The sequence below is a fragment of the Cornus florida genome, unplaced genomic scaffold (assembly GCF_030987335.1).
Source record: "Cornus florida cultivar Cherokee Brave unplaced genomic scaffold, ASM3098733v1 CherokeeBrave_3.0.0_Hap2_Chr03, whole genome shotgun sequence".
Taxonomy (NCBI): Eukaryota; Viridiplantae; Streptophyta; class Magnoliopsida; order Cornales; family Cornaceae; genus Cornus; species Cornus florida.
Window position 1 is genome coordinate 71,203,080 of NW_026775573.1, and position 72,089 is coordinate 71,275,168.

At 36.2% G+C, this 72,089-nt stretch overlaps 1 pseudogene; it reads right to left on the bottom strand.

Annotated features, from left to right (window-relative positions):
* Window positions 1-12,720: 12,720 nt before the first annotated feature.
* On the bottom strand, window positions 12,721-12,818 carry LOC132301832 (small nucleolar RNA R71; annotated as a pseudogene).
* Window positions 12,819-72,089: the final 59,271 nt, after the last annotated feature.

Sequence of the window (72,089 nt, forward strand, 5' to 3'; positions counted from 1 at the left end):
ATGAGAATAGAGATGGAGGCGGCGAGATTGGGGAGGCTGAAATGATTTACCCTAAATTTTATTTTTTCTTTTCTTGGTCAATCATCCATGGCCTGTTAGATAGTATAGGAGACAATATATATATATATATATATATACACATTTATCTTTTAAAATAAAAAAGGGTATAATAGTAAATTTCCTAAAATAATTCTCTTTTCTTTCTTTTCCCAAACATAATTATTATACTTTCCTTTCTTTTCTTTCATTAATTAACCAAACACAATTGAGGGTTAAATTATCCTTCCCTTCCCTTTCCCTCATAACTAATGTTATCTTTTCCCTTCAAACCTACCGTACCAAACATAGCCTAAAGGTTCATGGCCCTTGACCTCATTACATATATGTCAAATAAGTCTCAAAAGGTGTACATAAGTACACATTACATATCCAAGGTAAATATTACAAGATTTAGCATATTAAACCAAATGAAAGCTAACATGCTAACATGTGCATGTTTTCAAAATACGCAAAATACTCCAAGTAACTAAGTAAACCTGGGGATTTTGTGCATCCCAAAACAAGGTTTCTTTACCTGCAAAATAACCCAAACAACTAGGGTGAGTAAATAAGTTACTCGTAGAAAGAAGTGCATGCGTATACCCTAAAGTTTCAAATATCTTGTAAACTCAATATAAACTAATACAAGGGTTCATTCCATCTAGCGTCTATGTTATAAGGAGAACTAAGGGATCATCTCAAACTATACAAGTATTTGAAATGATAATTATAAGACGCACAAGTATACAAGCACAAGTATACTAAACGAAATTGAAACATACACGGAACAAGTATACAAGACGCAAGTATACTAAATAAAATAGCTAGACATACGAAGCAAGTATACATGGCATGAGTTTACTAAGTGTAATTGAAAAACACAAGAAGCAAGTATACAAGACTTAAGTATACTAAATGGAATTGAAAATGCAAGAGGCAAGTATATAAGGTTCAAGCAAACTAAATGAAATTGAAAGTGCAAGAAATAAGTATACAAGGCTCAAGTATTCTAAATGAAATTGAAAGTGCTAGAAACAAGTATACAAGGCTCAAGTATACTAAATGAAATTAAAAACGTAAGAGGCAAGTACACAAGGTTCAAGTATACTAAATGAAATTGAAAACGTAACCACCAAATCACAAGCTATAAGTAATCAATGATTAACAACTTGGAATTGAACGCGAAATCAAGTAGTTGGAAAGACTAGGACATGTGGTTTCTAGGCCAAGCCAGTTATTCCGGGAAATTACGACCCACAAGGTACTACCTAGTGCATACTAATGTTGTAGGGAGAACTCCTATCTCCCGTACGAGAGCTGAACCTTAGCCATGACATTTTTTAGTCCTTATAAGCTTTCTAAAATCAACAAGATCATGACATATGCATAATAACAATGCATGAAACTACCTACCAAGCACAAGTATGGTGAAACCACACAAACCATGCCCTAATGTTTCATGTCTACAATGGCATACACCATGTCGAATCTTTAATGTACGATTCGTTACATATACAATGGTATACAATATGTCGAATCTTCAATATGCGATTCGTTACACGCTAAGATTATAGTATAAAACAACTAAATCAAGTTACCATTTGCAAGCCACAATTACTAAGCATATAACAACCTAGAAATAAGCTCTCAAGGTAAACACAATTAATATCCTACAAGAGTTTACTATCTCAACAAGACAATTCTCTAGGAATTAATAAGTTATTGAATCAAATAACTTTTCTACACAATATTTATAAGCTACACATGCTTTAAATTTCTAAATATTATTTAAATCAAGTTACTATTATGCAAGCTATAATTACTAAATATATTATAATCTAATAAAAAGCCTTCCAAGTAGACATTATTAATATTATTTAAGATTTCATCATCATAACGACAAAATATCTAAAATTTAGGAACCTAGTAAATGAAACAATTTACTTACACATGAAATACATACTGTACATGCTTTGAATTGTAAAACCCTAAGTCAAGCATATAATTTCTACCTGTATATGCAATATAACAATTCTATAAGCATGTAATCAATGTATATTAAGCCCCATATATATTTAAATCACAAAGAAAATAAACATACAACAACCCCTACCTCAATAGAGAATTGAATCTCCATAATTCAAGGCAAGCCAAAGAATTTCAAGAAACCGTTCTAAGGTTTTGTAGAGAAAGATGAGGAGAAGCTTTTACCTCCCAAAAGTTAAGCCAAAAGGTGAAGGGAAATAGATCAAAACTTTGGTGGTAGGCCTAGGTTTCAAGGTTCCTTCGATGGTGGAGAGAGAGAAAGTAGGGAAGAAAGAGAGATAGTGGAGGAATATGTATTCCAACACTCACTATGTGCACTAGCACTACCTTGTGAACACACACTTTCCAAAATTGCATAAAAAGTCCCTCTCACCTTAGGGATTTGCAAAAAGGTCCCTCTCCCAAAATATCTCCAAAAATATTTTGCGAAAAGGTCCCTCCTCTAAATATCTTACAAATTTTATTACACAAAAAATCCCTAAGACGAAAAATAATTACAAAATAATAATTGCACAATTACCCCAAAAGCCAAAATGTTTCCAAAGAAACGATGTATCCATACCCTTACATGAAAAGTAAACAAGTAACATAATTTTCTACAAAAGTAAAACTACGTATTTCATGGAAATCAAATGTAATGGATGCATGCAAAGCCGTGATCAAATCATAGCACAAAAAGTGAGGTTACGTGAAAGAAAATAATAAACAGGAAAATGACAAAAAAAGAAAAATGCCGGAAAAGCGAGAAGATGACACGGTCCTCATAAGGATGCCACAACATCAAGGAGTAGTGTCAGAAACTATTTTCGAGCACTCAACGCGACCCGAAAGGAAACAAAACCCGAACTCGAAAAGAAAAAAAATCAGCGAAAAAAGAAAATCCGTAAAAATAGGAAAAAACGAAAGGAAGGTTAATGATCGGGTCATTACAAGCTACCCTTAAGGAGATTTCGTCCCCGAATCAGGAACAACCTAAGAAGAACCGAACAAGGACTGAACACAAGGTTACACCAAGGAACATATTATAAAGCCTTAAAGGACAACTCTAAAAGCCTCAAGATCAACGAAGAAACATGAAATCACGGACCGTGTAACCTCTCCAAGCGAATTGACATACAACTCAATGTCAATCACCCAAAGGAGACCAAGGCAACCACAGGTCGAAACAAGGCACCCAGCTAAAAGCAACATGGCAGTATGAATAGCGACTAGAACCCACTCATAGCGTACTTAATGTACGGCAGCAACGACAGTGTTTAGTGCCCACCCACACTCACATTACTAGCTAGGTAATGTAAGGTAGCTTTGACGGCAACTAGCACTCGCCCACAACACACAACTTTGTACGGTAGCATAACAGTATAAGGCACTAATTTACTACATACCCCTTATAAAGTTTACCCGTGAAACCTCTCGATACAAATGACATCAATGTCAAAAATGATCATTACTAAAAACACTATGCAAATCGGGCATTTTGTGAGAGTTGAGATATAGTCCAAAGATGTTCGGCCGGACCATCTTGGCCAATCCCTAAAACTCTAACAACAATGCCATAAGCACCGTTACACTTAAGGCCTCAAATCCTCAATACACGAAAAATTGACAACTCCTACGTCTCAAAAACACCATTGTCAACAACACCAGTCATGAATCCAAAACCTGACAAGTCTGTGTCCTCAAGCCAATGGATCGGACTTTACGAGATCAAACAATATCATCATCTTCCCAATCACGATGACTTACTACAGGACACTGCACCAAAAATCTCACACACTATCTTAAAGTAGGCCTATAATAAGGCTACTCATAAGAATCAAGGCACTGGATCAAACTCAATATCAGAGACGACCAAATCCTTAAAGACATAAATCAACCATGAAGCTCACATATCACAATCCCGACAACCACGGTCACAAAACCCCAAACATTAGTGCAGGAATGACAAAATAGCATGAACTAGGTAAAACAAACAATCACAAAACAACCAGATAACACCTTATAACTTAGCACATATTATACACAAGGTAATCAAATATGTTACCTATCACATAGGGATCAAACAAACAACGACACGCTATATGTCACTAATGACACTAGCATGTTAGATGGATAGAGTATATGAAAAACGCGTCATCTACCTCATCACATGAACCATCATACAATCACTTCACCTAAACATGATTATAAGGCATGCTCAAAACTAAAAGGAACATTAACATAAGAGAATGACTATATAAAAAGAAATGCCAAGAAATCATAAACAAAATGGAATACCACTCAAAATGACAACCTCACTGAAAGCGTATCCTCAAACCCCGAATGAGTCCAATCTCTCACTGTGAGGAAAGGAATTATTTCCTAAAACAATCACCAAGGTCTCCGAATATAGGGTCAACAAGTCCTTCCCAAGACCAGCTCATACCCAAGATAGAATCACAACGCCATGCAAAACAAAGCAATAATGTAATGTTAGCTCTAATACTAACCATCACGAGACATCAACAAGGAAACATATCTCAAAACACCGATGAGTTTGATGGGAACTTTACAAGATTCTACCAGAACCCTAAAACACCACCCCAAGTCTTAAATGATGAAGGAGAGTAATTAATTGCGCTAATGTAATTAATTACATGAAACCACGCACATCCCAACCGTAGCTCATAAAAGCTATCCACAGCAACCATAAGAAGAGGACCAAAAATCAGAAGGGGCGTATTAGTCCAGGCTAAAAGCGGTGCATAAGCTGAGAAAACTGGCTACTGTGAACACTATCGTGTCTGGAAGTATCAGGTTCAACTTCGGAGATAAGGACTTATCTAGGGTACAGCTCCCTCATGAAGATCCTCTGGTCATCAGCCTCTTAGTGCCTAATTACCTGATTAAGAAAGTTTTGGTGGACCCCGACAGTAGCACCAACATTATAACAAAGACAATCTTCGAACAACTGGAGATCAATCCCGCATCAGTCAAACCCACTTCTAGCCCACTGCTGGGATTCAATGGGATGAAGGTGGATCCCATTGGAGTAATAGATTTATTAGTCACTACTGCAAAGAGAATGTTGAAAGAAAATTTTATCTTAACCAAAATTCACCCCTCCTACAATCTCATCATGGGAAGAGAGTGGATACATCGGATGAAGGGGGTGCCATCTACTTTGCATCAGGTCATGAGGTGTCTATTTCTGGACGAAAAGGAAGTCATTGACCTATGGGTTGACTAGGCCGCAGCTAAGGAGTGCTACGTGGCAACCTTGAAAGAAGCTCAGAAGGACCAAAAGCCAAACATAGCTGTTGAAAACACCACCAAATAACAATCACAGAGTTCTCTGCCCAAATACTTGGTGGTAGAAAAAGAAGAACAAAATTCTACCGAAGAACTTCTTGAGACCATAGAAGTTGTTCTAAGGAACCCAAAGAAAGTCACCCAGGTCGGATCCTCCCACTCACCAAAAGAAAGTGAAAGGACCATTTTGCCCTTGGGGCCATACTTGGGTCTATTTTTAACTTTTTGTTTCCGCTTTCATTCTCGTTGAGTTCCGTGACTTCATGGAAGGTCGCTTTGGTTCAGAATCAAGAGCTAAAGACTCAGAGGGACGTGTAAGTCCTAGCTGGGAGGATAGTGGCGCTGAGTCGTTGATTAGTGTTGAAAAGTGCGCATTTAAACCCCTTAAGCTTGAACATTCTAGGACCTTATTCTATCTTATTTTTCCATTTTAGTCTAATTTCATGTTATTTCCCTTTTCAGACACTTATCTCCAAAATAAGTCAATTCAACTGAATTAGAGCATAAAAGAAGCAATCTCAATCTTAGTGGAAAAAAGGAGCAAAGTGGTGAAAAGAAGCCTTCTTCAATCGATCAAAACAATCCCTAATCGTTCACACTATGATCATTCCAACCATGCCATGATGGATTGAGCCTTTGGTCCTTATCTTAAGGAAATTTCCCTGTTCGATCGATCCAGCATTCCTTTCGATCAATCGAACATTTTTGATCTTATCCTCACCTACCACTTTTGTCCTTTTCCCAAAATATCCCGAAAATATCTCAGCTTTGTCATTATTCCAAAAAGGTGCCGCCATAGTTCGATCGATTGAAGCACCCTTGTGATCGATTGAACTTCCTCAAGTGCGAGAAAAACAGAGTTCCAGCCAATTAAAAGGTGTGCTTGTGGTGCAATCAATTGGAGGTCCTAGTGCACGAGGTCTAACCATTGGTGTGATATTTGAGCTATCAATATAAGGATTTTAGCTATTTGGAGATATACAATCATATACAATTAGAGGGGAACCATATACAATATAGAGGTGAGAAGAGTCTAGAGATTAGAGAGAGATGCACACCATTTGGGGAAAAGTTCTTTCACTCATCTAAGGTTTCTACTAAGAAGAAGAAGATCATCTCTACCATAGAGATAGCCCTTGAGGGTTGGATGACAACATCAATGAGTGGCTAAACCATTATCTTGGGGCTAGAGATAGCCCTAAGCATGCCTCATAGACTTTGATGTTTTGTAATTAAGGGGATTTGTGTTGTATTTGTTTCCTTGACATCTTTTATATATAAATCTTGTTTCTACAATGATTTGTGTAGTTTAATGTTTCCAATTGATCATTTAATTCTATCCATATGTCTATGTATGCTAGGATGAATGTTTATGTGTTTATTTCTAGATTTTGTGACATTAATGCATGTCTATGTGTGTTAATACTATGAATCTAGTGATGGTCAAGGCATGGTGCTTAAATAGATTACTCTTGTGGTTTGTTTGATGGTTCATACTTATTTCTTGATTGTGCCACCTCCTTAGTTTAATTAGTTTAATTTTCATGTCACTAGCTTAGTTGTAGTGTAATTGCCTTACTTTCTTAGATAGGTAGACAATCCATGCATGTTATTTGATTTTCCATACTTATGAATGCAAGTAGTATATTTCTCTAATTTGATGATGTGCATTAATTGTGGACTTAAGGGAATGAATATTGGCTTGATTTGATATGTTGTGCTATTCACTAGTTTGGTTAGACAATGTATGCTCACTTGGCCATCTATGTTTATTAATTATATTAATGACACACACTTTCATTATTACATTTAATCCCCCTAATCCATCAAGCATTGAATGTCTAGGAAGATAATGTTTAGTGGTGAACTCTAAGTCCCAAGACTTATCTCTTATATTCTCTACACCTCATTTTACTTTAATTGTTTTACATTGCATTACTTAGTTTACATTGTAGTTTAATTCAACCACCAAATCATCTTTGATCATTCGACCTACTAATTCAACATTGATTTCCAAGCTAAAATATACTTCATTTCCCTTGGGATGATCCCTACTTACTCTAGCTATATTAATAGTTAGTAGTGGTAGTGGCAATCTATAAATTTAAACTTGACCACACTATACCTCTTTTTACAACTAGTGCTTGACAACCACCAAGTTTTGGCGCTGTTGCCGGGGATTTTGGGCAACGTCGTATTTTGAAAATTAATTAGGAATTAGTACTCTTTTGATCTTGCCTTTATTTTTATTTTATTTTGGTTATTTATTGTGTTTGCTCTTGATTGACTAGGTGCATTGAGCCAAGAGGGTGAAGCAAAGGGCAAATCTAAAGCAAATGAGCAAGCTCAGCTAAGCATACAAAAGCTAAAAAAATTTTTAAAAAAATTGCAAAGCAAAGCAAGGCGAAAATTGAAAAAAAAATTCAATTGAAGTTGCTTAAGGACCCTCTGTAAGCTTTTCTAACTCTCTCACTAGTTTAATCGTTGGCCCGCGTGGAGGCAAGTCTTTAAATTCTTAGATAAATCGTGAGCCCGCATGGAAACAATTTACGTTTCTTGTATATTGTTCAAAGCATGGGAGTATTGGATAAATATTTGTGGAGGTTTGTTGATTGATTTGTTATGAAGGAGAATTGCTTGTTATATTCTTGTTATGATTTGTTGATTGTTTTGATAGTGCATGCATGGTCATAGATTATTGAATCCAACTCTTGTTTCACTTAATTTGAATCTTGAATCCATTGTTCACAATCCTAAGGGAAGGGGTGACTCTCATCACTCTATTTCATCAATGGAGGACATTAATGAGGACCATGTGGAGGACCTTGGTCACATTAACCAACAAGGTATCCTCCACCCTAATGTGCATTATGACAACATTCATGTACCATTAGGTATGCCAAGACCCTTCATTCCGCAACAACAACAAGTCCATGTTCCATTGGGAATACCTCGGCCAAGTTTTGTTCCACCACAACCTCCCATTATTCAAGGAAACCATGGTGCTTGTGTAGCGCCACTGGTTGTGAATCCTCCTCTTGTTTTGAGATATCATTATGTGACAAATAAGTACAATACACCAACGTGCATTCAATTATCCCCATTTAAAGCACACCATTATGAAATCAAACCACAAACTATTCAAATGTTTCCCAATTATGATGGACTTCCAAGTGAAGAACTTTACAAGAATTTAGATGAGTTTCTCGAAGTGTGTTCCATCGTGAAATACACGGACATGCCGGAAGAGGTTTTACAATTAAAACTCTTTCCTTTCACCTTTAAAGATAAGGCAAAATATTGGTTCAACAATCTAAGACCTTTTTCGATAACCTCTTGGGCAGAAATGCAACAAGAGTTCTTGAAAAAGTACTATGCGGTTTCAAAGACCAATGCAATGAGAACCTCAATTCGAGATTTTTCTCAAGGGGAAAGGGAGATGTTTCACAAGGCATGGGAGTGCCTAAATGACTTGCTTAGGAAGTGTCCACATCACGACATTCCTAAATGGAAATGAGTCCAATTTTTCTTCAAAATTTTGTCAGATAATCATAAAGGAATGGTGGATGCTTCTATCGGTGGTTTATATCTTGATAGGCGTGAGGACGATGTATGGCGTCTATATGAGAGCATGAGTGAGAATTCAATGTATCGATCTTTCTCTTCCAAAAATGGTAGAACTCTGGGTGGACAGAAGAATGTCGGCTTGTATCAAGTTAACAATTTCTATGACATAGCCGCCGAAGTGAAATCTTTATCCTAACGGTTTGATCAACCAAAATTCAACGAATCAAGTATCTTCCTCCCCTAGCCATACTTATTATAATTCTAATGAAGCTTGCATGACTTGTTCTAGTGTCTTACATTCTACTTCCAATTGTCCCCATGGACATGCGCAAAGTGAGCACCATGAACAAGTGAATGCCACTTTTGTCAACCAAGGGTATAATTCTTATGGCACTCATTACAATGCCAGGTGGAGGAACCATCCAAACTTCTCTTGGAAAAGCCAAGGGGAAGGGCCAAACCCTCCCCAAAGTGGTTTACAAGGAAAGTATGTTCCGCCCCTAATACAAAGCTAAGGTTCCCAAGGTTATAGGTCATCATACCAAGCACCACATAGAAACCAATTTTCAAACACTCACTTTCCAAATCAATCTTTATATTCTCAAGGGAATTCATGGAGTCCTGCATTCGAAGAAAAAGTTTTGATAGCTTTGGGTACTTTGAAGGCAAACACCCCATTACTTTATTCTCATTCCCAATCCATTGCGAAGCTAGAAACCCAAGTCAGGCATATATCTAGTACATTGAATGCTAAGAAAAAAGGGAAAATGCCATTGAATCCACCACCGAAGCAACAATTTGTTGTGGAGTGATAAGTGCTTAAATGTTACACATTTTAGCACCTAAACTAGGTTATTTTAGTTCTTCCATCTATCTTATTTTCATGTTTTAGTTCTAATTTACGTTTTTGTTAATTTCAGGTCAATAAGGTTCAAATGGACTAATTTTGGTTCACTAAAGCCTTTTTAGAGTCAAGCAAAAACATTCAGAAAAAGTTTAAAAAATGGCAAAAAGAGGTCGCAGCCTATTGCTCGTATAATGTGCTTATTCTTCAAAAAGCGGTCAATTTTACCTTTCTTGTGCCTTTGATGATGTTCCCAAAGATGAAGAAGCAAACCAATTAGCCCGAGGTCAAAATGGAGCTAAATAAGGTGTAAAAGGAAATTCCAACTCTGGGGTATTGATCCCCCACTATTCACAGAACTAAAAATGCCCTCGGGGGATCGATCCCCAAGGTTGGGGGATCGATCCCCCAGCACTTGGCAACATTGCGGGATTTATGTTTATTGGGTTACAGGATTTTCTTATTTTGGGCTTATTTTGTAACTTAATGGTTTTTAATAAGGCTTATTTAAGAAACCAATACCCATTAGTTTAGGGGGATATTATTATTTTTATTAATTAAGTTTTATTTTTTTCTGTATCGTGATATTACGTTTTCTCTGGAAAACACGAGGAGGAAAAAAGTTAGGGTTCTTGAGAAAAAGTTCAGAGAAGAAGAAGAGAAGCCAGATGAATCAAAAGATGGGGCTTATTGACATCTTGCATCCATCAACCATTAGCGGCTAATTCTTCAACTTAGGGTTGGATAAACCCTAAGCATGTAACCTAATTTCTCTCTCTTTTTACTTTTTAGGGATTTAATTGTATTTGAGGTATAGTCTTAAATAATATAATTTAATTCTTTCATTTGATTATTTATGTCAATATCATGTTGTCTTATGTGTGTTTGATTGGTAATCAAGTTCTACACTTGAAGTCTTTGTTAATTGATTCTTGTGATGGCTATACATGGTGTTAATTAGTTATTTTTGTGCTTTGATTTGATGGAATTTGCTTCTACTAAATGGATTGCACTACACAGTTAGTTAAATTAGGTAAAGTTCTTGTTGAATTTAGTTAATTTCAGGCTTAATTAGTTTAATTGCACTTTCGTTCTTAGGTAAGTAGATAATCCATGCTTGTGTTTGATTTCCATGCTTGTTGCCACAATTTACATTATCCTCTAGATTAATGTGAGTTGAAATTGCTAATTGAATTGATGGACTATGCTTTGAATTGGTGAATTGATTTATACTTCGTTAATTGTCATTAGGTAAACGATTCAAGCTTTAAATTTATGCTTCATACTTTTCATTGCAATTGTTAGCCACATTCAGATTATACATTTAATTTTCCCAATTCGTTGAAAGTTAGTGAGTTAGGGAATGTGTTGAGTGGTGAATCCTACACCCTAAGTCTCTTTTCAATCTTTTAAACTCCATTATTTTATTGCAATCATTTAGCTTAAAATTAGTCTAATCACAAAACCAAACCTTTTTAGCAATCACATAAGCACTAAAGTAGAATTCAATTCTAAAAAACCTATAATTGTTTAGATCTCTTGGGACGATCCCTGCTCACTTCATACTCCATAGTATAAGTGTTTAGTGGTTTTTTAAATTTTAAAATATGGTGCCCACTTGACATTATTTCTAAACCTAAAGTGTTGTACATTATTTTGTGCACATGCTCGGTTGCACCATAGTTTTGGCACCGTTGCCGGGGATCTAACGGTTTTTAAAAGAATTGAATTAGACATTAGTTCTTTGTTGATTGTTTACTTTTAAGTCATTTTAATTTTTATTTTCTCATTTGATTTGTCAATTAGGTACTTGAAGCAAAGTGGAGCAAACGCTGGATTTAAAAGCAATTAATTTTTTTTTTTTTGAAGTTGCTTAAGGACCATTTGTAAGTTTCTCTTTAATTTTTGTGCTTAATTGTTTACTATCTTGCATGCTTTGGACAGCCCAAGTGGAGGCTTAAATTGAATTGTTTTATTTTTAAGTCCAAGCATACCTTCTTGTATAAGGCATCGGCCCATGTGGAGGCATTTATTTATTTTAAGTACATTGATATTATTGTGGAGTTTGGGAACATCGTATGTGGAGGTTGAAAATTGAAGTGTTGGTGTGTTGACTTATTCTAGTGCATGCATGGTTGTAGATCACTGAATCGTCCTCTTGTTCCTGTAAATCAAAATCTCGAAGTTTTCCTTCGGCGTTTAAGAGGTTGGGATAGTTATCTAATCTTCCAAATTTTGATCTTCCATCACCTTTAATGGAAAACCCAATAGATCCAATTGAAGATCCCATTGTAGATCTTGGTCATGTGGATCATAATGGTGTGTACCACCCGCCACAAGTTTATATTGTGGATCCTCAAGGTGTGCATCCACCCTTGGAAATGCCACGACCAATCAATCATACTGTGCAACAACCTAATCTAGGGATGCCAAGGCCAAATGTTGTTCCCCTAATTGGTGAGCAACAACAACAATATGTTCAAATGGCATACCCTCAACAAGGTTAAATGACATATCATCAGCAAGGTTAAATGCAATATCCTCTTCTCAATCCTCTTAATCCTCCATTGGTCCTTAGGGATCGTTACACTCCAAATCAATATAATGCACCCACTTGCATCCAGTTGCCAAATTTCCGTGCTCATCATTATGAGATTAAGGCTTCCACCATTAACATGTGCCCCCTTTTCTATGGGTTGAGCAATGAAGAGCCTTATAAACATTTAGATGAGTTCTTGGAAGTTTGTTCCACCGTGAAAATCACGGATGTTCTGGAAGAAGTCCTAAAAATGAAGCTTTTCCCTTTCACTCTTCGGGATAAAGCTAAATATTGGTTTAACAACTTGTGGCCAAATACAATCACCTCTTGGGCACAATTGCAACAAGAGTTCTTAAAGAAGTATTACCCCGCAAGTCGAACCATTGCCATGAGAACTTCCATTCATGAATTTAAACAAAAAGAAGGAGAACCCCTTCATGAAGCATGGGAACGTTTGAATGACTTGCTACGAAAGTGTCCACATCATGACATTCCTAAGTGGCAATTAGTTCAATGTTTCTTTTCAAGTTTATTCGATGCCAATAAGGGCATTATTGATGCTTCTTGTGGCGGAAGCTACATAGAAAGAAATTAAGATGAAAGTTGGCTTCCTTTTCGAAAAAATGAGTGAAAACTCAATGCATAGATCTTCATCTTCTAGGGGTGGTCACCTAGCAAATGTGGGAGGAAGGAAAGCTTTAAATCAAATAGACTCTTCCATAGAAATCGCCGCAGAGGTCAAAAATCTTACTCAAAGGTTTGATAAATTCCTTTTGAATTAGGGTCCGGCAATTCAATCTTATTCCCATCCTTCCAATGAAATGTGCATGACTTGTTCTAGTTACACTCACCATACTTCAAATTGCCCTCTTGGACAAATCATACCAAGTGAGTCTCAAGAATAAGCAAATGCCGCTTTCATTCATCAAGGGAACAACCCTTATTCCAATACTTACAATCCGAAGAGGAAAAATCATCCAAACTTTGCATGGAGAAATCAAGGAGACGGTGCAAACCCTCCTCAAACTCAAGGTTACCAAGCAAAGTATGTTCCCCCACTTAAAAATCAAAATCAGAATTCTCAAGGTTACCGTCCTTCATTCAATCCTCAGAATGTGAATCAATACTCTCATCCTCAAGCATCAAATTCTCAATCGTACTCTAATCCAAATCAAACGCCTCCTAAGAGTTTCGCTTTTGAGGACAAGGTCTTGCAAGCCTTATGTGATCTTCGAAACGATAACCAATTGTTTCATTCTCACTCTTAATTAATTACAAAGCTTGAAGCTCAAATCGGGCAATTAGCTAATTCTTTAAATGTAAGAGAGAAAGGTAAGTTGCCTAGTCAAACTGAGACCAATCTTAAGGGGCAATTTATGGCGCAAGTAAGTCCTTCATTGGAATTTTTTGGAAATGAGCAAGTTCAAGCAATTACTACCTTGAGGAGTGGTAGAAAAGTGGAAAATAAGGTAGAGGTACCTAAAGAGAATAGTGAACTGAAGCAACCAAGTGGTAGCATCCGTCCCATTCCAAATCCTATTCCTATTTCTTTGGATGCTAGTGGTTCTAAAAAGGACATTCCATCATCTACATCATCATCTCCCCAATTAGAGAAGCCTTATGAGCCAAAAGCTCCATTTCCTCAAGCTTTGAGAGAGACTTCATCATTTGGGAGATAAGAAGGAAAAATTCACGATATGATGGAAGTTTTTAAACAAATGAAAATCAATCTTCTTCTTCTAAATGCAATTAGGCAAATTCCACCATATGCAAAGTTTTTGAAGGACTTGTGCACACAAAAGAGGAAGAGCAAGGGAAGGGACCTTAAGAAAGTGCTTTTAACAGAACAAGTGAGTTCCATCATTCTGTCTAACACTTCTCCTAAGTTCAAGGATCCAGGTGCTCTGACCATTTCTTGTGTTATTGGAAACCAAGAGATTCGTAGATATCTCCTTGATTAAGGTGCAAATATCAATTGCATTCCATACTCTGTTTACTTGCAATTAGGATTAGGGGACTGGAAGCCAACATCGGTTGTGATCCAACTAGCCGATAGATCAATTAAGAAACCGAGGGGAATTGTTAAGGATATTCTAATTAAGGTTGATAAATTTTATTTTCCAGTTGATTTTGTGGTACTTGATACTGAACCAGTCCCTAATCTTACTAGTCATAATCCAGTCCTCCTAGGAAGACCATTCCTTGCCACCGCCAATGCCACCATTAATTGCAGATCCGGCATTATGGACATCTCTTTTGGCAACATGATGGTTAAGCTTAATGTATTTAATGCAAGTCAACATCCCACAGATGAAGACGAGTGTTTCCTAGTGGATGTCTTAGATGAAACCATAGAGGAGACTCTTCCCTCTATTCTCTCTAAGGACCCTCTTGAGGCGTGCCTTTATGATATGTTTGAAAGTTGTGGTTTTGACATAGAAGGATCCATAAGTGAGGTGAATGCTTTGATGGACTCTGTAGCCACTTTGGATTTCCCACCTTGGAAAAGCAAGAAAGAACCTCTTCCTTCACTCTCTAGTACTCCACCAGTTCCTTCTCTCATCACTCCTCCTACTCTTGAGCTTAAGCCTCTTCCATCTAATCTCAAATATGCCTTCTTAGGCCTAAAAGAAACTCTTCCAGTCATCATTGCTTCAAATCTTGAAAATGACCAAGAGAATGATCTTTTGGAAGTGCTTAAAGCTAATAAAGAAGCCATTGGATGGAATGTGGCTGACCTAAAAGGCATTGACCCTTCCATTTGTATGCATCGCATACATATGAAATAGGATAAAAGGCCATTTAGGGATGCTTAAAGGAGACTAAAACCAAATATGAAGGAAGTTGTCATGAAGGAGGTTGTGAAACTTCTAGATGCAGGAATCATTTATCCTATCTTTGATTCCAAGTGGGTTAGTCTAACTCAAATGGTTCCCAAAAAGTCAGGAATCACAGTTGTTGAAAATGCTAAGGGTGATCTTATTTCAAAACGCACCACCACTTCGTGGCGTGTTTGCATAGATTACCGAAGCTGAATTTTGCCACTAGGAAGGACCATTTTTCATTTCCTTTCATTGATCAAATCTTAGAAAGATTGGCTAGGCAACAATATTATTACTTCTTAGATGGTTACTTGGGGTATAATCAAGTGGCCCTAGATCCATTGGATCAAGAAAAGACCACCTTCATATGTCCTTTCAGTATATTTGCTTATCGATGGATGCCTTTTGGATTGTGCAATGCTCCTGCCACTTTCCAAAGGTGTATGATATCAATTTTTTCGGACATAGTGGAGAAGCATTTAGAAGTCTTCATGGATGACTTCTCGATTTTTGGGTCCTCATTTGATTCGTGTCTCCAAAATCTCAAAAAAGTGCTTCAAAGATGTCGTGAGACTAATCTTGTGTTAAGTTGGGAAAAGAGCCATTTCATGGTTCAAGAAGGAATCATTCTTGGACATGTCATCTCTAAAAGAGGAATAGAAGTAAATAGAGCGAAAGTTGAGTTGATTTCCGAATTGTCTCCACCTACTACGGTAAGAGAAATCCGCTCCTTTCTAAGGCATACCGATTTTTATCGCCGGTTCATCAAAGACTTTAGCAAAATTGCTAGACCCTTGTGCAACCTTCTTGCCACGGAGACTCCATTTGTCTTTGATGAAGCATGTCTAAATGATTTTCATCAACTTCGCACTCTTCAATCTGCCGCTCCCATCATGCAACCTCCAAATTGGTCCTTACCATTTGAGATTATGTGTAATGCTTCTGACTTCGCAATGGGTGTTATTTTGGGGCAAAGGGTAGGTAAGCTACCATGTGCTATATACTATGCGAGTAAGACTTTCTCAAGTGCCCAATTGAACTATTCTACCACCGAGAAAGAATTACTTCCCGTAGTATATGCCCTTGATAAATTTCGGTCATATCTTTGTGTTTTCTGATCATGCCGCTCTTAGGCATTTTTTAATGAAAAAGGAAACCAAACCTCACTTGATAAGATGGATCCTACTTCTTCAAGAATTTGACTTTGAAATCAAGGATAAAAAGGGCTCCGACAATGTTGTTGCTGATCATCTGTCAAGATTAATGGTTGAATCTTCTCCAAATCTTGAAATTCATGAATCATTTCCGGATGAACAACTCTTTCAAATATCAAATGGGACGTTGCCTTAGTTCACCGACATTGTTAACTATCTTGTAACCGGCAAACTTCCTATTACGTGGTCAAAACAAGAAAATGACCGATTCTTTGCTAACATCCAGAAATACTATTAGGAAGATCCCATTCTGTTTCATTATTGCCCGGATCAAATCATAAGGAGATGTGTGCCGGAAAGTGAAGTTCCGAGCGTCCTTGTGTTTTGTCACACACTTGCTTGTGGTAGGCATTTTAGTGGAAAAAAGACCGTTTTGAAGGTTCTTCAAAGTGGGCTCTTCTGGCCACTATCCACCGAGATGCCTATAACTTTTGCAAGGTGTGTGTTTAGTGCTAAAAGTTGGGATCAATGTTAAAGAGAGACATGATGCCTTTAACTTCAGTCTTTGTGATTGAAATCTTCAATGTATGGGGCATAGATTTTGTGGAACCATTCCCAATGTCTTATGGCTTTCAATACATTCTTGTTGCCGTTGATTATGTGTCAAAGTGGGTTGAGGCTTATGCTACCAAAACGATTGACCACTCGGTGGTAATTGCATTCGTCAAATCAAATATTGTGACGGCCCAAGTTTTGTAAACCCGGTGCGTCAGTGATGACTAAAAGATGACCCGATAATGGATCCGAAATGAGGAAGTGAAAGGTGAAACAACGGTCTCTAAAGATACAAAGCATCTCTAAGACACCAATGTGACCCTCAATGAGGTCACGGAACCTAAAGGAAACAAATGCAGAAGTGTCGTTTCAAAAACGGACAAAAAGAACCTAAGGGCAAAATGGTCATTTTGCAAAAAGTGGATTCAGGTGCTATAGAGTACAACGCTGGAAAGACAATGACAAATTAGTCAAGTTCAAAAAAAAAGTGTACTCAATTTGGAGTCCGGACGGGGGAGAAAGGTCAAAAACAAAAATGATGTCATGGCGGCCCGACGAGGACAACCCACCAGTGCTACAACTGAGAGTAAAAACGGTCATCTAAATGGACTTTTTTGGAAAAACTCAAAGAAGAAACCCTCCCTAAAATCAAGTTTTCTATGTGACACGTTAAGAAAAATAAAATAAAATAAAAATGCATTGTGAAATACCCAAAATGCCCCTGGAACAGAATAGGGTAAAACTCCCTAAAAATGCTACTTAGAGTTTTTCTTTCAACAAGAAAGGTATTGTTTGCCAAAGTGAGCATGCAAGTGTATGTAATATGATAAAATAGATGTGCTACAATGGCCTATAGCCTCATTACAATACATTTACAACATTTGACATGTCAAACCTCCAAGTTAGAAAAATTACATTTCATAGACAAATCATGAACATGCTAACACTTGCATATGAACAAGAATGCTTCTAAAGAAGCTCAACTCAGCAAATCACCCAAGCAATTACAATCTCCAATCTTGTATCCTGTACCTGAAATATGCCCCAGTATCGTAGGGGTGAGTAACATAAAGCTACTCGTAGGAAATGAGCATGCATCGACCTACATTTTACAAGTCTACATGATTTAATCATTGTGGTTCATTCCACCTAACGTCTATGTCAAATGTGAGACTCAGGGAGCATCCTAGCTACCTAAGATCATTTCTAGCATAAAACACATCCTTTATGCAATTTCAACAACACAAGAGCATGCTACACATAACAATAAGATATAACATGCTTACACAAAGCAACTAGTTAGAAACATGCTTACACAAAGCAACTAGATAAAGATTCTCAAAGTTATCAACTTGAAATCTAAATGCTAAATCAACTAAATATAGCAATTTAGTATGGATGTACTTAACAACATCAAATCGCCAATAACCAAAACCACAGTCACAATATAAACATGATTGATAACTTGGAATTGAATGCGAAAACAAATAGTGGAAGACTTGGACATCACGTCTCGGACTAAACCAAGAACAAATTGGTTATTTCGGGCATTAACCCGCTGGAAAGATCACCCTAGTGCGCACTATCTCAATTGGGGAGAACTCATACCCCCCACACTAAAGATGAACTTTAGCCATATCACAGTAACAATGTCCCAAGACTCCAAAATAATCAAATAAGTTCACAACTTATACGTAATTTATATAATGCACTAAGTCACCTTCCATGCACAAGTAGATTGTATCCACACAACACATGCTCTAAATCCACAACTACTATAAGATGACAATGTCGAATCTTCAGAGCGCGATTCGTTACGCGCTATAATAACATCACATGTCGAATCTTCAGAGCGCGATTCGTTACGCGCTATAACAATATAATCCAATATTGAAACATAACTCATAAATCCATTATAAGTCAAAAGTCATGCTTCAAACATACTATCAATGTCAAATACATGAGTTAATCAATAATACAATAGAAATGGAATTTAATCAATAAACTAATTAAATTCCCTAGCTTCCAAATCCCAATCAAATGGCCTCCAATTAATACATGATAAACAATATAGTATGGTCATTACATACACCACATCAAAACTCGATTAGGCCATAAGAACAATAAAGTGGAATTTAATTAAATCATGATAATCAAACCCCTAACTTCTAAAACAACATCAAATGGTTCCAAATTAACATATGCTAGAATATAAGTCATAGTTATCATAAATATCAAGTTAAACACTTAATTAGGCCAATGGAACCCTTAATTAGATTTTAATTAATCATTTTAACTAAAATCTCTAGATTTTCATACTTGTCCAAATGCTCTCAAATTAAAGTATATTAAACAACATGCTAAGACATAATTTAAAAGCATATCATAAGTCAATTTTATGCTAGGTACGGCCATGGGATTTAATCTTTCACAAAAGATAAATCTTAAATAAAATATGCAATTCTTATTCAATTAATCCCAATTTAATCTATGTTAACAAACATATTAAAACATGATTTTCTAGTATGCCACAATTCCATTTTAAGTTATATACATCCTTGTGAATTAAATTTCATACAAAGAAATAATTAATACTAATTTTCTAGAATCGATACAAGGCATGAAATTAAGTTGTATAACCATGCTAAACACTCAATACAACACACACAAAAGCCTAGGACATCCCCTACCTCAATTTGAGATGAAAATCTCAAAAGCCATCAAAATGGAACGGCTCCGAATCCGTTGAAACTAATAGGTTTTGTCGGGGACAACGCCGTGAACATAACCCCCATGAAAGCCCCATCAAAATCATAACTTGACCTCAAAAACAAACTCAAGAAATGGTCAAAACTAAATTCTAATAAGGGAGAAAGGTAAAGCACGGCGAGGGGAACAACAAACGTTAAGGCCGAAGACTTTCCATCAAGGAAAAGTGAACCAAAAGAGGAGAAAGAAGACGGCAGCACCCTTTAGGCTGCCATGGGAGCTCCAGGTCATGCATGAAGAGGGAAGAAGATGAAAAATGAAATATCTCACCCCCTTTTTATAAAAATCTCAAAAAGTGCCCCGAACGGGTCCCGTTGGGTCTGAAAAAGTAAAATTTGAGCAGACGCACTCAAATGGCAAAACTTTGTGAACAAAAAATATTCAAAATGATAAAATATGAATAATGGAAGAAACGGCATCAAAAACTGAGTCCCGAGCAGAAAGTTATGCCTAAAACAAGTTTGGCGCAAACTGGGGCCAAAAACCCTGAAACTGGAAAACATCGACCAAGAGGAAATTCCAAGAGTACACAACTCGACAAAATGTGAAAATGAATCCCATACGAGGATCCAGGCTCAAAACAAGACATTTTGCCATAACTTTCATAAATTGCATAATGGCCCCTCAAAAAAGTGAAAACTGCACTTATGGCCCAGAATGAAAATATCTTCCAAAAATATTTTCTTTAAAACCCTTGAAATAAAATATCTTCAAAAGATATTTACAAAAAATACCCCAAGAAAAGAAATTAATCTCAAAGAACTTTGCATCCATGCCCCTATGGACACTAAGAGCAACCAGAGTACTTTCTTGCAAAAGTAAAGATACGTATTTCGTGGAAACCACTCAAGATGGAGATACATGAAGTAAAAAACCAACTCCGAACACAAGAAGTGTGGTTACGCCAACAAATTGTCAAATAGGGAAAAGACAAAATAGGGAAAAGGACGAAATAGGAAAAATGACGAAAAGTGAATAGTGTCGAAAAAATGAAAAATGCGGAAACGACTCGGTCCTGAAAGGAAGTTGTCAATCCACAGAAAAGAGTCTCGGAAATCACTCCAGAGCACTCGAGACAACACTAAGTGAAGAGGAACTGAACTCAGAAAGGAAAGATAATGGAAAAAAAAAAATATCCGTGAAAATCCGGGTCATTACAACCTTTCCACCTTAAAGGGATTTTGTCCTTGAAATCCAGCCCCAACCAAAACAAAAAGGTGAAACCAGGATAACTACGGAGTACATCTTCGAGTATCCCACACAACGCGATACAAAAGCTATCCCAAAGCTGAAAGACAACGCATAGACCAATGTCATTCGCACCCACGTGCTAATGACAGGACAACCTCTCAAAAGGAAAGTGACTAAATGGCCACCCAACAAGTTGGAACTCACACACAGAACCCAAGGTGAGACAAAGGAATGGAAGACAACAATCGTAAACATCCTCTAGATGAACCATCATACCGATCCAAAAACGACCACCAAAAGATCTCCAAGATGACCACGTATCATATCAGGGTACCGGACAAGACGATGCGGTAGTACGAATAGCGATCAGAACCTGCCCACGATGTACTTAAATGTGTGGTAGCAATGACAGTGCCTAGTGCCCGCCTATACTTACTCGTCAGTAAGGTAGCATCGACGGCAACTAGTACTCGCCCACAACATACAATTTTGTACGGTTGTACGGTAGCATGGCAGTATAAGGCACTAAATCATAACCTGCCCCCCCACTAGGTCTACCCAAGAAACCTCTCGATACAAATGACATCAATGTCAAAAATGATCATTACCAAAAGCACTATGGAGACCAACATTTTGTGAAAGTTGAGATATGGTCCAAAGATGTCTGGCCAGACCATCCTAGCCAATCCCAAAACTCTGACAACAATGCCATAGGTACTGCCATGCTTAAGGCCTTAAATCCTCAATACAACAAAACCAACATCTCCTATGTCTCAAAATACCCCTATTAACAACATTAATCAGGAATCCAAAACCTAACAAGCAAATCAAGACCTCCAAAAATTAAAACGAAACTCACCACAAGACATTTCATCGAAAGTCCTACATTTCTCCCTGAAACAGATCAACTACATGACCAATCACCATGATCAAACATCAGATCCACAACCTTATCATAGATAACTAAATCCTCAAAATACAAGTCCACTAAGTGGCACTCACATCAAAATGCCAACAACCAAGGTCATAAAATGAATCTCTCAAAACCGTGCTTGGCATCACCAAGCTAAATCAAAATTCCTCAATTTCTATCGATCCATAAACAACCACTGGAATTACGATTCCTCAAAACCATGCCTAGTTATAACTAGAACGAGAAACTCCACAATAAGCCATATCCAACAGCGATCCTCCAAAACTCCTCCTAAAAGTTAACCACATCCAGACCTCCAAAACGGAAACAAGTCTCTAAAAGACATTCTCAAAAGAGCATCGAGCTCACCTCATAATCAAACAAATCCTCAATGATATGGACAAAAGTCCCCATAAAATGATCCCACACCAATCAACTCACTCCGAGCACCACAATTCCGTCAACAACCACAACAAAAACTCCCCAAGGAAGACACGAAAGAAAGGGTACCACCAGTCCTAAAAAGGAAAACATCACAACCCCATCTTTGAAATAAAAGACAACAAGGTCAAAGACTTCACCCCCTACATGGAAGTAAGTCGACCAAAATCCATCAAATCCTCACCAAGGACTCAAAACAACAATAGTGATCCTCACGGACCAACCAACCAAGAATTGTGCACAACGCAACGAAAAGAAGAGACTCACTCCTTGTAAAGTTCTTTACTCGAACCAAGAAGAGAGAAGAAACCCTATCCTCCCACAAGTGTCAATATGACAACCACGAAAATGGAGCATCCTTCCCACCTTAGGGAAATGGATAGCTCAAGACAAAACAGATGTGACAACTCCTCTACAAGGAATCTCACAGCGAAACTCTTACGGAAACCCACATACACACTACGTGTGACTGAGGAGAAACAAAAGGGAACCCAAACCTGGCAGTCATGCATGTGACAAGGAATGCAACTACCAGAAAAAAATCTACTCACATAGATAAAAATCAAAGGTACATGCAACACGTCTCCACGTAAGCACAAAAGCATGTCATTAAAGCGTAATAACAGTATGGCATCTCTAAGCATATAAGGAAGGCATACTAATGCCACACAACAAGAAGGCAAATGTGGATACACCTCCATCTACTCATGCATCATAACATCATAAATCATACTACTAATATGGTAGTAAACGAAACTGTAAAAGACAGAATGATGCAACGATGAACCCTATGGACATCGTGTCCTAGAGTGTCTAAGCAAAAGGAAGGACCAGTCTTAGCCATAAACTGTCTCTAAAAACCAATACGACATCAACCTGTCTCAAAACAAATGTGAGCCCTTACCACAATGGTAAGACTTTAACAATCTAACTCTAAATCTAAAGGTGACACTACAAGTGACGCTAACAATGCAATGCTCTCTCTACCCGAAACATCAATCAATTGACTTGATCCCAAAAGCGTCATCACTCAAGGAGAACTCCAAAGAAAATAGCAACTATAGCCATGCCAACAACAACCAAATCAATCACCACGACTGATCCCCAAAACAAACACCATCATCATCGATCAAAAAGACAATGCCTATCAAAACAAAATCGACACTGATTCCATCCGAACTGCACATATAGCATGCCAGTACGGTAGCATGACAGTGTCATGCACCCACCCACAACGTACCCGCCCACGAAAAACCCAAGTTCCAGAGGAATCATCCTGAACAATCAAGGATCCTAAGAGGTCCATAACCTCATAATGGCCCCAAACCGACAAATCCAGCACTATGGTAACGCCAAACAACTCATCTCACGAGAGCCTAAACAAAAGGTGACCATCCACCTACTTTAAAACCAATACTAGGTCGACAACAACTTATACTACCACGAAACTGTGACTACAATCACCATCAACCTCAACTCGTGCCTCAATGACTAATCCCGTGTCATGCCAAATATGCAACACAATTATGCATATATAATTCTAATCTAGCATACATCACATGTCATGCTCTTTACATTAGAATAACACAATGCTAAACGAACGGCATACAACATGTAGCACGTAAGCACATAAATAGGTTATCAACCAAAATATATTATCATAAAGTATATAAACACATAGATCATGGCAACAAAAGCATGATATGCACCCAAAACCCATCGTCCTAAGGTTTTCGAACCTAGGAGCTCTGATACCACTTGTGACGGCCCAAGTTTTGTAAACCCGATGCGTCAGTGATGACCAAAAGATGACCCGATAATGGATCCGAAATGCGAAAGTGAAAGGTAAAACAACAATCTCTAGAGATACAATGCATCTCTAAGACACCAATTTGACCCTCAATGAGGTCATGGAACCCAAAGGAAACAAATGCAGAAAAGTCGTTTAAAAAACGGACAAAAAAAACCTAGGGGCAAAATGGTTATTTTGCAAAAAGTGGATTCAGGTGCTATCGAGCACACTGCTGGAAAGACAATGATAAATTAATTAAGTTCAAAATTTTTTTTACTCAATTTGGAGTCTGGACGGGGGAGAAAGGTCAAAAACAAAAATGATGTCGTGGCAGCCAGATGAGGACAATCCACCACTGCTGCAACTGAGAGTAAAAACGGTCATCTAAACGGACTTTTTTAAAAAAACTCAAAGAAGAAACCCCACCTAAAATCAAGTTTTCTACGTGACTCATAAGGAAAAATTAAAAAAAACGCATTGTGAAATACCCGAAATGCCCTTGGAACAAAATAGGGTAAAACTCCCTAAAAATGCTACTGAGAGTTTTTGTTTCATCAAGGAAAGTATTGTTTGCCAAAGTGAGCATGCAAGTGTATGTAATATGATAAAATAGATGTGTTACAATGGCTTATGGCCTCATTACAATACATTTACAACATTTGACATGTCAAACCTCCGAGTTAGAAAAATTACATTTCATAGACAAATCATGAACATGCTAACACTTGCATGTGAACAAGAATGCTTCTAAAGAAGCTTAACTCAGCAAATCACCCAAGCAATTGCAATCTCCAATCTTGTATCCTGTACCTGAAATATGCCCCAGTATCGTAGGGGTGAGTAACATAAAGCTACTCGTAGGAAATGATCATGCATCGACCTATATTTTACAAGTGTACATGATTTAATCATTGTGGTTCATTCCACCTAACGTTTATGTCAAAGGTGAGACTCAGGGAGCATCCTAGCTACTTAAGATCATTTCTAGCATAAAACACATCCTTTATGCAATTTCAACAACACAAGAGCATGCTACACATAGCAACAAGATATAACATGCTTACACAAAGCAACTAGTTAGAAACATGCTTACACAAAGCAACTAGATATAGATTCTCAAAGTTATCAACTTGAAATCTAAATGCTAAATCAACTAAATATAGCAATTTAGTATGGATGTACTTAACAACATCAAATCGCCAATAGCCAAAACCACAGTCACAATATAAATATGATTGATAACTTGGAATTGAATGCGAAAATAAATAGTGGAAGACTTGGACATCACGTCTCGGACTAAACCAAGAACAAATTGGTTATTCCGGGCATTAACCCGCTGGAAAGACCACCCTAGTGCGCACTATCTCAATTGGGGAGAACTCATACTCCCCACACTAAAGATGAACTTTAGCCATATCACAGTAACAATGTCCCAAGACTCCAAAATAATCAAATAAGTTCACAACTTATACGTAATTTATATAATACATTAAGTCACCTTCCATGCACAAGTAGATTGTATCCACACAACACATGCTCTAAATCCACAACTACTATAGGATGACAATGTCGAATCTTCAGAGCGCGATTCGTTACGCGCTATAATAACATCACATGTTGAATCTTCAGAGCACGATTCGTTATGCGCTATAACAATATAATCCAATATTGAAACATAACTCATAAATCCATTATAAGTCAAAAGTCATGCTTCAAACATACTATTAATGTCAAATACATGAGTTAATCAATAATACAATAGAAATGGAATTTAATCAATAAACTAATTAAATTCCCTAGGTTCCAAATCCCAATCAAATGGCCTCCAATTAATACATGATAAACAATATAGTATGGTCATTACATACACCACATCAAAACTCGATTAGGCCATAAGAACAATAAAGTGGAATTTAATTAAATCATGATAATCAAATCCCTAACTTCTAAAACAACATCAAATGGTTCCAAATTAACATATGCTAGAACATAAGTCATAATTATCACAAATATCAAGTTAAACACTTAATTAGGCCAGTGGAACCCTTAATTAGATTTTAATTAATCATTTTAACTAAAATCTCTAGATTTTCATACTTGTCCAAATGCTCTCAAATTAAAGTATGTTAAACAACATGCTAAGACATAATTTAAAAGCATATCACAAGTCAATTTTATGCTAGGTACGGCCATATGATTTAATCTTTCACAAAAGATAAATCTTAAATAAAATATGCAATTCTTATTCAATTAATCCCAATTTAATATATGTTAACAAACATATTAAAATATAATTTTCTAGCATGCCACAATTCCATTCTAAGTTATACACATCCTTGTGAATTAAATTTCATACAAAGAAATAATTAATACTAATTTTCTATAATCGATACAAGGCATGAAATTAAGTTGTATAATCATACTAAACACTCAATACAACATACACAAAATCCTAGGACATCCCCTACCACAATTTGAGATGAAAATCTCAAAAACCATCAAAATGGAACGGCTCCTAATCCGACGAAACTAATAAGTTTTATCGGGGACAACGCCGTGAACATAACCCCTATGAAAGCCCCATCAAAATCATAACTTGACCTCAAAACCAAACTCAAGAAATGGTCCAAACTGAATTCTAATAAGGGGGAAAGTAGAGCACGGCGAAGGGAACAACAAACGTTAAGGCTGAAAACTTTCCATCAAGGAAAAGTGAACCAAAAGAGGAGAGAGAAGATGGCAGCACCCCTTGGGCTACCATGGGAGCTCCAGGTCGTGCATGAAGAGGGGAGAAGATAAAAAATGAAATATCTGACCCCCTTTTTATAGAAATCTCAAAAAGTGCCCCGAACGGGTCCCACCGGGTCTAAAAAAGTAAAATTTGAGCAGACGGGCTCAAATGACAAAACTTTGTGAACGAAAAAGATTCAAAATGATAAAATATGAACAACAGAAGAAACGGCGTCGAAAATCGAGTCCCGAATAGAAAGTTATGCCCAAAACAAGTTTGGCGCAAACCGAGACCAAAAACCCTGAAACTGGAAAATATCGACCAGGAGGAAATTCCAAGAGTACACAACTCGACGAAATGTGAAAATGAATTCTGTACGAGGATCCAGGCTCAAAACAAGACATTTTGCCATAACTTTCATTAATTGCACAATGGCCCCTCCAAAAAGTGAAAACTACACTTATGGCCCATAATGAAAATATCTTCTAAAAATATTTTCTTAAAAACCCCTGAAATAAAATATCTTCAAAAGATATTTACGAAAAACACCCCAAGAAAAGAAAATAATTTCAAAGAACTTTGTATCCATGCCCCTATGGACACCGGGAGCAACCAGAGTACTTTCTTGCAAAAGTAAAGATACGTATTTCGTGGAAACCACTCAAGATGGAGATACATGAAGTCAAAAACCAACTCCGAACACAAAAAGTGTGGTTACGCCAACAAAGTGCCAAACGGGGAAAAGACAAAATAGGGAAAAGGACGAAATAGGGAAAATGACGAAAAGTGAATAGTGTCGAAAAACGAAAAATGCAGAAACGACTCGGTCCTCAAAGGAAGTTGTCAATCCACAGAAAAGAGTCTCGGAAATCACTCCAGCGCACTCGAGACGACACTAAGCGAAGAGGAACTGAACTCAGAAAGGAAAGACAACGGAAAAAAAAATATCCGTGAAAATCCGGGTCATTACAAATATTTTTGCTTGTTTTGGTATGCCAAAGGCCTTGATAAGTGATGGAGGAAAACATTTCTGCAATCAATTCTTGAAGCAACTTTTCTTGAAATACTCTGTCACACATAAAGTGGCCACTCCCCACCATCCCCAAACAAGTGGGCAAATCGAGGTATCAAATAGGGAAATCAAACATATTCTTGAGAAAACTGTCAATCCGACCCGAAAAGATTGGTCAAGGAAATTGAATGATGCTTTGTGGGCTTACTAGACAGCTTACAAGACTCCAATAGGCATGTCTCCATATAGACTTGTTTATGGGAAACCTTGTCATCTTCCAGTTGAGCTAGAACACAAAGCACTTTAGGCAATGAAAAGGCTCAACTTTGATCTTGATAAGGCTAGAAAAGACCATTTGCTACAACTCAATAAGCTAGAGGAATTGAGAAATGATGCCTATGATAATTCAAAAATCTACAAGGAAAGGACAAAAGCATTTCATGATAAACATATTGTGAAAAAGTCCTTTGAGGCCAGTCAAAAGGCTTGGTTATTCAACTCTAGGCTCAAATTCTTCCCTGGAAAGTTTCGAACCAAATGGGAAGGCCCTTATCAAATCATCTCCGTCTCACCTCATGGGGTGGTTGAACTTAAAAATTAAAAAGATAAAGGGACCTTCAAAGTTAATGGTCAAAAGCTTAAACCATACAATGATAGATAAGCTCTTCAAAGAATTGTGGAATCCGCTCTCTTGGTGGATCCCATTTACTTTGAAGATTGAGAGCATCTCACGACTTTCTAGCGACATTAAACACTAACTGTATTGAGTTTTCCTTCGTTGCATGTTAATTTACATTTTATTATTATTTTATTTTATTTTATTATTTATTATTATTATTTTTTTTCCTTTTGTACATTTATGCATTTTGAAATTCAAAAAGAAAAAAAATATAACAAAATAAAAAAAAATAAAAAAAATTTATGGGTAATGTAGGTTGGTGTTAGATTTTTATTTCCATTATTATTATTATTATTATTATTATTATTGTTATATATATATATATATTTCATTTTAGCGTATTTATATTTCTTTTTAGTTTTGCTTCTTTAAAAATATATATATGTAAAAAATAAATAACAAAATTAAAAAAATATTTAAAAAAACAATTTAATGAGTAGTGTAGGTTAGTATTTAATTTTATTTTAATTTATTATTATTTATTTATTATTATTTTTACATATTTTATTTTAATATATATATTTTTTCTAATTTTGTGTCAAAATAAAAAATAAAAAATAAAAAATAAAAAAATAATAATAAAAAAATAATTAGGAGATCAATCTCATTCTTAGTAGAGAGCAACAAAAAAAGTACCCAAGTGGATTGATCCCCCAACTATGTGGATGAATCCCCTTTTACTTGTGCTTTCACTTTCATCGTTACACAGTGAAGGGGAAATTTTTTTTGCCTAAAATTATCATCCCCCATTCTAAAGATCGAGCGCCTTTTTTCCAGCCCTCACTTCTCTCCATCGCCTAGCTGCACTTACCCAAAAAGCTGCCTCATTCTATCCTCATCACCCTCACCTCTCATATCTCTACACCGAGCACCACACTACCATCACCAGCTCCGGCCGAATCAAACCCACCCCAACCTCAGTCTCGGGTCTCTCTCATTTGTCTCGTTTTCCGGCGGTCGCGGCTGGGTCGTTCAACGGCGTCGCATCTGGGTTCTCTCCAGCGATAGCAGCTGGGTTCTTTTCCGGATCGCGGCTGTTCATCTTTTCGGCGTCACGGCTGTTCGCTGTTCCTTCCGGCGATTAAGATCGAGGCTGTTTCTTTTCCAGCGCCTTTTCCTGGGTCTTTCCGGCGTCGCATCTGGGTCCTTTTCTGGCGTCGCGGTTGGTTATTCTCTGGCGATCGCGGCTGCTTTTTCTCCAGTGATCACGGCTAGTTCTTCTCCGATCGCAGCTGGGTTCCTCTCCAGCGATCGCAACTGTGTCTCTCCGGCGATTTCGGCTGGATCTCTTCGGCGCTTTCGGCTGGGCTCTTTGCAGGCAAGTTTGCAGGTTCTTCCGGCCGTGCTTGTATGAGTCCGATTCCGGCTGGATTTTTCTCCGGCCACGGTTTAAGACTCGGATCGTGATTCGCCTTTCATTTTTCTGGCTCGTTCTTCTTTAATTCCGGCTGGGTTCTTCTCCGATCGCAACTGGGTTCCTTCCGGCGATTTCGGCTTCGCCGTTCTCCTTTGCATGTATATAAAAAAAATAAAAAATTAAATAATAATAAAAAAAAACATAACAAAAAAAAAATAAATAATAAAAAAACAAAATTAAATAACAAAAAAAAATAAAAAATAAAAAAAATACATAACAAAAAAAATAATAATAAATTAAACAAAAAAAATTAAATAATAATAATAACAAATACATAATAAAATTTTTTAAATAATAATAAAAATTTTTCAATAGCATTCTGTCTCTAGTGACGTTAAACTTAGCCTATTTTTTTTTTTTTTAGTTTGTGGGTTGTATATACATGTTCTTTTTATCTTTGTTTTGTTTTTAAAAAGTAATAATAATAATAATAATAAAAAAAACAAACAAAACAAAAAAAGAAAATAAAAATAAATTCAAAAATGTATGTTACCGGTGTGTCATTATGACTGGTTATGAATGTTTTCAGATTTTATCAAGGGTTTCATCTCATATCTCTTTGCATTGTGTTATATATTATTTTGAACTGTATGCATTGCTTATCTCATGTAATATTTGATATGAGTTTGCTATTATGGTTATATAGCTAGGTTTTTGCATCCAAGTTTGGGGGAGGCATCTTTCCTACTGGATCATTGCTGGACTTCATAGTCTTTGCCATCACGGTATACTCTTTCTATTATTTTTCATTGTTCTCATTGCACATTGAGGACAATGTACAGTTTAAGTTTGGGGGTAAGGTCATCATGATTCATTCTATTTTAAGTTGAGCTTTAAATGCATGATGAGATTTGAGATATGTTTGGCAATGATTTCAAACTTTTGAAGCATAGTGCCTCTGAAAAGCAAGTTGTTAGAGTCTAATACTTCTTGTATGCTCTAGGATGCTATTTAGGGGTAAATTTTTAATTTTTGATATCATGTTTTCTCTTCTGGTACACATCATCTTGTTGGTTGAAAATGCTTTGAGAGTTAATTCTAGAATTCTACATTTGCACTTGCATACACTAGCATTCAATTTGTGGGGTACATGCTTAGTTGATTATCGTCTTGGTTTGTCCCAATTGAGCTAGTATGCTTTGAAAACTTTCATTCTTGATAAAATGACCTTGCAAAGAAAAGAAATAAAAGCACTCACCAAAGGTGAGGAAAAAAAAAAAACTGCGTTCTTTCAATATGTCAACTGATTAAAAAGGAAGACAATGAAAGAATGTAAGATGTATGATTAGTTTGAGTTCGTAGCCTAGCCATTCCGAGTCATTACGCCCTTAGGAGTGTCTTTACACTTACCGCCCTAAGACCATCTGGTTTGGGAGTCGTTGGCTCAATACTTGTTACATGGGGTGATTAGAGAGCTTAAGGAATTTGAACATTGTACATGGTCATACATAATAAAAAAATAAAAAATAAAAAAAAATAAAATAATGAAATCAATATAAAAAAAGAGAATGTTTGATTGAATAATAAGGTTCATTCAATGTCTTGATGTCTGGTACTATATCTGTATGCTAGTTTGAGGGTAAGGCTATGCCATTACTTTGATTTGTTAGGATAACAACACATTTTGATGCCAGTTCACTCAAAAAGGATGATAGAATTGATTCAATTTACATGATGAACTTGCTTGATGTGTGGAGGACCATTTTTACTTACATGATGTGGCAGCCCTAGTTTTTAGGCCAGCGCGTCTTGTGATGAACCGAACGTAGATTCGATAACGAATCCAGAATGCGGAAATAAGAAACAAGACAACGGTCTCCCAAGGCACAACACACCTCTAAGACACTTTGATGATCTTCCATGAGGTCGTGGAACTCAATGAGAACTGACGCGAAAGTAAAAGATCGAAAATATGACAAATAAGCCCCTAGGGGCAAAATAGTCATTTTACATGAAAATGACGTCCCTAGAATGTATATTATTCCTGAGACACATCCATGACTTTCCGTGAAGTCATAGAACTCAAAAGAAAGTAGCGGAAGCGAATTATAAGAAAACCGGACAAAAATAGTCCCAAGGGCAAAATGGTCATTTTTGAAAATATAGATTCGGGTGCTACCGAGCACACCAATGGAAAGACAATGAAAGATTAATCAAGATGGACTCAAGAATCGCATGATTTGGAGTCCGGACAAAGGAGAAACGGCAAAACAACGAAAAAATGGACATACAAAGTAAAAAGGGTAAATTGGTAATTATCCAGGAAGATCCGGGTATAACTGAGCACACCGTTGGAAAGACAGCAAAAAAATAGTCAAGTTCAAATTTTTTTTTACTCAATTTGAAGTCCGGACGAGGGAGAAAGGTCGAAAACAAAAAGAGTGTCATGACAACTACAGTGCTGCCGACCAACTATTGCTGCAACTGAGAGTAAAAATGGGCATCTAAACAGACTTTTTTGGAAAAACTCAAAAAAGAAACCTCCCCTTAAATCAAGTTTTATTTCCGGAAACATGGACAAAAGCATAAAAAATGTATTACAAAATGCCCAGAATGCCCCCAAGAAAATCAGGTCAAGAGGGTAAAAATCATTCTTAGCTACTGCCCAAGGAAAGGAAATGAGGCTTCGGGAGGTTTTTAAATTGCCTAAATTGAAAATGCAATCTTAAAATACACCCACAAGACCCCCAGAAGTTTCGGATCGGTCGTCACACTTTTCAAAAAAAAAGTCGATGAATAGTACCAAGTACACTTGTGTTAAAATCAGTAAAAAATCTGGCAGCAAGGATTTTTCGGAAAAAAATGAGTTTTTGAGGGCCAAGATAATGTTTTCTGGAAAAACACAAAGGAGAAACCCCCTCCAAAATTAAGTTTTCTACCCAAAAATGTGGGCGAAAATGAAAAAAAAAAACATATTGTGAAATGCCCGAAATGCCTCTGTAACAGAATAGGGTAAAAACTCAAAAAAATACAACCTTAAGTTTTTGTTTCATCAAGAAGGGTATTGTTTGCCAAAGTGAACATGTAAGTATATATGATATTATAAGGTAGACGTACTACAATGTCCTACGGCCTCATGACATGTTGTATGTAAAATATGACCCTTCAGTGTATGAAATTTCCTAACTTCCATAAGCAACAATGAAGTTAAAAATTTGCATACATATCACATAAGTGTCTTTGGCCCTTGGTCTCATTACATACAAGTCAAATACATTGCATAGAGTGTACTTATGTACACATTACATAAATAGAATCAAATATACACATTTTGACCTACAAGACTACAAGTGGCATTTCAAGCCAATCTTTACAAGAATTAAAACCTTCAAGTCTACAATCGTCCAAGCAATGATGAACATCACGAACCAAGTCTTTGTACCTGAACAAATCGTTCAGTAACTTCGGGGTGAGTAAACAAGTTTACTTGTAGATAATGAGCACGCATAGACTCAATTTCTTTAAAGATTTTTACATTAACTTGAAACAATTCAAAAGGGTAATGCCACCTAACGTCTATGTCAAAAGTGAGACTAAGGGAGTATCCTAAGCTACCTTAGATCATTTATAGCATAAATCACATCCTTCATGCAATTCCAAACAACATAAGAGCATGTTACACAAAGCAATAAGATATAAATTCTCAAAGTTATTAACTCGAAATCTAAAATACGATAACAACTAAATATAACACTTTAGTATAATTAGAAGTTCTAATATAACGCATAAAGATCTAGATCCTTAAGGTTATCAACTTGAAATCTAAAATGCAAAAACATCTAGATATGACAATTTAGCATAGATGTACTTAACAACATCAAAAACATGCGATGATTTCTTAAAAAAAAATCATAATGCACAAATGTACTTAACAACATTAAATCGCCAATAACCTAAACCACAAGTCACAATTAAACATGATTGTCAACTTGGAATTGAATGCGAAATCAAATAGTGGAAGACTTGAATATCAAATCTTGGATAAAGCCAAGACCTAAACGGTTATTTCGGGCACTAACCCGCTGGGAATACCACCCTAGTGCGCACTATAAAATAGGGAGAACTCATACCTCCAGTACTAGAGCTAAACTCTAGCCATATCTCAGCAACAATGTCCTAAGTGACTCCAAAATAATCAAATAAGTTCACAACTTATACGTAATTTAAATAATACACGAAATCACCTTCCATACACAAGTAGGTTGAAACCACACAATCCATGCCTTAGAATTTCCATTCTAAAATGGCATATATAATGTCAATTACAAAGTGTGCAATTCATTACACAAGGCAACAATATATTCCATAAAGAAAACATGTTCTCATGAATATAAATATAACAACAATGCTATCAAATGCTCAAAACACAACCAAGTGAATACAGAACAAGTCCAAGTCCATGATTTGAATATAGAAACAATATCTAAAATACAAATAGATCCATGGAGTCATTAGATAGAATCTAATTAAACAAAATAATTAAATTTTCTAGATTTCAAATCAATTCTAAATAACCTCAAATTAATATATGTTAAACAATATAGCATGGTCATTACATATATCCAATCAAAAGTGCAAGATAAGCAAGATATCATCATATAGAATTTAATTAATTTAAATCAATTAAATCTCTAGATTTCAAAAGTTGTTCAAATGATCTCAAATTAATATATATCCAGCACTAAGTCATGGTCATACCATATATCAAGTGTAAAATGGAATACAAGCAAAACACAATTAACTAGAATTTAAATCAAATTAAATTCATTTAATGTCTAGATTTGAAAACTCATTTAATATATAACAAAGATCAAGTCATGGCCATGCTATATATCAAGTCTAAAATGAGTTAAATGCAAGCTAAGATAAATCATTAATTTCTCAAATTAACTAAAGATATGCATACAACTTATATTTCATACAAAAGCAAGTAAAACACTTAGAAAATAAACTATAACAATCCCTACCTCACTAGAGAAGAGTCTCTCTAGAATCCAAGGCAAACAAATTCAAAATGGCAAACCCTTCAAGGGTTATCTAGAAGAGGATGAGAGGAACAAAAAGTATTTCAAGCTTTATGGTCTAAGGTGAGTGGAAGGGCCTCAAAAATCAAGGTCAAAGCTTAAGCATCAAGCTCCTCTAATGGTGGCTAGGGTTTTTGGTGAGGGAGGAAATGAAACAATGAGATGAAGTGTAAGTGGAGGAATTAGAAATCCTCCACTCACTATGTGATCTTACACCATGGTCAACACACATAAGTCTTGGTCAATTGCACAAAAACCCCTCTTTAAAACCATAATCCCAAAGTGGCCCAAAAATGCAAGACTTAATTTGGAGCATACACTTGTCACTCATCCAAGCATCCATTATGGGCTTAATCCTAAGCCTACACTTGTCAATCATCCACGTGATACCCCTCGATTCTAGAGCCACGGATGATCAAGTCCGAGCACAGATCTGAGGGATACCAAACAATTAATATGTAAAACGAATACGGAATATAAAATAAAATAAGAAATAAATAATGGAAGAAACTAAAATAAAATCCTTTTAGAAATAATGTTTAAATCCGCTATTCAAAAAAACCTCCAATACTTTAACAACTCGGGAATCCATCTCCAGTGGACCCCTAATAAAAATTCCAAGCTGAAAGAAAGTAAAACTGAAGATAAAATCCAAATCCAATATCTGGAAGGAAGTCCTACATCGTCGGTAGAATGGAAGATCGTCTCTGCTCAGCACGAACAAGCTCAAGCCTGGAACTGACGTATACCTAAAAAATAGGAGTGGGTCAGGCCTACGAACAAGTTCTATCCTACTACAATCCAAGTAGAGACTCGATACGCATATACACTCTAACTAGCTCAACAATAATTATATAATCCGTGTATATATATATATATATATATCCACACTATGGACTCTCACTGGACTATGATACGGGTCTCAACCTAAGTAGAAGGTAACATGCAAAACACACCTGAGTAGGCATGACTACCTAAGCCTAACAGGGTACACCTCAACCAGCATAGCCAGTTACGCGTCCTATTGCATATACGCTCCCTAACCGTTAACTCTGAGACTCAAGCTCAAGTCACAGTACCATAATAATATATTTAAAATCCGTTCACATTCATCCATAAGAAATCCAATAAGTCGTTCAGCTTATTCAACCGCATAGACTTAAGTCATTCAGCTTATTCAACCGCACAGACTTATACATAAGGAGGATTCTATTTTTGTGATCCATTCCCTTATTCCAAAGTAGGTAGGACTTAGCAATTTGAGCTAATCTAAACCTAGTATGTCACCGTCCCATACCGGTACATATAATCCAATCCATCCAACAATTGATAAAATACATAATCAATGCACATAACAATTGAACCATAATAAGCATAAATAAAAATATAGACTAACATGCTTACTCCAGTAACTGATAGATCAAAATAATAAGACATATCAATTAATTCCATGATGAACACAAATTAAACAGATACGTATCATGTTCATCCCATATATTCGTTACAAATTATCTTACTTTGAGCATGCTGATAATTTATTCTTCTCATCCATAACCATGACAAGTCTAATAAAATCATATTAATTATCATGCTTGTCCACTATTAATAATATCATATTAATAAAATTTCCACTCACAGAGAATAAATAAATTAAGGTTCAGTAATTTAAAATTCCTCTGCACTGAAATAAAATAATTTCCGTCGAGACTTACCAGTGTTCAAGTTATAAACACCTATTGGTTTATTAAGCATTAATCCACTCTCACAAGTGTTAACTAGACTTAGAACATCTCAAAACTCCCAAGTATAGCTTCCTACATAATCTGAAAATCCCAAAATCCGAGTCCCGTAGCCCAAACTATTGCAAAAAAAAAAAAAAAAAAAAAAAAAAAAACCAAAACTGGAAAAACCTTGAAAAACCATGAAGGAGCCGGCTCCAAACAAGTTGGAGCCACCTCCAAACATGATGGAGCCGGCTCCAAACTATTTGGAGCCACCTCCAAATCCTTTTAGAGCCAGCTCCATGTTTCCATGGAGCTGCCTCTTCCCCCTCTCCTTCTCTCTGTTTGTTTTCTTCCCCTGTGTCCACTCCGGCGACGTTCAGTATATCTGTCCTCAATTCCTAAGACTTCTAGGTCTCTAAACTGAGTTCCAGTATGTTCAATAGAAAATTTAAATCTTTATACAAGCCCAGTTATACTTCAGAACACAACTTACACAATAAAACTTAAAACGAAGTAATCGTTTATTCCTGAACACTCACTGATTACAGCATTCAACCCTATGATCCAGTTTAATTCCACTATATTCCCATGTGTTCCAGATTAATTAAAACCTTATATACATCAATTTACATGCATTCAATTAAAGGTTAAACAAGAAACCTCAAAACAAGCAGTACTTAATCATACAACTACGATCAGTTTTAAAACATCAGAAACATGAAGACGCAGATTAATTTTTAATCATTATTATCTTCCTGGAGTTGTATTAGACATACAAAGAACACGAGTCTAAGGAATAGATATAGGATTAGAACTTGCCTTTGAGACTTTTGTTCAAAATCTCTATGCCGTCTTCTAAGTTTTTCGGCGACTCCCACTGTAATCCTCCTCTGTTCCTGCCCTCACTGTCGTGAATAGGGTTCTGAAACCCTAGGCAGAACTTCATGACGTATATTTATAGGTTTACACCAAACCCTAGTTTAATTCAAACTCTACACTAAATCCTTAGTTGGCCCATAAAAAACCTAATTAATAAATTAAGTCGGCTACATACGTGACTTCTTAAAAAAACCCTAATCTAAATCATTAAATGAAAACAAATAATTAAATTAAAATAGTGATTCAAAGAAATAAAAATTATGTCATTTAAACAACTTACCAATTTAAAATTAAGTCAAATAACTCAACTAATTCACATAAATCAAATAATTCAAATAATTCAAGTAATTCAAATAATTCAAGTAATTTAAATAATTCAAATAATTCAAATAAACAATTAAATAATTAAAAATTCAATTAAAACAATAAATTAAATACCAGGACTATCCTTTTGAAATTAGGGGTATTACAATCCAAGCCAACAAGTGCACCTATCCTAGGTCAACAAGTAGTTCAATCTCCATCCTGCACATGTCATCATCCAAGGCATCAAAATGTCCCCACACAAATGGCAACAAGTGGACCAATGAGAGTGTGACACTTGTCACACTTTCCAAAAATTGCAAAAAGGTCCTTTTTGAAAATATCTTCCAAATTAAATTTCAAAATGGTCCCTAAGATGAAAAATAATTACTTTACATAATTACACTAAAACCCTAAAAGTTAAGAAAATTATCAAAAGTTATGCATGCATGCCCTTTACAAGAAAAATAAACATTTAGCATGCTTTTATACAAAAGTAAATATGTAGATATCATAGATATTAAATATCATGGGTGCATGCAAAGCTGGAGTCAAATCCGAGGGCAAAAAGTGAGGTTATGCAACGAAAAAGGAAATCGGGAAAAGACAAAAAGTGAATAGTGACAAAAAATGAAAAATGTGGAAATGACTAGGTCCTTAAAGAAAGTTGTCAATTCCAAGAAAAAAGTCTCAGAAACTATTTTCGAGCACTCAATATGACACTAAGTTACGAGAAACCAAACACAGAAGAGAAAAAATAACGGAAAAAATTTATCCGTAAAATTTGAGCAAAAGAAAAGGAATGAAAATGACCGGGTCATTACACATGATATTGAAATGTTGAGAATAGCTTAGAAATGGCAGAAATTTGCATACTTGAAGTAGTCTACTTTCAACACTTGTTTGATATGTGTCGTTACTTCTTAAGTAAGAAAGAGCTGTTGATGTTTATGGGTACCATTTTTGGAAACCCTCACAAGACTTCACTCATCTACTAGGGTAACTTAGGAGTTTAAAAGTCTTGTTGCATATGTTAAATGTAACCGTGATCCCTACAAAAGTGGTGTTATCTTTATTTGTTTTATTAGTTCATAGTTGTATATATGTTTGTTTCATTCTCATATACTGTAGTTCATTGCTAGGGACTAGCAATATCTAAGTTTGGGGGTGTGATAAGTGCTTAAATGTTACACATTTCAGCACCTAAACTAGGGTATTTTAGTCCTTTCATCTATCTTATTTTCATGTTTTAGCTCTAATTTATGTTTTTGTTAATTTCAGGTCAATAAGGTTCAAACAGATTAATTTCGGTTTACTAAAGCCTTTTTAGAGTAAAGCAAAGACATTTAGAAAAAGTTCAGAAAATGGCAAAAAGAGGTCGTAGCCCATTGCTCGTATAGTGTGCTTATTCTTCAAAAGGCGATTAATTCTACCTTTCTCGGGCCTTTGATGATGTTCCCAAAGATAAAGAAGCAAACCAATTAGCCCAGGGTCAAAATGGAGTTAAATAAGGTGTAAAAGGAAATTCTAACTCTGGGGGATCGATCCCCCACTATTCACAGAATTAAAAATGCCCTTGGGGGATCGATCCCTAAGGCTGGGGGATCGATCCCCCAGCACCTGGCAGCATTGCGGGATTTATGTTTATTGGGCTACGGGATTTTCTTGTTTTAGGCTTATTTTGTAACTTATTAGTTTTTAATAAGGCTTATTTAAGGAAACCAATACCCATTAGTTTAGGGGGATATTATTATTTTTATTAATTAAGTTTTTTTTTTTTTTTTTTTCTGTATCGTGATATTACGTTTTCTTTGGAAAACGCGAGGAGGAAAAAAGCTAGGGTTCTTGAGAAAAAGTTCAGAGAAGAAAAAGAGGAGCCAGATGAATCAAAGGATGGGGCTTGTTGACATCTTGCATCCATCAACCATGAGCGGCTAATTCTTTAACTTAGGGTTGGATAAACCCTAAGCATGTAACCTAATTTCTCTCTTTTTACTTTTTGGGGATTTAATTGTATTTGATGTATAGTCTTGAATAATATAATTTAATTCTTTCATTTGATTATCTATGTCAATATCATGTTGTCTTATGTGTGTTTGATTGGTAATCAAGTTCTACACTTGAAGTATTTGTTAATTGATTCTTGTGATAGCTATACATGGTGTTAATTAGTTATCTTTGTGTTTTGATTTGATGGATTTTGCTTCTACTAGATGGATTGCACTACACAGTTAGTTAAATTAGGTAAAGTTCTTATTGAATTTAGTTAATTTCAGGCTTAATTAATTTAATTGCACTTTCGTTCTTAGGTAAGTAGACAATCCATGCTTGTGTTTGATTTCCATGCTTGTTGCCACAATTTACATTATCCTCTATATTAATGTGAGTTGAAATTGCTAATTGAATTGATGGACCTTGCTTTGAATTGGTGAATTGATTTACACTTAGTTAATTGTCATTAGGTAAACGATTCAAGCTTTAAATTGATGCTTCATACTTTTCATTGCAATTGTTAGCCACATTTAGATTATACATTTAATTTCCCCAATTAGTTGAAAGTTAGTGAGTTAGGGAATGTGCTTAGTGGTGAATCCTACACCCTAAGTCTTTTTCCAATCTTTTAAACTCCATTATTTTATTACAATCATTTAACTAAAAATTAGTCTAATCACAAAACCAAACCTTTTTAGCAATCACATAAGCACTAAAGTAGAATTCAATTATGAAAAACCTATAATTGTTTAGATCTCTTAGGACGATCCCTGCTCACTTTATACTCCATAATATAAGTGTTTAGTGGTTTTATAAATTTTAAAATATGGTTCCCACTTGACATTATTTCTAAACCTAAAGTGTTGTGCATTATTTTGTGTACACGCTCGGTCTCACCATGGAGACCAATTTCTCCTCGGAAGGTCACACAATTGAACATGTGAATGCGGTAACCACTTTGAGAAGTGGAAGAATTATGGACAATCAAGTTGGTATTCAAAATGAAGAGAGTGAATTGGTGCAACCAAAAGTTGACACCCGTCCCGTCTCACATCCTATTCCTCTTTCATTGCATGTTAAAGACCCTTTTGATGGGAAAGATTTGAGAAATGATTTGAAAAATTCTTGTGCTGAAAATGTTTTGAAAAAGGACTCTGAAAAAGTTTTTGAGCCCATTTTCGGATGCATTAAAAGGATCCAATTCTCTTGAAAAGCAACAAAGCAAAGTTAATGATATAATTGAAGTGTTTAGGTAAGTGAAGATCAACCTTCCTCTCTTAGATGTAATTAGAAAAATTCTAACTTATGCCAAATTCTTAAAGGATCTTTGCACCCTTTAGAGGAAGAACAAGAGCCAAGCACCAAAAAGTGTTATTTTGACCGAGCAAGTAAGCTCCATTTTGCAACATAACACACTTCTAAAATTCAAATACCCCGGTTCACCTACTACTTCTTGCATCATTGGTGACCATGTCATTAACTGGGCTCTTCTTGATTTTGGAGCAAGTGTGAACCTTCTTCCATATTCAGTGTATGTTCAATTGGGCTTAGGAGACTTAAAACCGACGTCGATAGTTTTACAACAAGCCAACCGATCCATTAAAAAGCCCTGGGGTATTACTGAGGATGTGTTGATCAAAATTGACACCCTCTCTATAGTGCTATCCTACAAGGATTCGTTCTATTGCGAGTGGTAAAATTATTATACACAACAAATTTTTGGCGCCGTTACCGGGGAGATTTGCTATTTAGTTTAGTTTTTAATTAGTTATTTTTAGTTTACCAGTTTTTAGACTTTTTAATATTCCAGTTATTTTTAATTAGTTATTTTTGGTTTACCAGTCTTCGGACTTTCGTACTTTGTATTTTCGGATGCTGATGCAACCCATTTTGAGATCAAGCCTACTATGATCTAAATGCTTCTGACCTTCTATGGGTTTGCAACAAAGGATCCTTATACGCACTTGAATGTATTTTTGGAATTATGTTCAACTACCAAGTTGACCACTTTTACTAATGATTCATTCAGGATGCGACTTTTCCAATTTTCTCTCAAGAACAAAGTAAGAACTTAGTTGCATTCCTTTCCACCAAATTCCAAATCTACATGGGAGATGTTGCAACAAGAGTTCTTAAAAAAGTATTACACAGTAGGTAAAACCTGTTAAATGAGAATAGAAATAATGGCATTTCCCCAAATCCCAGGGGAACAGTTCCATGATGCATGGCAAAGATATAATGATCTTCTATGAAAGTGTCCACAGCATCATATTGCTCAATGGCACTTAATACAGATTTTCTATGATAGTCTCTCCGATTCTTATAGAAACATGGTTGATGCATCTAGTAATGGAACTTTTCTACGTAAGAGTCCGGCTGATGCTTGGGAACTATTTGAGGCCTTAAGTGAAAATTCAATGCAACATACGTTTTCCTCTAGGTCTAGGTCTTCACCTGGAATGCATAAAGTTGAAAAAGTCTTTGAGGTAGACAAATCTAGTGAGTTAGCTACTCAAATAGAAGCCTTGAACCATAGGTTTGATCAAATTCTATCATCTGGGTTTGCTTCTACTGCTAATCCACAAATTGCCTTGCCAAAGGAAGTTTGCTCCATCTGTGCTAATCCTTCCCATTTTGCTGACACTTGCCCTATGATGGGACAATCATCTAAGATCCCACAGGAGCAAGTGAATGCTGCATTCTCTAGACCAACTTACAATCCATATGCTTCTATATATAACTCTGGTTGGAGAGATCATGCAAATCTATCATGGCGTAATCAAAGCCAAGGAACCACTATTCCTCAATCCCAGGGATAGTACCAAAATCAATCTAATCCTATGCCACAAAATAATTCTTTCAATTAATTTGGTATCTATCATCCACCTCAGTTTAGGAATCAACCTACTCAAACTCCTAATCTTCCACCTCCTCTTAGAAATTCTGCTTTTGAGGATCAAGTACTCAATGCTCTTGTTGATCTTAAAGCCAATACCCAACTTCTTAATTCTCATTCACAAGCCATAGTAAAGCTAGAGGCATAAGTTAGGCAAATAGCGAGTATTCTATCTCGAAGAGAGGATGGAAAGCTGCCTAGTTAGCTAGTAGCAAACCTGAAAGGGCAAACTTACATGATTAATGAAACCAATTCCTCAGGTATTCATCATGAGCAAGTTCAGGCTATTACTACATTGAGGAGTGGTAGAGTGGTTGACAATCAAGTTGAAAAAAGAAAGGAAGAAAAAGAGAGGCTTAGGGTTCCCATTGTTCCTATAATTCATAATCTGCATCCCAAGGATGTTTCATCAAGTTCTATTCCACAATCCACCACAAGAGTTGAAGGTGGAGTCACTTCTTCATCTGTTCCTATTCTTGAGATAGCTTATAAGCTAAGAGTGCCCTATCCTGAACGTCTCAAAGAACCCTCCCACTTTGGTAAATAAGGGGAGAAAATTCAAGATATGATAGAGGTCTTTAAACAGGTCAAAATCAATCTTCCTCTACTTGATGCTATAAAGCAAATTCCAGCCTACTCCAAATTTTTAAAGGACTTGTGCACTCTTAAGAGAAAATCCAAAATCCAAGTTCCTAAGAAAATTTGTCTTGTTGAGCAAGTCAGTGCTATTCTTAAGTATAACATTCCTCTTAAGGTTAAAGATCCTGGTGCTCTTATAATTTCTTGCATCATTAGAAACAATGTGATAGAGCGAGCACTTCTTGATCTTGGAGCAAGTGTGAATCTGATTCCATACTCAGTATATGAGAAGTTAATTCTGGGTGAGTTAAAACCTATGTCGGTTGTTCTACAGCTTGTTGATCGTTTTGTCAGAAAACTACGAGGTATTGTTGAAGATGTACTCATAAAAGTGGACAAGTTCTTCTTTCTGGTTAATTTCTTAGTTCTTGATACTGAACCAGTCTACGATTCCAAAAAGTATATTCCAGTTATTCTTGGGCATCTTTTTTTAGCCACAACGAATGCTTGCATTAACTGTAGACTGGAGCCATGGATTTATCTTTTGGAAATATGAAAGTCAAGCTAAACATCTTCAATGCTATTCATCATCCCCACGATGATAATGAATGCTTCTTCCTTGATGTTATTGATGAGTTGGTTGAGGAATCACTTTTAACTATTTTATCCAAGGATCCTTTAGAAGCTTGTCTGAATCACTTCAATTATGAAGATTTCGATATCAAATCTTCAATAGCTGAAGTCAATTCTTTGCTTAATTCCACTCCTATCATAGATTTTCCTCCATGGAAATCTAGACTTGAGCTTCTTCCTCCACTTTCTAGTACTCCGCCTATTCCTTCTTTAGAGTCTCTACCTAACTTTGAGCTTAAGCCACTTCTGGATTTCTTGGGTTTAAATGACACCCTTCCGGTGATCATTGCTTCCAATCTTACAAGTTCCCAAGAAAGTGGTCTCTTAAAAGTTCTTGAACAAAATAAAGAGGCTATTGGGTGGAGTGTAGCTGATTTAAAAGGAATTAGCCCTACAATTTGCATGCATCAGATTTATTTGGAGGAGGATTCTCGAACATCTCGGAAACTCTAAAGAAGATTGAATCCTAATATGAAGGAGGTGGTGTTGAAGGAAGTTGTGAAGTTGCTAGATGCGGGAATAATCTACCCTATCTTAGATAGCGAGTGGGTGAGCCCTACTCAGGTAGTACCTAAGAAGACAGGTATTATAGTAGTTGAGAATTCTGAGGGAGAATTAGTTCCATAATGCACCACTACTGGATGTCGTGTGTGTATTGATTACCGGAAACTAAACTCCGCTACTAGAAAAAATTATTTTCCTCTTCCATTCATTGATCAGATTCTAGAGCAATTGGCTGGCCAAAGCTATTATTGCTTTTTAGACGGATATTCTAGCTATAATTAGGTGGCCATTGATCCTAAAGATCAAGAGAAAACTACTTTCACTTGTCCATTTGGTACATTTGCATATAGACAGATGCCTTTCGGATTGTGTAATACGCCAGCAACATTCTAGAGGCGTCTGATGTCTATCTTTTTGGATATGGTTGAAAAGTTTCTCGAGGTCTTTATGGATGACTTCTCTATTTTCGGATCCACATTCAAAAACTGTCTCCAAAATCTGTCCCTAGTGCTTCAGCGTTATAGGGAAACCAATCTTATTCTTTGTTGGGAGAAGAGCCATTTTATGGTTCAAGAGGGGATCATTTTAGGACACATCATTTCAGAGAGAGGTGTTGAAGTTGATAGAACCAAAGTAGATTTGATCTCCAAATTGCCTCCTTCTACCTCCGTTAGGGGAGTGCGATCATTTCTTAGGCACGCCGGATTTAATCGACGTTTCATTAAAGATTTCAGCAAAATTTCTCGTCCTTTGTGTGATCTACTTGGAAAGGACGCTCCTTTTGTCTTCGATGACTCATGCCTAGAAGCTTTCCACAAGCTTCGCTCTCTTCTTTCTTCAGCTCCTATCATGAATCCTCCAAATTGGGCTCTTCTATTTGAGATCATGTGTGACGTATCTGATTATGCTATGGCTGCTGTCTTAGGACAATGAGTAGATAAGCTTCCTCATGTTATCTACTATGCGAGCAAAACTCTTTCAGAAGCACAATTAAATTATACCATTACTGAAAAAAGAGTTGCTTGCAGTTGTCTTTGCTTTAGAGAAATTTAGATCTTATCTGTTGGGTTCTAAAGTAGTGGTCTATTCTGATCATTCTGCTTTGAGACATCTTCTCTCCAAAAAGGGAACCAAACCCCATTTGATTCGATGGTTCCTCTTGCTTCAAGAGTTTGATTATAAGATCTGGGATAAGAAAAGGTCAGAGAATGTGATAGCTGACCATCTTTCCAGAATTCTTATTGAGGATGCCTCAACTTTATTTCCAATTTGTGATTCCTTTCCAGATGAACAACTGTTTGGGGTTTCTCATACGGATTTGCCTTGGTTTGCTGATATTGTGAATTTATTTGCAATAGGCAAAATTCCTTTGTCTTGGTCAAAGCAAGAAAAAGATCGATTCTTCTCTCGGATTAAGATTTATTATTGGGAAGATCTTCAGCTCTTCAAATACTGTGCTGATCAAATCATTCGTAGATGTGTTCCTGAGAGTCAATTTCATAGTATTCTGACATTTTGTCACAGTTTAGCTTGTAGAGGTCAATTCAGTGCCAAAAAAAAAAAAAAAAAAAAAAAAAAAAAAAAAAAAAAAAAACTGCAGCTAAAATTCTTCCATGCGGTTTCTTTTGGCCATCACTCTTTCGGGATGCATACTTATTCTGTAGGTCATGCCTTCAAGGTCAACAGTTAGGATCAATTTCCAAAAGAAATATGATGCCCTTAAATCCAATCTTAGTCATTGAGGTTTTTGATGTCTGGGCTATTGATTTTATGAGTCCTTTTGTTCAGTCAAATTATAATGAGTATATTCTTGTGGCTGTTGATTATGTATCTAAATTGGTTGAAGCAGTGGCTACTAAAACCGCCGATCACGCAGTTGTGGTTGAGTTCACTCAAACGAACATTTTTAGTTGATTTGGTATGCCACAAGTTATTATTAGTGATGGGGGTGCTCACTTTTGTAATAGGTATTTCCGTACCTTGGTACAAAGATACTCCATCACTCATAAAGTTGCTACTCCTTATCATCTCCAAACAAGTGGCCAAGTTGAACTATCCAATCGTGAAATTAAGAGAATTCTTGAAAAAATGGTTAAGCCAGATCATAAATATTGGTCTTTAAGACTAAATAATGCTTGGTGGGCTTACCGAACAGCTTTTAAGACTCCAATTGGTATGTCACCTTACCGTCTCGTCTATGGTAAAGGGTGTCATCTTCCTGTAGAATTAGGACACAGAGCTTTCTATGCCATAAAAAAGCTCAACTTTGATATGAACTTTGCTGGATCTAACAGGAAGCTTCAAGTAACTGAGCTCGAAGAATTACGTAATGATGCTTATGAGAGTGCTAAGGTTTACAAATCAAAGACTAAGGCATTTCATGACAAGCATATCTTGCGAAAGACTTTTGAGCTTGAGAAGAAGGTTTGGTTGTTTAATACACGACTGAAACTTTTTCCTGGCAAACTGAAGTCACGTTGGGAAGGTCCATTGGTAAGTGGTTAAATGTTGTACATTTCAGCACCTAAACTAGGGTTTTTTAGTCCTTGCATCTATCTTATTTTCATGTTTTAGTTCTAATTTATGTTTTTGTCAATTTTAGGTTGATAAGGTTCAAACGGACTAATTTTGGTTCATTAAAGCCTTTTTGGAGTCAAGCAAAGACATTCGAAAAAAGTTCAGAAAATGGCAAAAAGAGGTCGCAGCCCACTGTTCATATAGTGTGCTTATTCTTCAAAAACGGTCAATTCTACCTTTTTCGGGCCTTTGATGATGTTCCCAAAGATTAAGAAGCAAACGGATTAGCCAGGGGCCAATATGGAGCTAAATAAGGCTTGAAGGAAGTTTCCAACACTGGGTAGGGGATCGACCCCCCATTATTCACAGAACTAAAAATGCCCTTGGGGGATTGATCCCCAAGGCTGGGGGATAGATCCCCCAGCACCTGGCAGCATTGCGGGATTGATGTTTATTTGGCTATGGAATTTTATTGTTTTGGGCTTATTTTGTAACTTATTGGTCTCCAATAAGGCTTATTTAATGAGACCAATACCCATTAGTTTTGAGGGAGTTTTATTATTTGATTTTATTAAGTTTTTATTTTTCTGTAACCGATAGATCGATATTCTCTCTGGAAAACACGAAAAAGAGAAAAAGTTGGGGTTCTTGAGAAAAGTTCAGAAAAGAAGAAGAGGAGCCAGATGAATCAAAGGATGAGGCTTATTGACATCTTGCATCCATCAACCATGAGCGGCTAATTCTTCAACTTATGGTTGGATAAACCCAAGCATGTAACCTAACTTTTCTCTCTTTTACTATTTTAGGGATTTAATTTATGTAATTTTTGTTATAGCCTTGATATATATATATAATAATTCTTTCAATTGATTATCTTTGTCAATCTCATATTGTCTTATATATTTTTGAATGATAATTGATCTTTACACTTGACTTCTTTGTGAATTGAATCATGTGATAGCTATGCATTGTATTAATTTGATGTCATTGTGTTCTAATTTGATGGAAATTACTTATATTAGATGGGTTGTACTACACAATTAGGTTAATGTCTAGTTTAAATAGGTTAATTTCAGGTTTGATTAGTTTAATTTAAGGTAAATTAGTTAATTGCAATTTAATTATTAGGTAAGTAGACAATCCATACAATTGTTTGAAATCCATACTTATTGTTACAATTATATATCCTCTAGATTAATGTGTGTTAAATTTGTAACTTGAATTGATAAATCATGCTTTGAATTGGTGAGTTACACTACACTTAGTTTAATTGTCATTAGGTAGTTGATTCATGCTTGATATTGATGGTTTACACTTTTCATTGCAACTGTTAGCCACATATAGATTACATAGTATTATTTCCCCAATTAGTTGAAAGTTAGTGAGTTAGGGAACGTGTTTAGTGGTGAAGGTGAATCATACACCCTAAGTCTTTTTCCTAATCTTTTAAACTCTATTTCTTTATTGCAATCATTTAGTTTAAAATTAGTTTTCATCACAAACAAAACCCTTTTAGCAATCACATAAGCACTAAAGTAGAATTCAATTCCGAAAACCAATAATTGTTTAAATCTCTTGGGATGATCCCTACTCGCTTTATACTCCATAGTATAAGTGTTTAGTGGTTTTATAAATTATAAAATATGATGCCCACTTGACATTATTTCTAAACCTAAAGTGATGTGCATTATTTTGTGCACACACTCGGTCGCATCATCCATATATGGTTATTTCTATTACACCTTATGGTGCGATTGAGATATAAGATTGCAAGACTAGACAACTGTCCAAGGTTAATGGACAGAGACTCAAGCCCTACGTAGAGGGTAGTGTGCAGAGAGGCACAGTGGAGACAGTAGAACTTTATGATCCTATTTACTTGGACTAGAGGGGTTAATTTTCATCAAGCTATCAACATTAAACTTAACATGCTGTTAAGCTATCGATGTTAAACTTAGCATTTATATGTTGTACTGTAGTTTTATTTCATTTTTATTTTTATTTGTGTTTTAATTATTTTCTAGGTTTTAGTTTATTTTTATGTTTGTTTTATGATTAGACTAGTTTAGGTTTAAATAAAAAAAAAAAAGAGAAAAAAAATTAAAAAATAGAAAAAATCCAAAAATTTGTCTTAATGCTCGAGCCTGAACTTTGGAGCTCGAGCATTAGCTACTAAAGGCTCGAGCTGGCACATGCTAGGCTCGAGCCCTCCATTATCGTGAACTTTAGGGTTTGTGGTAGCAGGCTCGAGCTTGCATCCTTTAAGCTCGAGCCTTAGGTTTCTAAAGTTTTAAAACTAAGAAACTAAATACTCTATCTCCTATTACATAAAGGACATCCCTCCCCTATAAAGTCTCTCCAAGTTCTCTCCATATTCATATCCGATGATGCTTCATATTCTCCTCGCAAATTTATAGGAAATACAGAGGTAAATTTCTCCTTCTTCATCCTCTTTCCATTATCTCTTCCTTAGTTAATCGATTTTCTAGATCTAGATCAGAAGAGCATGATTTACTCTTTGGATAAATGATTCTTTGGACTTTTTATACATCATCAATATAGTTATTTAAATCAAGTTTTGATTGATTTGTGAACTGATTTCTGAAAAACTGTTTTGGTGAAGTCCAGTAGAGCTCGAGCTCTGCCTAGAAGGTTAAGCTTGAGCCTCAATTTCTAGATTGCAGGATTTTGGGAATTTTGGGTGATTTTAGGGATTTTGTTGCAGGATACTATTAATTGAGACTAGAGACGGTTCGTCTTACTCCCTCTAAGCGTGCTAGGGTGGCGAAAGATGTTTTGCCAAGTGCTTGGAAAGAAATTCCAATTTCTTATGAGACGACCTTTGATTGTCAGGCGTTCATCAATGATCCTCGCACTAGATGAGCTATGAAGTCTCTCAGTTACAGGCATCTTCTGCATTTTATGGTCCTTGTAACTAACATTGCATATCCTCGTCTTATTCATTTGTTTTATCTCAATCTTACTTATAGTGAGGATGACCCTTGGGAGCTAAGGACTATGATTGATGGGCATGAGTTGAATGTCAATCCTTGTGCTATTATGACAGCTTTAGAATGTTATCATACGTTTCCTGAGGTCGTAAATGAGAGGCATAGTTGTCCCACTTTCACACCTTTCCCTAGGGTACCGATTGCAGAGAATTTAATTCAAAAGCTGTATGATGGTCGATTTGCTAGGAGAAAGCGTAGTAATACTACCAAAGACAAAATTCCTAAGAGGCTATGGATTTTAGATTTTATCATCTCTGCTAATGTCCATCCTCTTGGACATAAGAATATTAGGAATACTAATTTTCTCTAGGTACTGTATGCTATTTAGTTTGAGCATTGGTATTCGTTTTCTAGGATGATTTTCTGTCAACTATTGGAGTTTTGGTCAAAAATTGGACCACACAAGACTGTTCCTACCCATATGTTCCCCTTGTCATACATAATTACCAGGCTATTAGAGCTACAGGGTTTTATAGTAGGTCCAAAAGAGGAATCATGTGATGAATCTCCGAAGTTTAAAATAAATGAATGGAATAAGGTGTGGACACATATGCCGGCACATTGTCATGATGCAGTAGAGTTTGGCGATGAGGGATATATAGTAGTTGCGGCTAGGAGGGTAGATAATGATGAGGCTATGGAGGATGAGATGGATCTCTCCGATAGCCAGGCCCTGTCGAGGAGGAAGCCCGCTCTTGTAGCACAACCTAAGAGTTCTTCTCAGGCTGAGATTAAAGTGTTACAGGCATAGGTTACAGAGCTGTAGGACAGACAAGTAGTGCTGCGACAGATGTTGACTGCGCAGCAGAGCATATTAGAGGAGTTACTGCGCAGCACACCGTCTGCTCCATCCACTTTTACATATCCTCCCCCATAGATAGATTAGCTGACTAGGGTTTTTCTATAGTTTTTTTGTTGACTAGGGCATTTTTTTAGATGTATTTATTTCTTTATGATGTATATCTGCACTAAGTCTGTTATTTTGAAAGCATTGTACTGATCATTATCATTTATATAGATGTTTTTTGACTATGCTATCCTTGTGTTATTATTTATACTTCATGTGATATTTCCCTATTATTACTCCATATGCTTAATACTCTAATATGTTTTGGAGTTTGTTGATTTTGCCAGATGCTAAAGATTAAGTTTGGGGTGATTTCCAAATTTACACTTCTGAGTTTCATTTTGGTCTATCTTTGATGGTCTGCTTATCTAGTAATATCTTTCTAACTCTCTTTTGTTCTCCCACATTGAGGACAATGTGCACAATAAGTTTAGGGGTAAGGTAATTTGGGACTTGAGAAAATTTTGAAGACACAAGGATAGGATATGATATTTGATGTTATTAGCATGAGTTTGAGTCTATTGATTGTTATAAACTCCATTTACAGTCTGATATTGGTTAGATATGGTTTGTATGCTAAAATATTGTGAAAATGGATTCTTAAAAATTTTGAAATTAGTTGGTGGCCTATGGTCCACTCTGTTAGGATAATCCTTGTTTAATGAAATTAATCTCCGAGATGCTATACTTTGCATATATTCACACTTGCATGAATTATGTGGGTAAATACTAGAAGTCTTGTTCTGTTTTGAGTTAAACTGAGATAAGTATGTAGATTTGATAATTTTGATAACTAAGGCATAAAATAAATAAAAAAAAGATTGAAAAAAATAGAGAAAAAAAATAAAAAAGATTGGTATGTATGCAATACAATAAAAGAAAAAAAAATTTTCACCAATGTGAATGAAAGAAAAGAAAAAAAAAAAAAAGTGAAGAGAAGAAGTAGAAAATGATCAGGTTCAGGTCTGTACCTAGATTGATTGAGTGATTAAGTCCTTAGGGGTGTGTTCTGACACCTAATGCCTTAAGACCATCTAGTCTGGGAGTCGTTGGCTAAAAGCTAGTTACATAAGGGGTTTAGGTTGCCTAGATTGCTTGAATAATTAGGTCTAGAGGGGTGCTTTATCACTTAATACCCTAAGACCATCTGGTCTGGGAGTTGTTGGCTGAAAGTTCGTTACATAGGTGATTTAGAAAGCTTAATAGACCTGAACATTGCATAGTATCCATTTTGAAAACATGTATACCTTGAGAAAAAAATAATAATAATAAATGCCCTGGGAGTTAGAATTTGAAGAGTTTGCCTATTAATTAAGGAATAGCTAGGAATGAATGTAAGTATGGATAGTAAGCCACACGTTGAATTATAGGATCACTTTCAAAAAGTGTTTTGGAGATTGAGATTGTTGAATAAATGATTAAACTGACATATGGGGACCATGGTTGCTGAATTGAAATTAGAAGTTGAAAGTTTTTCTGATTACATGATTGGTTGTACTTGCTATATTTGACTGATTAATGAACTACAGGGATACTATGATTTGAAAATAGGTTTGAATAAGTTTACTGTGCAATTAAGGCACTGATTTTAGAAGTTTGTGGGTATCTTCACTTGAAACCCTCACGAGACTGCAACTCGTCTACTAGGGGTAACCTATAGGTTTAAAGGCTTGTTGTATAAACTAAATGCAATTGTGATTTTGACGAAAACGGCTTTTTAGTTATGTATTGCTAAGGGACTAGCAATATGTAAGTTTGGGGATGTAATGAGTACTGAATATTTGTATATTCAAGCCCCTAAATATACATATGTTAAGGCTTAAAGTGATACTTCTATCCATTGTTAGACTGATTTATGTTTAATGTGTGTTTGTAGGTACTTTCCCAGAGAAACGGTTAAAACTGGGATTTTATGATGAAAAACTGATATCGAAGCTTATAGAGTCGTTGCCGGTCATCTAGAGCAAGCCGAGAGCTTAAATGGTAAAGTTTGGAAGAATTCAAGATCTAAAGCTCGAGCCCAAGTTTTAAGGCTCTAGCCCTACAAGTCAAAGAAGAAAAGTCAACAAGGCATTAAAGGTCGAGCCTTGTACCTTAGAGCTCGAGCCTTACCTTCAGGGTGCTTGAGCCTAACCATAGGGTGCTTGAGCCTTGACCCTCAAGCTTGAGCACAAGGTGTCGAAATTTGAAGAGTTGATTTAAATAAAGAACCAAGCTCCCAAGGCCTCGTGCCTAACCTCAAGGATCGAGCACCATTACCCAAAGCTTGAGCCTTGAGTACCTAAAGCTTGAGCCTAGCACCTAGTGCTCAAGCCCATGAAGCTTGGATCGGGCAATGTTAAAAGAGATGAAGCCCAAGAATATTCTAACTGTTGAAGAAAAAGACGCTTCAGAAAATAGTCGAAGAAATTTGACTAAGTGTTAAAGTGAAGATTGAGCACCAATCCTTGGAGCTCGAGCACCAATCCAGAGAAGCTCGAGCCTTGTTCCCAAAGCTCGAGCCCGAACCTCAAAGCTCGAGCCCTCTTTCCTAAAGCTCGAGCCTTCCATGACATGTTAGATTTAAGTTGTAGGATTGCTCTCTTTACAAGTCGTATCTCATCCCAGATGGGCCAGAAGACCTAAAAGCCCACCAAGCCTTTATTTTCTTCTATAAAAGAAGGTACAAGCCTTGATAGAAGAGGTCCCTCTTTCTCGTATTATTTTAAGAGACTGATACTGTGGTGGTAGCTTTTAGGGTTTCCATAACCTTAGAAGGTGAAGATCCTGAGAAAAGAAGTGTCGTCCGTGATGATGGAGACAACTCCAACACAGATGATATCTGCCATCGTCATGAGTAGTTAATTCCTCTTTTAGGGCACTGATGTAACCTAATCTAGCAATATGGTTTGATTGTTCTTAACTCTAGGATTATTTAATGTACATTATAATTTTGATTATATGACTATGAGCAATTAAGACAACTTAATTGGTTTTCATGCTTTAAATAGATTACAAATTGTTATTACCTTGTCTTAGATATAACTGTTTATTCTCTATTCTCAACCTATTCTTACTGGACGGTATCTGGCAGAGCCCTGCCAGACATAAGAATAGAGGTCATATAATGGTGTTCCAACGTTCTTATAAAAGAATGTTTTCATAGTCTATGCTAAGGAAAGATGGATTATTTACAAAGTAGTTAACGTAGTTAAAGTAGTTAGAGTAGGTAGGTGGATAGTCCATGTTAACTGCAGATAGATTATAGTTAACTGAATTTTATAGAACATCTTTCTTTAAAACCCAGATTGAACGAATGTTATTGAGTTCAATTCATTAATAATATAATTTGTTAAATTCACAGAGTTGAAACAACTAACCATAGTATGATGATTATGGTCAAGTCAAAGCCCTAAGATCTTTCTTTCTGATCACTTTAGCTTAATTTTAGTTTAATTTTAGTTTTTAATTGTGACAACCAATCAAACACTTCAACCAGTTACTTGTGAACTGATAGAGATTAATTAAAGTCTGAACATAAATTCTCATATCCCTATGGGTTCGACACCCTCTCTATAGTGCTATCCTACAATGATTTGTTCTATTGTGAGTGGTAAAATTATTAAACACAACATTTTCCACATTGGTTGCATTCCATACTTATCATATCTAGCATGTTTCACATATTTAACCATTCACTATCTATATTTGGTTGCATTACCACTTGCATAGATAGGTTCATGTGCTTATATTCTGAGTTATCTATCTTCATCTGACAACCATGTCTCTATCTGTTGTGCTTTTAATTCTGTATCTCATATCCTCCTTCTTGTTACTGACTACAATTGCAAGTGTTTTTTTCTTTTTGCAGGCCATGACTCGGTTCAAGACCACGGCCCACTGGACATATGACCGCCAGGTCTAGCAGCAAGTAGAGGAGTCTGATGAGCTAGCTCCTCCCTGAACTGGAGTGGGAACTCCATATAGATGGCTTCTCAAACCTAATAGGTGCGGGAGAGGGAATCATCATCAGAACACCCGAAAGAACCAAACTACAGCAGTCAATCCACATAGATTTCCCTGCCACTAACAATGAGGCCGAGTATGAGACCTTGCTAGCTAGACTTCACTTGGGATCACAACTTTAGGTATGATGCTTGAAAAGTTACAGTGACTCACAATTTATTATGAACTAGGTAATGGGGAAGTACTAACCAAGGGATGAAAAAATAAAGGTGTACAAGGGAACAGTTGAAACCGCCTCTCACGGCTTTGATTGAATTGAGTTCCTTTAAGTGCTTAGAGAAGAAAACACTAAAGCTGACAAGTTGGCATTAGTAGCCTCAACATCCGTCGAAGACTTAATCCGAGTAGTCCCAATTGACATACTTGAGGAACCAAGTCTGAGCCCCAGTATAGAGGTAATAGTAATCCTTGTGGTTCCGAGAGAACTGTGCTGGATAGACTCGTTAGAGAGTTACCTCAGAAATGGAACTCTCCCGGAGTAAAAAGAAGAAGCTAAGAGAATAAGGGCCGTAGCAGCTAAGTACTAAATCATAAACAACCATCTGTACCAAAGATCATTTTCGGGACCTTATTTGCGGTGCCTAACACTAGTAGAGGCTCTTAAGATATTGAAGCAAATCCATGAGGGGGATTGTAGAAACCACTCTAGTGAGAGGTCCATTGTTCATGAAATATTGACTCAAGGGTATTTCTGGTCGTACCTAGCTAGGGATGCCTAAGAGTACGCAAAGAGATGCGACAAATGTCAGCGCTATTGCTTAATGAATCATCAGTCAGCAAAAGATTTGTATGCAATGACGAACCCATAGCCATTTGCCCACTGGGGAATTGATGTAATGGGCCCACTATCCAAAACTTTTGACCAAAAAGAATATGTATTGTTAGCCACCAACTACTTCACAAAATGAATGGAGGTAGAAGCTTACTCAATAGTGACCCACTACCAGGTAGAAAGTTTCTTGTTGAGCAATATAATATGACGATTTGGGGTGCCAAAGGCCATTATCATGGACAATGGCAAGAACCTGGACAACAAGCATACCAGAAAGTTCTCCAGAGGGCATGGGATTAGCCAAAGTTTGGCCGCGGTGAGCCACCTAATGCTTATTTGGTGTGTAACCAAAAATGTTTTAAATATTTAGAATAGAGAGTGCTAAGTGGGCATCAACTTTTAAATTTATAAAAGTTACAAAACACTTATATATGAGTTTAAAGTGAGAAGGGATGGTGCACATGGATTATGGGATGGAATCTAACTTGACATTAATGAACGTGAGATTGAAAGGATGTTTGATTAATTGATTAAACTAATGTGAACATGCAATTGAAATTAACACTAAATTAAATAGGGTTTAGAGTTAGGAAGAGGGGGCTTGGGGCATGGAACGCACCACTAAGCATATGTAACTAAACCATGAGTCTTCAATTAATGGGGAAAACTTATTGTAATCAAAATGTGGCTATAAGCACACATCAATGAAAAGGATAATACAAATTGCAATAATAAGCATGGATTATCAAATTTAAGCATGAATTGTCTACCTAACTACAATTAAACTAAAGTGTAGTACAACCCATCAAGACTAAGCTATAACCCATTAAACCAATTGACAATTGTATCCAATAAATACAATGCATAGCCATCACTAAGCACAATTACAAAAAGCACTTAGTATAAAGATTAATCCTAATTGAATTACTCATAAGACAACATGCAACCAACATAAAGAACCAATTGAAAGAATTATCATAAATAAATCTTGGTACAACTAAGTTTGAATTCACAAAACTATAGCCCTAATTATAATTAATAATCCCCAAAATTAAAAGACACAAGTTTAATTACACATGCTTAGGGGTCATCCAAACCCTAAGTGAAGGGATAACCACTCATGGAGATGGTAGATGTCATCAAGGTTGCTTCACAAATCATTTCCAAGGCTTGGCTCATCTTCTTCTTCTTCTTCCTTGGTTGAAACCCTAGAGAGAGAGTGTGTATGAACTAGAGAAAGAATGTCCCAAAATATCTAATCCTAAGCTAATCTTTGCCAAACGTCCAACCCCCTTGCCAAAAAGGGCTAATTCCTTTATATAGGTGACTCAAGTGATATTAAAATGGTCTGACCTCGTGCACTAATATCCCAAAATGATTTCACCATGAGCTCCCATGAATTCGGGCTTCAATTATGTTTTTTTACAGTTTTCGAGGCAAATACGATCGATCACAGGTATGTGACAGCTATTAATATGGATAAGGACAAAGGCTAGAGATATTTACGAAGATAAGACCAGAAGTTGTGATCAAACATAGAAGGGTTAGATCGATCATAAATGATGGAAGATAATTATTTGGATAAGAACAAAGGCATTTATGAAGATAAGAACAAGGCCTTTGATCCATCATGGCAACTAGCTGGATCGATCATGTGTGATCGATCATACTAAAGGTTTGATCGATTCAAGAGGAAATTTTACATCTTCAACTTCCATTTTGCTCCATCTTCCTACCAAGACTTTGGTTGATCTTCCCAAGGCTCTAATTTAACTGAGTTAGCTCATTTCAACCTTATGCACTTGAAAAGGGAAAAAACGTAAAATAAAACTAAAGTGGGAAAATAAAGATAGAATAAGACCCTAATATACTCAAGATCAAGAGTTGAAATATGCATATTTCAGCACTTAACACCACCCACAGGGAAACGGTTAGGCCAAGATAACTAACTGGACTACCTTGGACTACCTGAAGAAGAAGCTAGAGCAGCATAAAACCAAGTGGTATGAGAACCTCCCTAACATGCTGTTGGCTTACAGAACCACCTCGATAAGGCCGACCAGAGAAAGTCCTTTCGCAATGGCTTATAGATCTGAAGAGGTAATTCTAACAGAATAATAAATACCAACTATTCGGACTGACCTACTGATGGCTGGAGGCAACGACTAGTAGTTAGAGCACAACCTTGACCTTTGATGTGTCTATTTATTTACCACTCGTAATAAAACGAATCCCTTGCAGGATAGGGCTACTTAGAGGGTGTCGAACCTCAGGGACTATGGTGGATTATCAACTGTTCAATTAATACTATTTTGATTCAGAGAGAAAAGATTGTTTGATTTGGTGTGTGTCACTAACATAAATAAAATTAAACTAAATAAAAGAATGAAATCAGAGAGCGAAAGTCTTAGGGATTGACTTCACCACGAACCTCATACTATGGTCAACTATTCAACCTTGGGATTTTAACAATTATGTATCATATAGAATTAAACTCAATAACATTCACTTAATTCAAATTTAAAGAGAGATGTTTCATGAATTTCAATTAATAATAACCTATCTTCGGTTGGCACGAATTATCTACCTACCTACTTCTAATTAATGTTGTAGTATAATTCGTTTTCCTTAGGCATAGACTATGAAAATATTCATTCATGAAAAATGTTTGAACACCGTTGCATGATCTCTATTCTTATTGTCCGTGTAATACCCCGATATTTTAAAGGATTTATTAATGTGGATTAATTATTTTTATTTTATTTTATTTTTAAATGATTTGTTTGATTTAATTGGGACTAATTGCTTTTATTTTATTTTTAAATAATTTTTTTTATTTAATTGAGTGCTTAGATTAATTATTTTATTTTAAATAAATTATATTTCATGATTATATGTGATAATTGTTTGTGTGTGTGCATGATTATTGATTGAATTGTTAGCGTGTTAATTTTATTAGTATGGTATGACTTGATTGTAATTTCTTGTTTCATTTATGTATTTTATGAAATTAGTTATTTTAATTTAAGTGTTTATTTAATTATTTGATTTATTAAACTAATTGGATTAGGCTCAAGAGGAGTGGGACCAATGAATGTGGCCTCAGACTTGAAGGGAGCCTTGTTTGGTTAATTAATAAGGGCCATGGTTATAAAGATATTTAAATAATTATCTTTGCATAATTATATATATATATATATATAATTATATGTATATAAATGTAATTAATTAATAATTATTATGGAAGGATATATCTGTTTATATTTATTGATATATATATATGTGTGTATATGATTTAATTAATTAATGATTAAAATGGAAGGTAATATATATATATATATATATTATATAATATGTGTGTATATATTTTATATTATTTGATAATTATTATTTCTTTTATTTGGTAGGATTTAGATTTTAATATGTATAAATTATACACATAAGGTTTAGGGTTAAAAAGTTTTTATGTTAGAAAAATAAGAGAGATAAAGATAAGAAAAGAAGGCTGACAAGGAGGATGCCGGATCTGAGAAAAAGGACGCAGGAAATGGAAGAGACAATCAAAGCTTGAAGCGTCGGTTTTGTTTTAAAACCTTCAGGTGAGTTCCTCTATATCTTTTCTCTTAGAACTCGTAAAGATTTTATCTTGAGTATCAAGGCTTTAATTAAATTTATTTGTTTAAAATAATGGTTAGATAGGAATAATTAAAAGCATAAACTATTATATTTGATTTTTTTAGATTATTAGATTTTAATTGATATATATAGGTGTTGTATATATATTAAAATAAATTTATAGGTTAACATGTGACCTAAGAGGGTTAATTAAGGTTTTTGAAATTTCTGGAATTTTTTGGTATTTTTCTATATTTTTTTGGGAATTATTTGAATTATTTTTCCTATATTTGTTTGGAAAAAATTATATATGTATATTCTGTTATATATATATATATATATCTAATGAGGCTCTGTAATCGGTGTATCAACAAATAACAAGCGATCCAGTGTGGTACCAGACCATATTAATAAGGTGGGCATGTATATCTCAGCCATAGAGATTGGGTTGACTAGAGGAAATAATCTAGTGCGGCGCAGCGTCTCTATCCTACGGTGTGCATGGATTTGGGCTATTGAAGACGGCGGATTGGTTCAGTGCAACGCACCCAGAGGGACGCGATGCGACCAGCGAATGGGGGAGTGCCGCGTCACCAAAGAGAACAGCCAGCACGCGGCCACGCGTGTATGCGGGTCACCAAAGAGAATAGCGAGTCCTAGCGCGTGCCAGAGTGTACGCGCATTGATGAGCACTGAATATTGCATATTCGAGCCCCTAAATACACATATGTTAAGACCTAAAGTGATACTTCTATCTAGTTTTATACTGATTTATGTTTATATCGTGTTTTTAGGTACTTTCCCAAAGAAATGGTTAAAACCGTTGTTGCCAGTCATTCGAAGCAAGTCGAGAGTCAAAATGGTGATTTTGGAGAAAGTCAAGTGTTAAGGCTGGAGCTTAGAGCCAACAACAACAAGAAATTCCACCAAGGCAAGAAAGCTCAAGCCTTAACCCTCAGAGCTCGAGCCCAACCACAGGGTGCTCAAGCCTTTGCCTAAGAGCTCGAGCACATGATATGTCGAAATTTAAAGAGTTGATCCAAGTTCCAGGACCTTGTGCCAGACCTCAAGGGATCGAGCACTAACACCTAGAGCTCAAGCCCAACACCTTGGGATCGAGCACCATGAATAAAAAGACGTTTCAGAAAAATTTTGCTCCCAGAGCTCGAGCCCATGCTTCAAAGCTCAAGCCCAACTTAGAAAGCTCGAGCACAACCACTCAGGGCTCGAGCATTGCCGAAAACTCTAGACCTGCTTCAGTATTTTGGGCATAACTTGTGGCTTGAAACTCCAAATTGAGCAACCTTAATCACTTTGGAAAGAAGACTCAAAGCCCGATGTTTTTGTCTCTAATAGCAATTTCGAGATTCGCACTCTAAATGTGTCAAAATCGCGTTACAACACCAGAACAAGTTGTTGGCAGGTAGAGCTCGAGCTCTGACATCTTAGAGGTTAAAAATACATATGGGAATTATATATTTTCACCCCTCTTTATTTCCTTAAAGGGTCAATTGTTCCAAAAAGCTGTAAAACAAATCCAAATGGGATTATGACTTAATTTCTCTTATAAAATAAGAGGAAAGGTCACAAGGAAAATAGTTTTGATTCCATCATTTCATTCTTCTCTCTCACGGCGGCTTTTAGGGTTTTGAAGGGGAGTCCCCAAGAGAGAAGTGCAGACCTTGACGATGAAGACTACACCAACACAGATGATATCTAGCGTCGTCATAAGTGGCTAATTCCTCTCTTAGGGCATTGATGTAACCCTATCCGATTATTATGGTTTGATTTTTTATACTTTGGGATTTAATAATTTATATACTTTGATTACATGATTTTGAGCAATTGAGACAACTCAATTGGTGTTTTAATGAATTAATAGTTTCTGAATAGTTATTGCCTTGTCTTTGATATAACTATTCATAAACTGGTCTCAACCCATTCTTATTTGATGGTATCTGGCGGAGCCCTGCCAGACATAAGAATGGAGATCATGTAATGATGTTCAAACATTTTTTGTGAATGAATGTTTTCATAGTCCATGCCTCGGGAAGACGAGTTATACTGCAAAATTAGTTAGAAGTAGGTAGATAGATGATTCATGCCAACTGAAGATAGGTTATTATTAACTAAAATTCATGAAATATCTTTCTTTAAAACCAAATTAAATAAATGTTATTGAGGTTAATTCATATGGTATATAAATTGTTGAAATCTCAAGGTTGAATAGTTGACCATAGTAGGAGGATCGTGGTGAAGTCATTCCCTGAGTATTTCTACCCTTGATCTTTTCTTTTACTTTATTTATTTTCTGTTTATGTTATTGCACGACAATAAATCAAATCCTCTTTCTAAATTAAAATAGCAATTAATTGAAGACTTGATAAACCACCACAGTCTTTGAGGTTTGACATCCCCAACATAGCCCTATCCTACAACGATTCATTCTATTGCGAGTGGTAATTCAATATTGATAAACAAAAACACACATCAATTTTTGGTGTCGTTGCCGGGGACTGTGTCACAAATTTGTTTAGTTCGAGATTAATTCTAATTTAATTTATAGTTTTAGGACTTTCTGATATCTCACCTTATTTCTTTTTCTTTTCAAGTACAGGAATCAAGGAGAAAGGGCGATGAAGCTTTAGGAGAAGAAGTTACGGTTTAAGGACCTTTTGTGAGTTCTTTTCAATTTATTTCTTTGCTTGAAAATTTTCTTTTTACTTGTTACCATTGAACTTGGCCTAAATTATTAGGAGAATTTTCTAAATCAGACATAGTTAATATTGGTGATAATCTAAATGGGGCACATGTGCCATAAACACTTGTTCCTTCACCACAACCACAATTAAGGGATCATTTCATTCCCACCTCATATACATCCCCTTATAACTTTCAATTTCCACAATCTAATGCAACCCACTTTAAGATAAAGCCAGCTATGATCCAAATACTTCTAACTTTCCGGGGGTTTGCTACTGAAGATCTATATAAACACATATATGAATTTCTGGAATAGTGTTTAACTACAATTTGACCACTCTGTTTGATGATGCCTTTAGGATGAGATTCTTCTAATTTTCTCTCAAGGACAAAGGTAGAACTTGGTTATACTCCGTACCTCATAATTCCATAAGCACATGGGATAAGTTGCAACAAGAGTTCTTAAAAAAATACTACATTGGTGGTAAAACCATACAAATAAGAAGAGAGATCATGGCGTTCTCCTAAATCTCGGGTGAACAACTTCATAATACTTGAGAGAGATACACTAATCTTCTAAGAAAGTGTCCACACCATGATATTGCTGAATGGCATTTCGTGCAAATCTTCTATGATGGATTACATGATCCATATATGAACATGGTAGATGTTTTTAGTAATGGTGGTTTCCTGCATAAGAGCCCAGATGACGCTTGGGAACTGTTTGAGGCCCTAAGTGAAAATTCTGTTCAACAAGCTTCTTCCTCTAGGTCTAGGTCCACTCTTGGTATCCATCAGGTTGAAAGTTGGTATAAGGGCGAGAAAACTAGAGAGCTAGCCACTTAAATGGAAGTGTTAAATCAAAAGTTTGACTAAGTCTGATCAACTGTCAGTACTTTTGGTTCTTCTTAGTACTCCTCTTTGCCAAAAGAGGTGTGTTCTGTCTGCACTAGTCTATCTCATTATGTTAACAGTTTTCCTCTCATGGGGCAAGCTTTTGAAATTCCACAAGCACAAACTAATGTTGCATTCTCCAGTTTGCGTTACAATCCAAATTCCAATACTTATAACCCTGGTTGGAGAGATCATTCTAATATATCATGGCAGAATCAAAGCCAAGGCAATACTATTCCCCAATCTCAGGGACAATACCATAATTCATCCAATCCTCTGCAAAATAATTCTTTCAATCAATCTTCTATCTACTGTCCTCCTCAATTTAGAAACCAAGCTAATCCAGATCCTCCTCCTCCTAAGTACTAGTCTGGATTTGAAGAAAAGGTTTTGGCTGCAATTAATCACTTTAATTCCATCTTTCAATTGGTACATTCCCATTCTCAATCTATAGCCAAGATAGAGACTCAAGTTGGGCAAATAGTTAAAGTGTTGACTCAAAGAGAAGAAGCAACAATGCCAGGTTAGCCAATTGCAAATCTAAAAATGGAAACTTACTTGATCGATGAAACTACTCTTTCAAGTTCTTGTCATGAGCAAGTTAATGCCATCACTATTTTGAGGAGTGGAAAGATCATTGATAATTAAGTTGAGGAAAAATGGGTAGAAAAAGAGAGGCGTTTGATTCCTATCAATCCCATTCTTCCAACTCCACATCCCACAGATGTTCCCTCACATCCTACTCCATCAAGCTCTAAAGGAGTTGAAGGTGAAGTCACTTTTTCATCTACTCTCAATCTTGAGACAGCTTATGAGCCAAGAACGCCTTTTCCTGAACGTCTCAAAGGACCTTCTTACTTTGGTAAGCAATGAAAGAAAATCTAAGACATGATGGATGTCTTCAAATAGGTAAACATCAATATTCCTCTCCTAAATGCTATCAATTAAATCCCAGCCTATGCTAAATTTCTGAAAGACTTGTGCACTCAAAAGAGAAAATCAAAAAGCTAAGTCTCTAAGAAAATCTAACTCACTGAGCAAGTCAGTGCAATCATTTAGCACAACACTCCTTCTAAATTCAAAGATCCTGGTGCTCCTACCATTTCGTGCATCATTGGAAATAATGTGATAAATCGAGCACTTCTTGATCTTGGAGTGAGTGTTAATCTTCTTCCTTACTCGGTGTATGAGCAATTAGGCTTGGGAGAGCTTAAACCTATGTTAATGGTGTTGTAACTTACTGATCGATCTATGAAGCAACCACATGGGATCATTAAAGATGTTCTCATTAAAGTGGATAAGTTCTATTTTTCAGTTAACTTTCTTGTCCTGGATAAAGAACATGTCCATGATCCTAATCAATGTACTACCGTGATCCTTGGTAGTCCATTATTGGTTACAGTGAATGCAAACATTAACTGTAGGATTGGGGCTATGAATATTTCTTTTGGGAACATGAAGCTCAAATTAAACATCTTCAATGCCACTCCATATTCCTCAAAGAAAGATGAGTGCTTCAGTCACCATCTTTCCAACAAAAGATCCTCTTCCATTGATTTCGAATCTTTTTTGTCCTTTGATGTGTCTAATTTTACCACTTGCAATAGTACAATTTCGTGTAGGATAGTGCTATAAAAAGAGGTGTTGAACCCACAGGGAGATGAGATTAGTACTCAGTTTTCAATTTAGTTTTATTGGTTTACAGGTAACTGGTTGAAAAAGTTGTTGGTTGTCACGATTAAAAACGAACTAAAATTAAAGCAAAATATTAAACTAGAGTAAATTAAATAATCAAAGAGAGAAATCTCAGGGCTTTGACTTCACCACAATCATCATACTATGGTTAATTGTACCAACTCTGGGGATTTAATAATTATGTTTTTCAAATGAATTGAACTCAATAACATTCATTCAATTCGGGTTTTTAAAGAAAGATGTTTTACAAAATTTAGTTAACTATAATCTATCTGCGGCTAGCGTGGACTATCTACCTTCTTACTCTAACTACTTTACAAACAATCCATCTTTCCTAAGCATAGACTATGAAAACATTCTTTTATAAAAAACATTAGAGCACCATTATATGACCTCTATCCTCATATCTGGCAGGGCTACGCCAGATACCATCCAATAAGATAGGTTGAGAATAGAAAACAAACAATTATATCTAAGACAACATAATAACAGTTTGTAATCTATTAAAGCATGAAAACCAATTGAGTTGTCTCAATTGCTCATAGTCATATAATTAAGGAAACATAATATATTAAAATAATCCCAGAGTTAAAACAATCAAACCATAATACTAGATTGGGTTACATCAATGCCCTAAGAGAGGAATTAGCTACTCATGACGATGTTAGATATCATCTGTGTTGGAGTTGACTCCATCGTCACGGACGGCACTTCTCTTCTCAGGATCATCAGTTTCTAAGGTTGTGGAAACCCTAAAAGCCACCACAGTCAGCCTTCTGAATCACATGACAAAAAGGATTTGAATTTTGGACCTCTTCTATCAAAGCTTAAGCCTTCTTTTATAGAAGATAATAAGGATCTGGTGGGCTTTTAGGTCTTCTGGCCCATCTAGAATGAGATACGGTTTGAAAAGAGAACATTCCCGTAACTTAAATCTGACATGTCATGGAAGGCTCGAGCTTTAGGAACAATGGCTCAAGCTTTAAGGTGCAGGCTCAAGCTTAAGGAACAAGGCTCGAGCTTCTATGGATTGATGCTCGAGCTTCAAGAATTGGTGCTCGATCTTCACTTTGATACTTAGCCAAATTTCTTCAATTATTTTCTGAAGCGTTTTTTTCTTCAACACTTAGAATATTCTTGGGATTGAAATCTTTTAACATTGCTTGATCAAAGCTTCATGGGCTCGAGCACTAGGTACCAGGCTTGAGCATTTGGTACTCAAGGCTCAAGCTTCAATGGATGGTGCTCGATCCTTGAGTTGAGGCATGAGGTCTGGGAGCTTGGAAATCAACTCTTCAAATTCTGATGCCTTGTGCTCGAGCACCCTATGGTCAGGCTCGAGCACCCTTTGTTCAGGCTCGAGCCTGAAGGTACAAGGCTCGAGCTTTAATGCCTTATTGATTTTTGTCTTCTTTGACTTGTAAGGCTCGAGCCTCAAGACTTGGGCTTAAGCTTTGGATTGTACATTCTTCCAAACTTCACCATTTAAGCTCTCGACTTACTCTGGATGACCGACAACAAATCTGTAAGCTTCAATATCATTATAAAGTCCCAGTTTTAACCATTTCTCTGGGAAAGTACCTACAAACACACATTGAACATAAATCAGTCTAAATATGGATAGAAGTATTACTTTAGGCCTTAACATACGTATATTTAGGGGCTCGAATATACAATATTTAGCGCTCATCACACCCCCAAACTTACATATTTCTAGTCACTTAGCAATACAGAACTAAACTGCCACTTTCATGGGAATCACGGTTGCATTTAGCCTATGCAACAAACCTTTAAACCCCTAGGTTACCCCAAGTGGACAAGTTGTAGTCTCATGAGGTTTCCAGTGAAGATACCCACAAACTTCTTAAATTAGTGCCTTAATTGCACAGTAAGCTCATTCGAGCCAATTTTCAAATCATATTATCCCTGTAACTCATTAATCAGTCAAATATAGCAAGTACAGCCAATCATGTAATCAGGAAAACTTTCAATATATAATTTTAATTTAACAGCCATGGTCCCTATATATCAGTCTAATCATTGATTCAATAACCTTAATCTCTAAAACACTTTCTAAAAGTGACCCTACAATTCAACGTGTGGCTCACTATCCATACTTGCATTCATTCCTAGCTATTCCTCAATTCACAGGAAATTTTTTTAAATTCTAACTCCTAAGGCATTTATTTATTTATTTATTATTTTTTAAGGTATCCATTTTTTTTTTCTTTTTCAAAAAGGATACTATGCAATGTTCAGGTCTATTAAGCTTTCAAAATCACCCTTGTAACGAACTTTCAGGCAATGACTCCCAAACCAGATGATCGTAGGGCATTAAATGATAAAGCACCCCTTAGGACTTAATTGTTCAAGTAATCTAGGCAACCTAAACCCCTTATGTAACAAGCTTTCAGCCAACGACTCCCAGACCAGACGATCTTAGGGCATTAGGTGTCAGAACACACCCCAAAGGACTTAATCACTCAAGCAATTTAAGTACAGACCTAAACTTGATCCTTTTCTACTTCTTTTTTTTTTTTTTTTTTTCACATTGGTGAAGAATTTTTTCTTTTATTGCATACATACCAATCTTGTTTATTTTTTTCAACTTGTTTATTTTTTTTTCTTTTTTTATTTTATTTTATTTTTATGCCTTGGTTGTCAAAATCATCAAATCTATCTGCTCATCTTAGTTTAACTTAAAACAAAACAAGACTTTTGGTATTTACTCCACAGAATTCATGCAAGTGTGAATATGTGGAAAGTGTTGTATTCCAGAGATTAATTTCATTAAACAAAGATTATCCTAACAGAGTGGACCACAGGCTATCAACCAATTTCAAAATTTTTAAGAATCCCTTTTTCACAATAGTTTAGCATACAAACTATATCTAACCAACATCAGACTGCAAACGGAGTATATAACAATCAATAGACTCAAACGTATGCTAGTAACATCAAATATCATATTCTTTGTTCCACTAAGTGAAACAGTATTGGGTGAAGACGGTAACAGTATCCTCATTCGGGGGTATCAGAACCCCCACTATCTCCATCAAGTTTGTAACAAGCCTGGGAAAGTGAATATGATGAGTAGGAGGGCATCGGGCCTCTCCTATCTCGTCATACAACTGGCGTAGCTGTATGAAAACTAACTGGGGAATAGACACCTAGTAGCCAGCATAGAATGCGTAGTGTGCATCCACCATCTTAGTACATCGCCCTCCCTTATGTCTGATAGGGTGAGCATTGGCTATTAGGACTGTATCTAGAAACTAGAAACATCACAGAAGCTGTGACTTCCGGATCGTCTCCCAGGGGGTGGCATGTCTCTCCTGGCCAAGTGCGCGAACTATCACCTCCCTTGAAAGGCCAGGGGAAAAGGATGGAAATCTATCCTGTAAGGCCGCAGGGCACCTATGATAGCAACCCATCACCTGTGCAATAATCTCACAGCTCACTGTCAGCTGTATACCCTTGACAATGGCTATAAAGTAAGCCTCATTATCCTACTCCGCGTCTCCTGTAAGAAACTGCAAAGAGCAAAAAAATTCTCGTACCAGCCTGGGATAAGCAATCTGGGCTGGATGCCGCAAGAATCCCGATAATTGCCGAGCTTGTAGGGCCTCCATCACCCAAAAAGTATCTCAATAGCGCTAAAAATTCTCTCCTACAAAATCTGTCTCATGGCAGATAGTACTGTACCACCACGAGTCATCTAGTGCCATTGCCAGAGTACGGACTCGTCTCTGCCGCGGACGTCAAGGCATCTCTACAATCAAAGGCTCTGAAATAACCTCTAAGCACTGTCTAAGCAAACTTCCAACTCTATGCTCTGAGGCTCGAGCCTAAAGTCCAAAGGCTTGAGTTTAGTACTAGCTGAGGCTCGAGCTTGGAATCCTAATGCTCGAGCTTACTGCAAGCAAATGCTCAAGCCTGGGTATGAGGGCTCGAGCTTCTTGTTTTGCAACCGAAGCAAAATCGTCCTCAAATCCTCCAAAATCGATTGAGTATCACTCCAAATGACCCCCAAACTTCTTTGTAATAGCAAATAAACCCCCAAACTTCAACCAATTCGCCTAAAACACCTCAAATCACCCTAACCTGTGTTCTTCAAATCCAAATCAGATTTAGAATTTTTTAAGTTTTTAAATAATTTTAAGGATTAGATTTAGAGATACATGAGTAAAGCAATGATGTTATCGAATTTGGGCATGAAAGGAGTTCGAAATCATGAGATATATTTAAACTATATACATAATATATATTTATAGAATCCGAATGGAGAATGAGCAAAGATCTTACCTTTTTGATGTAGATCGAAGCCCAAAATGATGAAGACTAAGAACTTAAAGAGATTTGAGAGATTTGGGATGAAGAGGAGGCAAGAATGTATAGAGGTACGAGGGTTTCAAGCTCGGCTTGAGTGTTTTTTAATATTTTAAAGTATAGATGCTCGAACATGGCCACTAAAAACCCTAAACTTAACGATAATAGAAGGCTCAAGCTTAAGGTACTGATGCTAGAGCCTTTAGTAGCTGACGCTTGAGCCCCAAAGATCAGGCTTGAGCATTGAAACAAATTTTTGGATTTTTCTCAATTTTTATTTTCTTTTTCTATTTTCCTAAACCTAAACTACCTTAAACCTAAAATTATCCTAAAATCAACCTAAAACTTAGAAAAGAAAATAATGACATCAAAAACTAAAATAACGAATTAAAAATTAAAATAAAACTACGGTACAATGTATAAATTCTAAGTTTAACGTTGATAGCTTGACAGCATGCTACGTTTAACGTTGATAGCTTGACGAAAACCTAACATCTCTAGTCTAAGTAAATAGGATCATGAAGTTCTACTGCCTCTACTGTGCCTCTCTACACACTACCCTCTATGTAGGGCTTTAGTCTCTGTCCGTTGACCTTAGACAGTTATCCAGTCTTGCAATCTTGTATCTCAATTACATCATAAGGCGTAATAGAAATAACCATATATAGACCTTCCCAACGTGACTTTAGTTTTTTAGGAAAAAGTTTCAGTCCTGTATTAAACAACCAAACTTTCTTCCCAGTATCAAAAGTCTTACGCAAGATATACTTGTCATGAAATGCCTTAGTCTTTGATTTATAAACCTTAGCACTCTCATAAGCATCATTACGTAATTCTTCAAGCTCTATCAGTCGAAGCTTCCTGTTAGATCCAGCAGAGTTCATATCAAAATTGAGCTTTTTTATGGCCCAGAAAGCTCTGTGTTCTAATTCTACAGGAAGATGACACCCTTTACCATACACGAGACGGTAAGGTGACATACTAACCGGAGTCTTATAAGTTGTTCGGTAAGCCCACAAAGCATCATTTAGTCTTAAAGACTAAACTTTATGATCTGGCTTAACCGTTTTCTCAAGAATTCTCTTAATTTCACGATTTGATAATTCAACCTGGACTCTTGTTTGAAGATGATAGGGAGAAGCAACTTTATAAGTGACGGAGTATCTTTGTACCAAAGTACGAAAATACCTATTACAGAAGTGAGCACTTCCATAACTAATTCGTGGCATACCAAACTGACTAAAAATGTTAGTTTGAATGAACTGAATCACGACTGCGTGATCAGCGATTTTAGTAGCCACTGCTTCAACCCATTTAAAAGCATAATCAACTACCACAAGAATATACTAATTATGATTTGACTGAATAAAAGGACCCATGAAATTAATACCCCAAACATAAAAAACATCAATAACTAAGATTGGAATTAATTGCATCATATTTCTTCTAGAAATTGATCTTAACTGCTGACATTTAAGGCTTGACCTATAGAACAAATACGTATCTCGAAAGAGTGATGGCCAAAAGAGACTGCATTGAAGAATTTTAGCAACAATTTTCTTTGCACTGAAATGACCTCTATAAGCTAAACTGTGATAAAAGGTCAGAATACTATGAAACTCACTCTCAGGAACACATCTATGAATGATTTGATCAGCACAATATTTGAAGAGCTAAGGATCTTCCTAATAGTACATCTTTATCTAAGAAAAGAATCGATCTTTTTCCTGCTTTGACCAAGACAAAGGAATTCTGCCTATTGCGAGGTAATTCACAATATCAGCAAACTAAGGCAAATTCGAATGAGAAACCCCAAACAGTTGTTCATCTAGAAAGGAATCACAAACTGGAAGTGAAGTTAAGGTATTCACAATCAGAATTCTAGAAAGATGGTTAGCTACCACATTCTCTGGCCCTTTCTTTTCCCGGATTTTGTAATCAAACTCTTGAAGCAAGAGGATCCATCGAATCAAACGGGGTTTGGTTTCCTTTCTGGAAAGAAGATGTTTCAAAGCAGAATGATTAGAGTAGACTATGACTTTAGAACCCAACAGTTATGATCTAAATTTATCCAAAGCAAAGACAACTGTAAGTAACTCTTTTTCAGTAGTGGTACAATTCAATTGTGGCTCTGAAAGAGTTTTACTAGCATAGTAGATAACATAAGGAAGCTTATCTACTCATTGTCCTAAGACAACACGCATAGCATAATCAGATGCGTTACACATAATCTCAAATGGAAGAACCTAATTAGGAGGATTAATGATAGGAGCTGAAGAAAGAAGAGAGCGAAGCTTATGGAAAGCTTCTAGGCATGACTAATCAAAGATAAAAGGAACATCTTTTGCAAGTAGATTACACAAAGGGCAAGAAATTTTGCAGAAATCTTTAATAAAGCGTCGATAAAACCCAGCGTGCCCCAGAAATGATCGCCCTCCCCTTACGGAGGTAGGAGGACGCAATTTAGAGATCAAATCTACTTTAGCTCTATCGAATTCAATACCTCTCTCTGAAATAATATGTCCTAAAATGATCCCTGATAAGCGCTGAAAAGTGCACATTTAAACTCCTTAAGCTTGAGTATTTTAGGACCTTATTCTACCTTATTTTTTCGTTTTAGTACTTATTTGTGTTTTTGTCTATTTCAAGTCAATATGTTAAAACGGGTTAAAAATGGTTTCTTAAGGCCTTTTTGGAATCAAACTAAGTCTTAATGAGAATCTGGAGCAAAAGGAGGCTGATCTGGAGCAAAAAGGAGGCTGATGCTGAAAACTGCCAAGTGAGATCGATCGAACTCTGATAGATCAAAGAAAAGTCTGATCGATTAAACTAACTCTGATCGATCAAAGAAAAGTTGGATCGATCGAAAATGTGCTGGTAGCGAAATGTCTTATTCTCATACGCCCGAACTCCATCTACCACATAGTTGTGGGATTAGATATTTTTGGGCTGTATTTCTGACTTAATGTCTAATAAAAGGACCTTGTGTTTAAAGGGAATTGAACCATTTTGTAGATAAGCTTTTTCATCATTTTATTTTTACATTATAATTTTTATTTTCTCTCTCTAGAAAAGTTAGAGATTAGGGTTAGAAGAAAAGAGAAGAGTGGAGGCACCAAGAACGCATCTCAAGATCTACACACACACTGCTTGGGGATTGCCCTTGAGGGTTCCAAGATCACACCCACCTCCTCCATGATTGGCTAGACTTCGCTCAGGGGCTTGGATGAGCCCCAAGTTTGTAATCTAAACCTCTATCTTTTTTATACTTTTTGGGGAATAATATCTTGTGATTAGTGTTCTAGCCTTATGAATTTAATCTTGGTATATTAGTATGGTTTGTATATACTTACTTTCATAAAAAG